The sequence below is a fragment of the Olea europaea genome, unplaced genomic scaffold, assembly GCF_002742605.1.
Source record: "Olea europaea var. sylvestris unplaced genomic scaffold, O_europaea_v1 scaffold1203, whole genome shotgun sequence".
Classification (NCBI taxonomy): domain Eukaryota; kingdom Viridiplantae; phylum Streptophyta; class Magnoliopsida; order Lamiales; family Oleaceae; genus Olea; species Olea europaea.
Window position 1 is genome coordinate 118863 of NW_019229451.1, and position 72089 is coordinate 190951.

Genomic DNA, 72089 nt, shown 5'->3' on the forward strand with positions numbered 1-72089 from the left:
ATGTTTTGTTTAGAGAATTTTGTTGGAGTTGAAGAGTTCAGTTTTATTCCTTACAATAGAATTCGTGTCAGTGTGGAGTTTATTAGAATTGAGTTGTGACCTGAATTCGTGTTGAGTATTTGATTGGAAATTCTGTTGGAGTATTGAAAATTGGTAGTAGACTTGAAGATATCTTGAAGGAGTCGTTTGTCCATTGAATTGGGACTTCATCTTATATTAAACTCTTTCATGTACTAATTTTCCTAACATGTTAGGAATTCTTTGGTTATAAATATGTAGTGTACTACACATATTGAAATTAACTATTTGTCCAATTAATTATTGGTCCAAGGAGATTGTTTGTAACTCTTTACTATTAATTATAATAAATTATCCATCTCTGCACATGGTTTTCTCAAATTTGGTTTTCTATGTAAATCTTGTTTTCTTTGTGATCCATTATTTTCATATTGTTCGTATTTTTTAGTTCTTTAATTATGTGGCCTGATTCTCAAGAAATTGGTATCTAGAGATATTTCTCTTTCAACAAAGTGGTTTCATGTCTGGTCTGGATTATAACAGTAGCCACTACTGAATTTGAGGTTGTTGAGTCTATATTCGTGGACCAAATCGGAACCTGGGCTCTTTCCACAAGCACCAAATTTTTACGTAGTGAAAGATTATAAGGAAGATGAACAATCACAAAATGAGAAAACTTCACAGAAAATTTTATTGAATTCAAGAACTGTCGCCTCAAAGGGCTTACAACGCCTTAAATAAAAAAAAACCTAGCAAAATTCGAAAAATAGAATAAAAGGATATTTTTCCAAAAATAGAAAAATATGAGATAACTATTAAGATAAAAAATCCTTATCTTCATGATCATCCTCCAACAAACGAAATATAAATCTGAATTTTATGGAAAAAGATATTGCAAAAACAAAAATTACTATAAATAGCAAAAACGCCTAAACGAGGGTCTAAACGATGGATTTTGCTCAAAATTAGCCTTGCATTAGGGCCAAAGGCCTTGCGTTTTATTTATTGGCTCGACTCCGATCGAATTAGACTAGCAATTCGCCAAAAACAAACCGACCCAAAGTTATCATGAAATCAAAAAAACATTATTTTGCCTTGCGACGGTCCCATTTCATCATAAACTCTAATCCCTTATGGACTTCATCATTCCCATCTAAAATTTTTAGTTCTGCCGGATTAACGTTTGAAATGGGATTCTCCCTATTTGCTACCCAAACTATAGTTCTTTGACTAACATTTTTGTACCATGTTCCAACATGATACCTTGAAGAATTACCTGGTCTAGTTTGCAAACAAAGATTGGCTTGCTGTGATGCTGTTAGCTCCTTCAGAAAGATTAAGGCTTATAGAAAAACAACACACAGATTACAAAACAAGAACTCTTTTTATGATCACGGCTCCAAGAAGATGGGCTAGAGAGAGAAAGAGAGAGAGGGATGGGGGGGTTGAGCAAATCGTTGTTTTCTTTGAAAATGGTTCCATTAAGTGAAAAAATGTAGATGAACTCATGACTGAAGAAGCCGAACAATGATTCTGCTTTGAGTCGAGTCAATTCGTTCACACTGAATTACCATTGTGCCATCAGAAAATGACAGCGGATGAAAAAAGTAATTCTATGTTAACTAATTAATTTGAAGCAAAATGTTATTTTGCAACAGTTAATCGATCAAAATCACCCAATCATCTTCAGCCATCATCAACAATATCAACTTAGACACAAAGAAATTCACCGCAGTACAAAATAAAAGCAAATTTTTGTTGTTTTAAGAAAATTTTGTCTAGCAAAATGCAAATTTTTCAGCAAGGTTCTTCATGCTAAATAACGATACATTCTTCTTTGTCGAATGATGATATTGATCAACATTGAATTTGTAGACTACTTTTATTACAAAAATGACAGTCGTAAGAGCAAAGTTGAAATGGAATTTCAGATGACTATGATTTGCATGAGTAAAAATGGATTAAAAGATATTTTTCATTTCTCTTATCTATCTAACGTCCAATTCAACATCACAAACTTTTTTGTTTTTTCAAATTAACTTACATTAAGATTTGACTATTTATTGAGCATGAAATTATTCATTAGTCAATCTCTGCATTTTTGCTATGCTCTTTGAACTTGATAATTAAGAATTGTTGAGAAAAATAACTCCATTGTTTAATTTTACTCAAATTAAGAAGGAATTTTAAGAATTGAAAAGTTGATTGCTGAACTAGAATCACCGATATCAGAAATTACATGGAACTGAATGACAAAATATCCGAAGTTTAAAGAGTGATTTCAATTATTAAATGTTCGCACCGAACCAATGTCCATTTTTATAATTTGTTGTTAATAACTATGTCATATTTATTAGCTTTTTCAAAAAACAAATAAATAAAAATAAAACCAGCAATCAGAACAATTAATGAAGTTATTGAAAAAATTGAGTAGTTTAAAGAAACGTGCAAAGTTTGATAAAACTATTTAAAGTTCATGTAAAAATAAGTCAAACCATACCTTAATAATTTTTTTCTTACTATTTTTTCCCCTAAATTGTTATGATTGAAACTAATCTGAATTGAAACATATTCGATTATGGTTCGGTTCTAGTAATTACATGAAGTAGAATTTCATTTACAAAATTTTAAAATTTAATCGATGCTTCTAGTTCTTGAAATATCCCGATTGAACCATTAGATGCACCCCTAAGTTTCATAAAACCCATAACTACCATTCACTTAGAGTGTGTCTTATTGATTTTATTTTTTATAAAAAAAATGTTATATTTTCATCCAAATTCCTACTTTTTGAGTGTTTGATTGACAATTTTTTTTTACATGAAAAATATTTTTAGACTTTTGATCACATGATCATATTTTCCTCATAAACAAGGAAAACATTTTCTTTAGATAGGAGTGATTTTTATTTTTCAGTTAATTTACTCTACCTTTCTCTCTTTCGTCATCCCCTCTCTCTCATCTATTGACCAATAAAAAATAGATAAGTGTAATATTTTCTAAGTCAAAAAATAAATCAACCAAATACATTTAGACCATTCAGATAATGCATAGAAGGAAAAAAAAAATGTCATTACTTGATATTTTAGACATCATCAATTGCATGTCTATTCAACCCTCTAGCACAACAATTCCTTGGCTAATCTTCCACAAAGAAAAAATGTACAAACAACTAGAAATGAGAGGAAACCTGCATATCTGGACTTCTTGCTAATAAAACAAGTTCGTGGAGATTCTTGTTGAGCATAAAACGAGTGGAAGGAAATAAGAAAAATTTCCTCAGCGCCCTTGTGGCAAACATACCGTCAACTCATTGTTGGAGAACAAACCCGGTTGATTAGAGGGCGAGCATTTTCTCATTACAAAAGCTAGTTGATTTGGGATTGGAAGAACTACAATTTCTCCACTAAGCATGAAAACTACATTTGACATGGAGGGGCGATTACTGGGGTCTTCTTCTACATGCAATAGCTCAACATTTATGCACTTGATAACTTCAGATTTCTCTCAAAATTCGAGGAGTATTGGGTCAACTATGTCTAATGCCTTGTTTTCACTCCACAATCAACATACCTGGGTGAATAATTTAAAAATATTTTAGACTGTGAATTGGCTAAAATGTTGCATATAGCTACTTACGTAACCCAAAAGATTCAAGTTTTCTTTAGATTGGTAAAATCCTGTGTTGCCCGAAAACATCCATCACGTATCGAGATTTAATGGAAGGATTATAAAGAGAATATGTGTAGTAACTCTCATTAACATTGTCAACATAACCATGACTATACATTTTGCTCAGCCTCATCTCAGGGATTAAACTGAAAAAGAGCCCATTCCAAGCTCAACTAGTCTAGTACTATTCAGTCCTATTCCATCTTATAATAATTTGACTCCCATTTGGATCTAATTCAAAAGAGAAAAGCCCAGGTGCAGGATCCTCAAGAGTTTTTCCAAAAAGTGAGAACTTTCTTTGTTTCTGAACATTTATCGTAGGCAAGGCTGCTACCAGGCAACAATGTATCTGTTGGATTATCAAAACTTTGCCAAAATCCTTCACTTGTCCTAGGTTCTGACTCGTATCTCAAAACTAAATTTCCATTATCACCTAGAGTTGCCACTCAAGAATTTGAGGTTGTCAAGTTTACATTTGTGGACCAAACTGAAACCTGAGACTCATCCATAAGCATCAAATGTCCGTCTAAAATTTTAAATTCTGCAGATCTGACCCTATTTGCTACCCAAACTATGGTCATTGGAGTAACATTTTTGTACCAAATTCCAATATAATAACTGGAAGAAGTACCTGGTGTGAAGAATCCTAGTTCAAAGATGTTACCAGAAGAGACAATTGTCTGGCTTCCAGAGAGAGGCTGATTTGCTGCAGTTTATGATGCTTGGATTTGGGTATGAGTACGTATTTAAATGTCAGATATTTTATTTTTTAAAATGTAGGTTATGGGGATACTGCTAAAAAGAGTCCAAAATTTGGATACTAGTACATGATTACGTCTTTTAAGCTTCAATTTTTTTACTAATTCAAGCCGTCATTTTGAATAAACCAAAATCAATTGTTCACAAAGAATGAAATAAATATTGAATAAGAGGTTAAGACGAATAAAATAAAATTTTAGGACTTAATTTTCAATTATGGAAAGTTAATTACTAAGGGTCCGTTTGATCGCAAAGATGGAATTTGGGTAGAAAGAAAACGAATTTCAAGAAATTGAATTACCTAGAAATTGTCTTCCAGGAAACTGTTGTCTCTGAAGGATGCTAAAGTACGAAACCAATAAAAATTTAAATAATTAATAAATTTCTTCTTCTTTTTATTTTTTTCCTTCAAAATAGTAATTTAAAATTGATAAAATCGATTTCAGAAAAAGTTGTTAAGAAGTTACATGATAAATAGGATTACTTGCATGTAAAATTTTATGTTAAAATAATCGAGCCCCATTATTTTTTCATTAAAATGAAAAATATGATCTATATTCATCACATCAAGTCACCATATTTGACTTTTTACCTTTTGTGTGATGTTTATAACGACTATATTTTTTATTCTCATTTTTACAATAATGTGGCTCAAACGGGAGCTAAATCAGATTTAATTAACTTGTTTGATTTAGCTTAAAAGTTAGAAAGAATCGAGAAAAATGATTTCTTTAGACAATAAAAAATGTGTTTTGTGCCAAAATAACACGATAAACGTACTACTAGAAAAATAGAATGAGATTTGTTTGCTACATATTACCATGTCATGTTTGGTATAAATTATAATCAAATTTTTAGTGAAAATTGATGAAATATGTAATTAAAAAATTATGATGCCACGAAATATATAATTAAAATTAATCATGAAAATTGACACAAAAATTTAATATAATTTTAATCTATACAACCTATTTCAAAATTAATTGTTCCAATGGTCATTGAATTTAGGTTCATATTTTTTATTGGTCACTGAAAGTTCTTGTCATTGAATTTAGATCAATGTCTTCAATTGCTTATTTAAGTTTAAAATGTCGAATTTCAACCATTGAATTTTGAAAAATATTGTACATTATTCACTACTATAAATGTTAATTTTAAAAAATATTGAATTTACAGTGAGTAACGTATAATATTTTCAAAATTTAGTGGTCAAAACTCGACATTTTAAATTTTAGTAAGCAATCAAAGATATGAACATAAATTTAGTAACCAAAATTTGATATTTTAAAGTTCAATAATCAATTAAAGATATGAACCTAAGTAATTTAGTGACTATCCCTATTTCACTAATTATAGACTAATGCTTCAACTTTTAAAAATATTCGCTCTCGCTGTCACATTGATAACAGATCGACACTTCCAATTTCAGGAGTTTTCTTCATTGAGTTAGGTTCATGCTCGAACAATGGCGAAGCTTGTTCAATTGACAAGAACAGTATTCAGATCCCTAAAACATCAATCATCATTCACTTTCCAATTACAATCTAGAAGATCTTCTTTTTACTTTTTGAATACATATTTTACAAAACCCTGGAATTATTCTCCCAATCCGAGAATAATCTTCACGTCATGCAGCTATTCTTCTGTCATTGAAGAATTTCAGACCCCTACAACCATTGATTACCGGTAATTATATTCCCTTTACATTTTTTCCCTTTTTTTTTTTTTTTTTTAGTTTAAGTTTTTTTTTTTATGAATTTGGAAATTGAGAAATTTGATGGTTTGAAAATTGATTTTCCATAAATTTTAGGTAATAATATATCGATACATGTACAGTTCTGTGCTTCCGGAAGAGAAGTATCACATGTTGGCTAATTCCACGATCCATGACCTGCTAGAGAAGCTAGAGGTAACTATCTCAAATTCAATTCTTTGTTTGAAGTTTGACATTAATATGCTCTGGAATTTTTAGAGGATTCTTTCTATCATTTTTTTTTCATCAGCATAAAACTGTAGTAGTACTTAGCCTGAATCTCAAGATTGTCTGGTTGGCTCATTAACCTAGAATTGTAACGTGATTTGTATTTACATATGTTCGATCTAAGCTACAATGCATGAAAACAAGTCTCCAGTTATGTATGACAAAAATTTTATTTTTTTGAAATTTTTGAGGGTTGTAGTTTGTGTGTCAGGAGGGTTTATAAGTGTCAATTTTATAACTTTGGCTTTGTTGGTCTCTATATCTGCCCAGATGTTCACGTGGTGACAGTGTTATCCAGAATTTGATACAGAAAGTAAACATAGAAGGAAATAGAAAAGAAGAGTGAATAATTGAAGGGGGATTTTCAGTATTCAATATTCAATAATCACTAGTCTGTTTAAATTCATTTCCAAATTCCCCTTTTATAGTTGTGCATAACTTGAATTCAAGGGAACTTTTAATACATTACAAGCTTACAATATCAAAGTCTATCTAATCTTGTCTAAATTTGAATTGCTCCTATTTTTCCTAAAGTAAATCTGTAACCATGTTAAGTCCTCAATTAGGTCTCTTTCTCCTTAGAATCCCTGTCACTGGTTTTCGAAATCTACGTCTTTTCACTTATTTACTTTACCTTGTTGAGAAGCAGTGACAGGTGGATCTAATTTTCAACGAAAAATACCTGCTAATGGTTTACCTGGCTGTGCTTAACTAGGAGGATTTACTTCGTTAATCTCATTTTTAGGAATATAAATTAGTTGCATAAAATAAGATATATGTGCATTACTTATCATTGATAGTCTGCTTTTCTTTGTTGCATGGCAAGAATATGGAGACTCTGTGGAGATTGATGGTTTCGATGTAGACTATGGGGTAAGAATGATGGTTTGATGTTTGAAAGTGGTTAATTTTGAAAACATTTTGTGTCTGTGCTGCTGTAAATATGGGTTTCATTTTGTACAATGAGGTATTAACTCTGAAGCTCGGGAATTTGGGAACCTATGTAATAAACAAGCAAACGCCAAATAGACAGATTTGGATGTCATCTCCCCTGAGGTACTGATCCCTCTAACTCAAATCAGTTTATCTTTTGAATTTTGACCTGTCTCTTTCAATACGCTTTGTTGATGTTTGGCCTGGGATTTTAGAAAAGAAGTTTGCTTTGAGTCATATTCTTTGCTTTAAGTAGAAGAATTGCTGGATTTTGGATTTGGTTCTTCTTTTACTGTTACTAAAAAGAAAGAAAAATCAAGTTTTAAGTTCTAAATTTTTTGAAATCTTACTTTTATAGTCCTTAACTATGAATTGAAACCCCAACTGGCAGTGCCAGGTTATTGCAAACTGCAATGATTAAGGAGAAAGGAAGTGAGAAAAACGCGATATCTACCTGGGCTATTTGCGATAGAGAGGACATTACATACCATGACGAACATTGTTTATGTTGCGCACTTCAATGAGCACTTTTGTTGAACTCACTCTGATGAGTTGACTGCATCATTGGTTTATGAAGTGTTGACAACAAGTTACTTAATGCTTTTGGGTTTTCTTAGCCATAATGTAACCTGTCTTTGATACTAACTACTAAGTGTCGAGTTGTCAAGTTTAGCCACAAACTACCTTGTGATACTATTAAGAAATTCCATTTAGTCAACATGTAGGATTACAAACGGTTTGCACTCAAGCCAGGGCAACAAACACGCAACACATGTAATACATACAAAAATTTCAAAACTTTATCAACTCCAAATTAAGGAACTTGTAGGATTACTAAAGGTCCACCTATGGTCATCAATTGCCAGTATTCTACATAGTTGCTTTAATCAATTGGCACTGCTCCATTTAGGTAGATAACTCATACTGAAAATATTGAAAAAAGTCCTTCCCAGTTAATTCAACAAATTGATCTGTCAACCTGCTAACCACCTGCCAGAAAGAAAATATTCATTTGCTAGGAAAAAGATATTGTTATGGGTAGATGATGCTTTTGTTGTGGTCCAATGAGGAGAACTTCAAGGGATTGCTGGGGAACAAGGGCACATAAGTAGTTGCTCCATATTGAAACAAATAGTGTTTAACATATTTATTGTTATCATTTTTAAAACAATTGTAAAACAAATGTAACTAGTGTTTTTACAGAATGTGCATGTATTGTTCACGCTCCTTATTTTTTTCTCTAGTATTTGAGGTGTTTTGAAAGAACTGAGTGAAATTTCTGCAAATAACCTTGTAATTTAAGAGTTATTGCATTAATCAAGTATAGTTTGAATTTAAAAGGAGTGGGCGTCCTTGTTGCATTAGTTAAGGAGGTTGATCAGAAGTGGAATGATTTCGGTATGGATGATTTTTTTCTAAAATTGGAACTATGCCTTTGCATTTTTACTCTACTTGCTCACTTGAAAGTTGGATGAGAAGAGAACCCAACTCCAAAATCTGCCCATCTATTGGAGTTGGGTGAGTTCACCTGCCATTTTACTGAATTTTTCCTTTTTCTTAGCAAGGGTGAAATATATTTATTGTCCATTTTTGACCAAAAAAACTGGACATGACTGTTCTTCATTTCGCCAACTAAAACAAGGCGACTTAAAATCATTTGCCCTTTTTATACTGCAGTTGATATATGCGAGCCAATGTATATTAGTTTCTTTTACTTTGTATTAGGCATATAGATGAGTATGATATGCATGTTTTCTTGGAAAATTGCGTTATTTGATTAGATGTCCATGCCTTCATTTTCCTCTGTGTTTGCTTATGAAGATTAAACTTTCTTTTGCAGTGGCCCATCTAGGTTTGATTGGGATCAAAATACCCAAGCTTGGATTTATAGGCGAACTAAACGGAACTTGATCAATGTTTTGGAAACTGAGTTGGAACAACTTTGTGGGAAGTCCATTAACCTTTCTTCAGCCTAAAGTCGTAAAATAAATGTAACTTCTCCAGTAGTCATTGGTACGATAGTGATTATCTTTTAATCAAATGTGATCTCTCTTTTTATTTCTATTTACCCCTTCTAGTTACGATTTCACATGCTCAACTGTTTGTAATCGTAAATTATGCTACTTCATAATTAATAAATTATGTCCACTTATATAATGACTAAGATTGCGATCAAGCTCTAACAACATATATTTAGTGTGTCACGCCATTATATTTAATAAATTATATCCGCTTATTTAATATAGAGCATGTACCAACAGTTATTACATTCTCCCTCCAAAATTGATTACATTTGTAGATAGTGTGTCACGTTACTTGATGCTTAGGAGATTGGTCTTCTCATGTATATATGCCAAGTATATGAATTCACCAATGCAATTCATAATATCACGTAACACAATACATAAATAATACTATGAATCTGTTTGGTAGTGATTTATGAGAATTGATTTTTTTACCATTAGAGAAAAAACTAGGTTTTACATATGAGTGAAGAAGTAAAAAATGACGGCTAAAATAGTGAAATAACGGTCAAAAAATTGATTTTTTTAGGTGAAAAAATTGCTACCAAAGCAACTTAGATTCTGGCATAACAAAAAAATGATAGCATTAATGGCAGGGAATAAGTAGATTCCTCATCGCCCTTCTTCAATAGACATTGTTAACTCATTGGAAATTGAACCCGGTTTAGTAGAGGATGAAGAAGTGTTTGAAACGGGTTTTCTCATTATGAAAGCTGGTTGATTAGGAACCGGAAGAATTGTTGCTTCGCCACCAAGCATGAAAACTACATTCGACGTGGTGGGCCGATCACCGAGATCTTCTTGCACACACAATAGCCCAACATTTATGCACTTCATAACTTCAAATTTCTTACAAGATTCAAGCAATATTGGATCCATTAAATCCAATGCCTTGTTTTCACTCCACAATCTCCATGCCTGCACAAATTAGTTTCGAAGTATACATTAGACTGGGAAATTTCTAATGGTTATATATGTCGAAACAGAGGATATAAATGGTGGGATTTAGCCACTTACGTAACCTAAGAGATTGAGGGCTTCTGTGGACCGATAAAATCCCGTGTTTCTTTTTCCACTAATTATCTCGAGTACAACAACTCCAAAACCAAATACGTCTTATTTCATCGAGAATAATCCATCTAATGCATACTCCAGAGACATATATCCACTGGATCAAAATAACTAGTTGTTAGCATGAAACATATGTATGTATCTACACACGCGCGCGCACACACGAATTTTTATTTTATTTGGTGTCTATATCTATAAGCATTGCTTAATTCTTGTTGGTACAGAGGAGCCAATTTATGTACACAGCTTTGGATGGGAAAGAAGAAATGAAGACTAGTGACCTAGATAACCGTATTCAACCAACTAGACATGCAAACTTGAAATTGGCTACAAGGAGAACCATACCAAAATTTGGTCTACTGAATCGCAATACAAGATTTTCACTGTAGCAAGTAAAGATGAGGGTTGTGTTTGGCGCAGATGGATCCAGATGATGCTTTGCTTGATTTTGATAAGATGCAAGCAAATTGAACAACCAAAAGACAGGCAGGCTTTATCGCAGATTCATTTTCATCTCTCCAATAACATTATGTAGGATGTATCAAGGAGAAAATGAAAGCTACTTTGTGGTTAAAACTGGAGCAGTTGTGTATGACTAAAAGTCTTACGAGCAAACTGCATCTAAAACAGATACTGTATTTCCATTGCATGGTAGAGAGAGGATGGCTGGAAGATCACTTGGCTGTGTTCAGGGAAACCATCGCGGACTTGGAAACATTGGAAGTCAAGTATGATGAGAAGGATTTGGCCTTGATCCTATTGTGCTGGATGCCCGCTTCTTATGCGTTGTTTCGGGACACGATTCTGTATAATCATGACACACTCACTATCAACGATACATACGATGCTTTATTCTTAAAGGAGAAGATGAAGTATCTAGTTGAAGCTATATCTAGGGATGAGGAAGCTTTGATATCTCATGGTGATCGACGAAGGGACAGATTGAAAGTGAACTTCAGCAATTTGTATTGCTTCTACTATACGAGGAAAGGACACGTCAAGAAAGATTGTAATAAGTTGCAAGTTAAAGGTAATTTAGCTAAAAATTATGGGAAGCAATCATATAATTTGAAGAGACCAATATTGCCGATGACTTTTTCGGATGGCAGAGATGTGGTGTTAACCGTATTTGACATGGAGTCTAAGCCTGACAAGGGATGGATTTTGGATTCAGCATGCACGTTCTATATGTGTTCCAATCGGGACTTGTTTGAGGCATATGATGCGATTAAGTAAGATGGAGTTGTCATGGGAAACAATCAATCTTGTGGGGTTGTTGGAATCGGTCAGGTCAAATTGAAGTTGTAAGATAGGACAGTCAGAATACTTGGCCAGGTTTAACATGTTTCAAACTTGAAAAATAATTTCATCTCATTGAGTACTCTAAATTCAAAGTAGTATAAGTTCTCTGGTGGAGGTGGGGTCTTGAAGATCCGAAGGTGTGTCTGGGTTATACTAGAAGGACGGAAGAAGTTTTAGTTGCTAGAGACATCTGGATAAGTTTTGGTACTGGGGTGGAAATTCAATTTGATACAGTTTATGATGGGCTTTTAGTCAGTTCAGAACACTGTTAGGGAAAGCACTGGTGATTCCGCTTTGCCACCAATTTCAGCGGATAAGTGTTCAAATGCTATATTTGGATCCATTGAGCGTAGGTACGATGTTGGAGATATCTGTAGTGCTTTCCAAAATTTCTAATCAGGCATTTTGTGTGGATTTTGTTATAGGATGTGCTTCGACCCTGTTTGGTCAACATTAATTCCTTGTTGAAATTTTGGGAACCTGGAATTAGGATTCGGGTGTCGCTTGTGGATGCCGGGCAGATGATGAAGTTTTTCGTGAGGTGGAGAGTTTCGGTTACTATTTGAGGAACTTGATTATTTCGATACAATTAGACATATTTTTCCAAGTGTAGAAATTTTGGAACTTTGTTTGTTGCACTGAGATTTGGGTCAAGGTGGAAATTGTTAGATTTTGTGTCCCAAATTATAGTTATTTTTTAGAAAAATATTGTTTCCTTATTTTCACTTGATTTTATTGGAAAATATTGTTTTCTTATTTTTATGTGATTTTATTAAAAAATATTTTTTCCTTTATTCCACATTTTTATATTATTTTCATATTTATGATATTTTTAGGGTTTGTCATGTCCCTATAAATATGTAGCTTTTCATTCAGTTTAGGTGAAACTTTATTATTCAATTCTTGTATTTTCTCCACATATTATTTTTAATAAAACATCGAGTTCTCTGCTAATCTCTCTTCAATTTCTTTACTTTAATCTCGTTTTCTTCCTTGTGATCATACATATTTCATATTATTCATTAATCTCAATTCTTGCATCACCTCCGGGTTCAACAGTCTTGAAAAGTCTTGCTTAGAACGTTGTGATAATGCTTGAAAGTTCGCGAGATGCTATGATCACGAATTCAAATTTTAGTGTTACCAAGTTTACATTCTAGATTACCAATTAGTTCGATCTTACGTGCCGAATTGACTTATCAAAGTAAACGCATCACTTTTAATTAGTTTCTAGATGGTTTTTTTTTAAACAAGAACTTTATTCAATCACCCCTCACTTATGGCGGAGGAATACCGCTGGGGTCAAAATAACAAAGCGAAAAAAAAAACAAACAAACAAACAAGCCATGTAGAACTAATCAACCTATCTAGTTACACACATCAACCTTACAATTATTGCCTAATATTTGGAAAACCAAGTTTCTCCGTATGAATAATACCTCTTAACAAATTTGGTATTTGATCTATGTGCATGTAACTCATCGTGATACCATCTGTCCCTTGTTTGGCTAGAAAGTTTGCGGCTCTATTTGCTTCTCTATATTGGTGAGAAATGGTAAAACTGATTCCATCAAGTAATTTTAGTAACTCCTCCCAATAATCCCACAAATACCAAATCCTACATGAACGGTTTGTTAACCAGTTTACCACAACAGCTGAGTCACACTTAATTTCCACCTATTGGAAGCCCATCTCTTTACATAGCTCTACACCATTTATCACAACACGCAACTCCGCTTCATTGTTACTTCCAAATCCATATGTGGCAGAAAAGCCAGCAATCATATTACCATGATGATCCCTGATAACTCCCCCACCTCCACAAGGTCCCGGATTACCAAGACTACTCCCATCAATATTGAGTTTTACCCAACCATCAGCAGGTTTCCTCCAAGAAACAAAGAGAGTTGGTTTACTCATCTTCGAACTCATAGGCACCTCTAAGGCTTTGAGGAGTTCATTGTCTATTTTACTTAGTTTTGAGACTTTGACAATTTCTCCAACTAAGAGGCACAACCAAACCTTTATTTTAAGCCATACCTCCTCCGTAGATTCTCGAATCTCTTCCATACGTGCCATACATCGCCGTCCCCATAGTTTCCATGTTATCAAGCTTGGTAATAGCCCAATTAGAATTCCACGTTGTGAGGCATTTTTGCGCATGTGAACCATCTATTGACTCTTGTCCACCAAGATTGTGGCCCCATATAGTGCACACCCAAGGCTAAAGATGCCCACTTCCAAACTGTCCTAGCAATATCCCCAGAGTTAAGTACATGATCAAGTGTTTCCACTTATCCATTCTCACAACAATCACAGCGTGAAGCTAGAGCAATTCCTGTTGATCTCACCTTAGTATCCACACTTAAGCAGCCAAACTTCACCTTCCACATACAAACAGAAATTTTTTTAGGTAGAAATTTATGCCATATCCATTTCATCCAAGGAATCTCTGGACTCCTCACCCTTACAATATCCCAGGCGCTTGAAGTGGAGAAATCTCCATTATCGTTCGGCTTCCATATGATAATATCACTTCCTTCTTTTCTGGCACCAATGGTTTGTACAATTTCCTCTGCCTTTACCTCCCCCACTAGCTCTTGAAGATGGGCGAGATCCCAGCCATCTTCAATCCAACAGTCTCTAACCTTCAGTCTTGGGTTGGTTACCTCCAAGGCCTGCTCATTTAATAGGCCACTAGCTAACCAGCGATCATACCAAAATGAAGCTGACCCATCTTTGATCTTCCATTTTGAATTTTCATACACCTCAGGTAGCACCTTTACGATTGATTTCCACAAGCTTGATCCACTGGTGTTAGAGTTGACCAAAAGGTGACCGTTCTTTACGTATTTGCTATGGATAAAACTGGACCACAAACTATTACTCGTCATAAGCCGCCATGCAAGTTTCATGTGGAGGGATCGTTGAATTGTAACAAAATCCCATACCCCAAGTCTACCCTCTATAGTTGGCATACATACTTTAGACCAAGCACGCCATTTCTTTTTCTGTTTACCATTACTCTCACCCCAGAAAAAAGTAGATAATAAGGAGTTTATTTTGTTGAGAGTTATCTTCGGAACATTTACCACTGCTAACAAATGTGTTGCCATACATGTCAGAACTTGTCAGATTAAAATAAGTCGACCTCCTTGAGATAGTAGTCTCATTTTTCAGCCTGCTATTTTGGTTCGAATTTTGGCTACCAAAATCTCCGAATGCCTAGCTATAAGATGACCAGAGGTGATGGGCACCCCTAAGTAGACCACTGGGAATTTCCCTTCAGTAAAACCAGTAAGTCGAAGCAAGTTCCTCTTCCTTGTATAGCTTATCCTTCTTGAAAAGAAAATTGCCGATTTCTCAGTATTGATCAATTGCCTCGACCACTTTTCATATGTATTCAGTGTCTTCATGAGCATTTTTATAGATTTACTACCTCCATTCACGAACACTACTACATCGTCGGCATATAGCAGATGTGAGACCAAAGGGGCCCCAACAGGGTGATAGAACCTCCCAAAGCTGCCATCTTCAAACCTCTTGCGTAAAAGATGTGTTAAAACCTCTTCCATAATGATGAACAAATAAGGAGACAAAGGATCGCCTTGACGGAGCTTAGTATTCTAGATGCTTAAGCATACAATTCAATTAAGCCTATGTTTGAATACTACATCTTGTAATAAATTGTTGAAAAGTAGAGAACACAAAACTTGATGATGGAGAAACTTAATGTGGGAAAAACTCTGAGATTAAGCCAGTTACCTCCATTATAGGCAGTTCAAGGAATACACATCAATTCCAACTATTGTATCCACTAAGACCTGCTGTCACAGTCTCATGATCTACTGTCGTAGATACCTCTAGCCCGCTAGACCTCCTATAGCCTCCTGCTACCAGAGATGCCTCTAGTTTCCTACTAGACTTCCTGATCTATTTCTTGCAACCCAATATGCTATCTCCTATGGCCTCCTGGTCTTATACTAAATGTCTCTCCAAGTGAAATACCAAGAACCACCTGTTTTTATGCTTGTAACTGCGCTTCAATCCACTTCTCTCAATCCCCCAATGAGAAATCCCCTTCGTCAAAGACTTAAGGAAGCTAGGTGTTTTGGATTCAAGGGTTTGATGCTTTTTCCCAAAACTTTGTTGTAGGATCTCAATAATCAAAAGTGTTGAATCAATGAATAATGTCTTGGATCTCTTGAATAATGATATGAAAGTGTTATAGATGTGAAAGCACAATGAGCAACCTTGAAATTTTCATCCATGACTTTGGTATTTATAGGCGGGGGCAAATAGATGTCATGGACCATGTAAAACTCTTCAAATCGAGACCTTGGGTTTGGCCGGATACAAATGTCGCTCAAGCAAGTAGCTAGTGACAGCTGAGCAGTCGTCAGTATTTTCATCATAACTTTCACTTGCAATGTCCGATTGAGGTAATTAAAAATGAGTTGGAAAGCTCACTCAAAGAGCTACAAATCTTTTGGAAATAGCATTGCCCAAACTCCAATGTTTTCTATGTAAAAAATGCGTTGCAAGTTATAATTGAGAATTTGGAACATAACTTGTGTCGTTCTTGATATTCTTTAGACTTCTAATTGTATTCCAATGATCATATGTGATATTTTTGAACATCTTGGACTCTTTCAAGGGCTATACTACCAAGTCTAAAAGATTTTTTGACCTTTACAACTCCTTTACATTAATCCATTTGTCTAAAGAATTGCCAATACACTAAAAACCTAACAAGTCTTGATACTTTAATATTAAAAATATGAGATTTTAGGTTTCAAATCTATTTAAATATATAAATCTTGGATCATCAAGTGACAAAAATGATTAATGTAGACGTTAAAACTTTCACATAATATAAAGTTTGAGAGCAAAATTATCAACTCACTGAATACTCGTTTTCAAAGATTTTATTAAAATATTTATTTCTCAAAATCATTTTCGGTAGCACATTTTATAGAATTCATAAAAAAATTTCCTCATTTTTTAAATAAACATTCTTTAAAAAAATATTTTTCTTTTTCCTCACTGATTCAAAAAACCCGACAAATGATTAACAAATGATTATGGTAAAGAGCATTTGGGGCACTAGTGGATCTAAAATAACAGTTTTAATGTTTCCCTTTTATCTCTCGTTATCCACAAGTATTGTCTTCCCTTCTTTCAAATTTTTTACTTTTAGCTTTTAAAAGGTGATATCTCCCATAAAGATATAAGGAAAAAAAGGTAAAAAGGAAAAAGAAACTAATAAAGATGAGGGCTTATCCATATAATTTGCAAATTATTCTTTTAAGGGTAGAAAAGGAAATTACAAAATGATTCACATGACTCCTATTCACCTCATCTCATCGGAACCTATCCCCATATCATCACTGTATTTGTCTTCGTGGGTAATACGGTCATTTAACTGTGGTGATGATAGGCAACTTGAACATCAACTTAAAATAAAGGGTAAATTATTCTAGCGGTCTTCTACCTTTCATCAGTGTAATAATCATGTCCTTAACATTTCATTTATCACATCTATATTCCCAATATTTTTAACAATGAGTGTGCGGTATCCTGATTACGGAAGAACTTCTATTTAGTTGTTGAATATCTAGGCTACATGCAAATTATGTATGATTGAAAGGGTAAATTTATTGAAAAATAGCGAGATTTAATGTAAGGGAAATTATATGGAATATAGGCTTCTTCTTCTTCTTCCTTTCATTTTTTTTTAATTGTTGCACCACTTTTTAATTTTGTTAAAGGTCTTCAACCTTTGTTCATCGTCGCTTGTCAATTATATAATTTTTAGTCACTGTCTAATAATCAATATTTTATTTATTAGTACATTTAGTTCATAATGACGATTTCCATTAAAAAAATGCATCACAAAGGCATAAAAGATTTGTTCATCGTTTGAATACCAATTTATAAATGATTTGGGTGGAAGCACAAAAGGAGAAAGGGGGGAAGAAGTGAACCTTATCGCATGGGATATTCTCACAAGTCAGAAGTGAAATAGCACCAAGAGCCTAAAGAAAGGAACCAAAAAGCTCTGCGTCGAACTTCAGCCCCTTCGAGTTGGCCACGGGGCAACAGCCTTGGAAATTCCATTAAACTCAAATATTAATTTTAACCACATATTTATTATTTACAGCCACCATTCCTTATTATTTACACATTTTGTGAGACTCATTACAATTCATCTATATAAACTATTTATAAAATTGTCAAATGGAGTCTTATTTGCTCCTCATATCTCTAAATTTTAAAAAAAAAAATTAACAATATATGAAATGTAACAGAATAACAGTTCTTTATTTCAAAGCATGTGAATTGAATATTTTGGACATAACCATTATTACGACTAAATGTGCTAATTAATAGAAGATTAAGGATAAGTATACATTAGAAAAAGGTGAAATTAAATGTGCGACAAACAAACAAAAATTTTAAGCATTTAGTGCAATTTACAGAAATGTAAAAACAAAAGAACAAATATGATATAAATATAATCATCTTTAATGTTATTTGAATTGTCTGTTGATCCCAAAGGCGACACAAAGATTGAAATTAATGACGTTATATGAAATATGTAACAAGATCACAAAAATGAAACAAGATTAAAGTAAATAAATCAAAGAAAGTTAAGCAGAGGAAACGATGTTTTATTATAACAATGATATGGAGAAAAATTACAGCACAGTAATTTTGGCTTGAACTAAACTAAAAGAAGATGCCACTATTTACATGTACATACTATACCATAAAGATGGAAATAATATATTTTCAATAAAATCAAGTGAAAACAAGGAAATAATTTTTCCACGTGAAAATAAGGAAACAACTTTTTCCTAATTTAGGTCATAAACCTAACAATCTCTACCTTGACTTAAATTCTGGTGCAACGAACAAAACTCTAAAAATTTTTCAGCTAGAAAAATATGTCCAATTGCATCGAAATAATCGAACTCTTTAAAATAGTAACCAAAACTCTCCATCACAAAAAAAAAAAACTTCCTCTACCAGGCGTCCACAAGCGACACCCGAATCCAACTCCGGATTTCCCAAAATTCTACTAAGAAATTACTATTGTCCAAATAGGGTCAAAGCACAGTCTGTAGTAGAAACCATGCCAAATGCCTGATCAGAAGGCTCTTTGCTAGAACTATCACCTCTAATGATCTCGAAACATTACAGCCATCATTGACATCACTGTATCTATGCTTCATGAGTCCAATCTTAGCAACTGAACACAGTGTATCCGCTGAAATTGGTGGCAAAGCGAAATCACTAATGCTCCCCTGAGCAATGTTCTGAAACGACCCAGAGCCCGTCACAAGAGGTACTGTACCAATCTAAATATCCACCATGGTACTAAATTTTTCCAGATATCTCTTAACTGATTTTGCGCTTCCCTGCAAGATATACAATTGAGACTTCTTCCGTCCCTCTAATACAACCCAGACACCTCTTCGTATCTTCAAGACTCCACCTCCACCAGAGAAATTATACCCTTTCACATCTAGGGTACTCAGGGAGATGAGATTCCTTTTCAGGTCTAGAACATGTTGAACCTGATCAAATGTTTTGACTGTCCCATCCTGTAACCCTAATCTGATTCGACTGATTCCAGTAACACGGCAAGACTAGTTATTTTCCAACACAAAATCCACCTTCTTTGACAGCCTCATATGTCTGAAAAAAATTTCGATTGGAACACATATGATGCGAACATGTCGAATCAAGATTCTACTCTTCGTTAGGTTTAGACTCTACGTCAGATACCATGGTCAACATCACATCATCGCCATCTAAAAAATTCTTGGTAACATTAGTCTCGTCCAAATTGCATGATTGCCTCCAATGATTTGCAGCTAAATTACTTTTAGCCTGTAATTTATCGCAATCTTTCTTAATATGTCATTTCTTCCTGCAGCAGAAGTAGTACAAATTGTTGAAGTTCATCCTCGATCTACCCCTTCGTCGACCACCATGAGATACCAGAGCTTTCTCATCCCTCGATGTAGCTCCAACCAAATGCTTCATCTTCTCATTTGAGGATAGAGCATCGTAAACATCCTCAATGGTCAAAATATCACGACTGTAGAGGATGGTATCCCAAAATGACGAATAAGAGATGGGCAACGAACACAACATGATCATGGTCAGGTCCTCCTCATCGTACTTAACCTCCAATGCCTCTAGATCTGTAACTATTTCCTTGAACACAGCAATATGGTCATCCAGTGACCCTCCTTCCGCCATGTGATAGGAATACAACTTTTTTTTTAGAGTTAGTTTGCTAGTGAGACTTTTAGTCATGTATAATTACTCCAGTTTCAACCACAAAGTAGCTATTTTTTTCTCATTCAAGACGTTCTACAGAATATTATTGGATAAATGAAGATGAATTTGAGATAAAGCCTTCCAATCCCTCCATTATCCAATTAGCCACTATCTTCTCAAAACTCAACAACGCATCGTCCAAATCCAACTACGCCAAAATAACCCTCATCTTTTCTTTGTCACAGAGAAAATCTTGTATTGCAATTCAACAGGGAAATATCATATTTTAATGTAGCCATCTCTAAAATTCCAATCAAATCATGAAGAACCTACAGCCTAGCTTTAATATCACTTGTTGATCCCAAAGGCGACGCAAGGATTGTGATTAATGACGTCGTATAAAATATGTAACAAGATCACAAAAATGAAATAAGATTTTAAAGTAATGAAATCATAGAGAGTTACGCAAACGAAATGATGTTTTATTATAACGATGATATAGAGACAAAAATTACAATACAACAATTTTGGCTTGAATTAAACTAAAAGAAGATGCCACTATTTATAGGTACATACCATACCATAAAGATGGAAATAATGGGAAAAATAAGGAAACAATTTTCTTTCCTAATTCGGGTCATAAACCCAACATTGTCTTCATCAGATATCACTGCGTGTAACTTGGATATTTAACATTTAAATAGACATTTTTTGTTAGATGGGAGATTCCCGTATGTGAAGTTAAAATGTTGGGGACAGGGGTGCTACTCATGAAAGATTGAGGATACAACAACTACACACATAAAAGATTGGTGACTCTAGAGGAATTTATCCTAAAACAAAATATGAGAGAGACTGGGGGGGGAGAGAGAGAGAGAGAGAGTAAAATTATGGTAGAGTAATTAGAGACCTTGCTACATCAACATAGAATAATAAAAGAAAATCATAACTGAAAAAGCAGCAAAAACAGCACAGAAAAGCCTTTCAATCCCAGCTGACACAAAGGACCTTCGTAAAACCTTCGTTTATATTAAAAAATCTACAGTTGAAAAACAAAAAAATTGGGCCACGAATGTAAGAGAAAAAGATTAGTGGGCACTCAACAACTCTGTTTCTCTTAGTCTAACCTATTGTGATTTCCCTTTGTTTTATGCATATGTAAGTGTGTATTCTTTGTCCTTGTGCAAATTGTTGCTTCACATATACTCGTCTCTCTGTACAATATACATACACACCTCGTCCCTCGGGGCATAGCTCAGTGGCACAAAGGATAGGAGTGAGGTTATCTCACACCTTGCTGGCAACCGCAGTTTGGGGATTCTATTCCTAGGATATGGAATTGGACTCCTTATAGGCACGGTGTACAGACAACTCTTATTCTCTAGCATGTTGGGGCACATCCCGCGATTTACCTCCCTCACAAAGCTCTAAGGGTGAGGTGGTAAGGGCCCTCAAGGTTGGGGTTGAACCTTTTTTATTATAATTATTACATACACACCTCAGTTGAGAGCCACATAGCTTCTGTACCAATTCACTAAGCATTTTCCAATACCAAGAAATTGACTCTTTTCTGTTTGTCCTCTTTCAAGTCCCAGAATATGATCCCATTTTGCTTCTTAATTTGAGGTGGGCTTTGTTTTTTCTCCTTGTTTATCTTGGAATGGTGGCCTATTGTGATCTTGAAGTTGATCTTAATGGAGAAGAGGTTTTCATGGTGGACAAAGTAAACAGTCTTTTTTTAGTTTCAATTAAAATTTTACTCCTTTTCATCAATGAATCATACATTATAAATAGATTTTACTATTAATAAAATTGCAGAAATTTAGGATTTGATTGAATTTACTTGAATTGTAAGATGGGTTATCCGAAAATTTGATTCTTTGGCATATTTGTTTGCAGTATAATTTTGCATAATTTTCCTGTTATTATGTGGGGCTTGATTTCTGGTGATTATTCTTTGTCTATCCACTTATTTTCACCATTCAGACAAAGCATTCTCCTGTTATTTTATTAGAGTTCTCGCTCGTATTTATTGTTGTTGTTATGGAGATTTAATGTTCAAACTTTTTTGTGCCTTTTACACTTATTTCGAAAGTGACCAATAAAAGAGTTTTGTTGGGATCAGTGGCGAATCCAGGAGTTTGAGTCAGTACGGGCGGCCGTTGACCATCTACTGTTGGCCGCAATAAAATATTAAAAGTCCTTTTGGTATCCTTTTTTTTTTTTTTTTTGCAAAAAATGCATCTTGGAATGGTAATTTGATAGAGAATGTCTGAACGTGTGACTAAAAATAAAGAAAATTTTTGAATTTACGTGTAATATTATTTTATTGAAGAATGTATGGATGAAAAGAAGAAAGAAAAATGTAGTTTAAAAAAAAAGGGAAATCGAACAAGGCCTAAAATATAAATATAACAATTATTTTGTTCAAAATGAATATATATAATTCTGTTATAAGAATAAATAGAACTCATCAAATAATATTGTTGCCAAGTTTTGTATAATTTAAAGGAAGAGTGTGAATTCGAATATTTAAAATTATTTGTATTAAAACAATCAAAACCTAACAAATATCATTTTGTTATATTTAGTAACACAATTCAAGAAGTACCATACTGGTTAAATTCATCACAATCCTTGCTTGAGATCATGGGTTCAAATCCTTATTGTCCCTCCCTTATTGAATTTTGATAAAAATTATAGAATAAAAATAATACATAACAAGTCCATTGACAAATATTCGAATTTAAAACTTGAAATATATTAAGGTTGGCTCTTACCAAGTAAGCTACATGGATGTTTGAAAATAAAATCAATCACTAACAATATAAGGTAAAAATTTAATCTATTACTAAAAAAAAAATAAAAAATATATATCCTGGTGAATCCAGCTAGGGCGGCCGCCCTCTGGATTTGCCACTGCTTGGGATTGTTGGTGGCATGCTTCTTTCTTGAAACCCTCTACTGCATTGATTGTGTCTAAGTATTCTCATATTTCATTTTTTTTCTCAGGAAATTGAGTCCACAATTTGTTTCAGTTTTCCTAATATCGATTATGTTAGTCGAAGGATGCGGACGAGTACCACTGTAAATACTGTGTGGGCCTTTTTGTATTTTTAACATAACATAATTTCCTTTCTTGTTATTTCATCAATATCAATCTGTGTTACTTGGTTTTCCATTACTTTCTGTTTTGTATCCATTGATTGCAACGTTTATTTAATCTTATTATTGCAGTAGGTATGGATATAATTTCTTTGAAGTTTCCAAGTACTTTATTTTTTTCTTTTTTAAGTTCCTTTTTTCTGTTGCACTGTCAACTTATTTTCTTATCTGGCTCTGTTTTTTCTATAAATCTTGCAGAAAGTTCTATCATCTTATTCGGGAAGTTAAAAAAAGATGTTTAGCAAATCAAAAGGTGGAAAACGAAATCTGAAGGTGATATATCATGACTTTCCTGGAGGAGCTGAAAATTTTGAGCTCATCACGAGGTTCTGCTACAACGGCAAAATTAACATAAATCCCTTTAATATCACTGACCTAAATTGTGCTGCATATTTCATGGAAATGTACAAAAGTGTCACTGGAAGCAAAAATTTAATTGAGCAAACTGAAAAATCACTTGAAGATATCAAGTATTGGACATGGTCCGAACTTATGGCGGCTTTGAAGCAGTGCCAAGATTTCTTCCCAGTTGCAAGCTCTTCGGGTATGATTGAAAAATGCTTGGATTCTATTCTTGGAAGGGTTGCATCATCCTGTGAAACAAGTCCGTGTCCATCCGTCTCTTCGCCTGATAGTTCTAAATTTCGGGCATCATGTGACACAAGAAGTAGCGAGAGCTTGAAAAGCAGCTTCCTTCGAGTTACATGGTGGTTTAAAGATCTTGTACAGTTGGATATTCATGTGATTGAAATGCTGGTGAAGTCAATGGTATCTAGAAACTTAAACCATAGTATAATCAGTAAGTTTCTCTTTCATTACCAAAAAACAAGATTGGCTTCCACCTCTTCAGACGAGAAAATTAGGATGGTTGAATCAGTTGTTGAGATGCTTTATTCTTTAGATTTAAGCACTGTGTCTTACAAGAGATTGTTTGGGATGCTTAGAGTTTCTTCACATGTAAACATAAGCAAATGCTGCAGGTACAAGTTGGAGAGTATGATTGGTTTGCAATTAGATCAAGCAACACTAGACGATTTGCTTGTTCCATCTCCAGTCCGGGCACATTACCTGTACGATGTAAATCTTGTTATTAGGCTCGTGAAATCATTTCTTGCCAAAGGAGTATGGTGTTTGCCATTGAGTTGACTGAAGAAAGTGGCGAGCTTAGTAGATTTATATATAGCTGAAGTAGCTCCTGATCCTCACCTGAAACCATCGAAGTTCTTGGCTCTAATTAGGGCCCTGCCGGACTCTGCTAGAGACTCTTTTGATGGAATCTGCCATTCCGTAGATTTGTATCTAGAGGTATGTTAATATATATACTGTGAATTCTCGTGGAAAAGTATATCACAGATTTGATTGCACATGCAGAAAATGATGATTTAATTTCTTGATAGTGATACTTATTTATATAGTTCATCTCTCGGGAAATGACTTAATGGAAAGCTCATTCCTCTGCTTTATTCTTATGTTTGACAATTAATGTTCCAGGTTCATTCAGGGTTGTCTGATAGTTTTTGTGTTGTTGTAGTGATGAGATAGGATGATTGAGGATGTTTTGTATGGAATAATTTTGGAGGAAAAAAATAGTTGGCTTTTTATTGAAAGTTAATAGTTTGGAAGATTTTGATAGAAAGTAATTTGGTGGACAAAGTGGGTAGGAGAAAGGAATTTTATTAGAATGATGATGGCTTACAATAGCTTGAGCTTTGTCTAGCTTCTTTTTTTTCTTGCAAACAAAAGAGGGATCATGCCCTATTTATAGACTCTTATCACATCTTCTAGAGAATTCTACAAGTGTCTACAACCTATACAAGAGTTTTTGGTGTCCAAGTTACTCTAGTGGAATCTAGACAATTCTAATTTTTTATTATACTTGCTTACCAAGGAATTCTAGGATATTGTAGGCAAGTAATTCTAGATTCTTCTAGAAATGAGCATCATTAAATTTATCAGAGTTTCATCTTTTAATTTCTCGGAGAAAAATGTTTTTTGCCGATGATCGGTACAGGGGCTGAGGATATTGCGTAGACCCTATTTCTAGGCATCACAAAATACGAACATTATTATTTTGTCAATTTAAAAGAATGTGTAGGGGTTTTACCTTTGAGTTTTTTCGTTCAAGCTTCCTCTATCTTCCTTTAGTTGGTGATAGTGTCTTCTGTTTGGATCTCACTTTAGATCAAATTTACCAAGATAATAAGAAGTACGATTTCGGTTTTGAACATCACCCTAGAAGGGAATTACCATCAATAGACCATTCCATAAGGCATCTAGTCTCACAAGCTATCAATTCAGTATTGAACCATGAGAAATAGCTCTTAGAGACTCTCTTTCTTCTTGTCGCACGTCATTCAATCATGCGGCTGGAACTTGTCCCATTTTACTTCCAGCTAATGTTCCTATGAAGCTTCTAATTAATCCTAGCTGCAATTCGATGTAACATCTTTTAGCCGATCCATCCAGAGTAAGTGGGACCTTTGGCACTTCCGCGTGGGGCTTAACTTTCTTAATTTCAACTATGTCATGTATTCGATCAGATAATATATAGGATCTCCTTTTCTTCTATACTTCTCCATAGTTCGAGATTGACACTTTCTTGATTTCCATGGAGAATAGTACACATTCATCATCGTCATCAATTTCATATTATCTAGCCGAATGATTGTTGTACTCTTTTGTTGGAAGAGTACTATATGATGTATCGCCATAATTCTTAGTTTTTGGATCTCCTTAACGGTAATTTTGAGTTGATCTCCTATAGCGAGAACTTAATTCGTTTATCGACATCCCTATCGCATATTGGTTCTCATATCGATCCTTCATCTTCTTTTCTATGTTATCATTAGTCTTTGAAACTTGCAAGCTGCTACTCTTCTCAAGAAATGAGCTAAGAACATACTTTTCTTCATTTATTCTCAAATAGATGTTTTGCTGATGGTTTTCGTCCGCTCCATGCTTCAACTGGTGTTTTTTCGTGCACTGCCTTTGTCGGACATCGATTTAGTAGATAGACTGCAGTGCTTACTGCTTCTGCCCAAAACGTTTTTGGAAGACCTTTCTCCATCAGCATAGCTCTAGCTGTCTCCATTATTGTTCTGTTCTTTCTTTCTGACACGCCATTTTGTTTCGGCGCGTACCCAACAGTAAGTTGATGCTCCATTCCTTCATCTTCACAAAACTTGTTGAATTTATTTGATGTATATTCCCTGCCTCTGTCGCTTCTGATAGTTTTGATTTTGCAACCACTTTGCTTTTCGACATAGCTTTTGAACTTTTTGAAAATCTCAAATACTTGGGATTTTTCTTGCAAGAAATATACCCAAGTCATTCTAGTATAGTCATCTATGAATAGAATGAAGTACCTGTTTTGGTTATGTGATGGAGTACGCATCGGGCCACATACATCCGTATGTATCAACTCTAAAGGCTTTTTGGCTCTCCATGCTTTTCCAGATGGAAATGGTTGACGGTGATGTTTCCCACTCAAGCATCCTTCGCAAATTGCATCAATTTCTTTTATGACTGGTAAGTCTATCATCATGCTCTTTTGCTTCAAAATCGTTAACCCATGGAAGTGGAAATGTCCAAATCTTTTATGCCACAACCATGACTCGTCTACTTGCACCGCCATTGCCGCATTGTCTGCGTATCTCCATTGAATTGGAAAACATTTGTTCTCCCGCTTTTTGACGTTTGCAATTACCAGATGTTTATCTTTCTTATCATAAATTGTACAATAATCTCCTTCAAAATGTATACTGTATCCTTTCTCCATCATCTGACCTACACTTAGTAGATTTTGATCTATAGTAGGGACTAAGAGAACTTCATTAATGTATCTCTTGCCCTTTTTTGTATCAACGGCAATAGTACCTTTACCTGTAGCCTCTATAAAATTTCCATTGCCAATTTTTACTTTTGTATTTATTTTATCGAGACTGCAGAAAATACTTTCATCCTTCGTCATGTGATTACTACAGCCACTATCTAGATACCACGTATCTAATTTCTTTTCAGAGACATTCTTCGTGGAGGCATAAAATAGATTTCCTTCTGTCTCCTTTTCTTCAGAGAAATTAGCTTGATGATTTTGTTTAAGGCGACAAAATTTCTCTTCATGTCCAAATTTTCTACAGTTACGACATTGTGGTTTACCTTTAAACCAACAATCTTTCTCCTGATGACCTTTTCTTTTACAAATACTGCATGAAGAATACTTGTCGCTTTTATCAACTTCTTTTCCTTGAATTTCTTTATCTTTCAAATTCTCTTTAAATTTTCTTCCACCTTCTTTAGATTTTTGAAACCGCATATTAAGTTTCGATTGAAAAGCGTTTTCTATCTCCATTTCATAGAGCCTTTCTAATCTTTTTTCATGAGCTTCTAATGATCCCATTTCGTGGCTCTGATACCACTGATAGTTTTTGTGTTATTGTAGTGATGAGATAGGATGATTGAGGATGTTTTGTATGGAATAATTTTGGAGGAAAAAAATAGTTGGCTTTTTATTGAAAGTTAATAGTTTGGAAGATTTTGGTAGAAAGTAATTTGGTGGACAAAGTGGGTAGGAGAAAGGAATTTTATTAGAATGATGATGGCTTACAATAGCTTGAGCTTTGTCTAGCTTCTTTTTTTTCTTGCAAACAAAAGAGGGATCATGCCCTATTTATAGACTCTTATCACATCTTCTAGAGAATTCTACAAGTGTCTACAACCTATACAAGAGTTTTTGGTGTCCAAGTTACTCTAGTGGAATCTAGACAATTCTAATTTTTTATTATACTTGCTTACCAAGGAATTCTAGGATATTGTAGGCAACTAATTCTAGATTCTTCTAGAAATGAGCATCATTAAATTTATCATTGTCTGAAGAACAAAAAATGAGAGTCTGTAGTGGACTAGATTACGAGAAACTATCATCCGAGGCCTTAAACCTCCTCTCTTCAAACACAAAATTCCCATCAATATCTGCAGTCGGAGCCCTTAATTTTCAGCAGCGCAGACTCAAAAACTTGCTTCAACGCACAAACCAACCAAATAGCTTTACCAACTCTCCCATTTTTAACGAAACAGAGCGCACAGAGAGGAAAGACGAAAGCCATGATCAAATTGTGCTTTATGCAGGAAATCTCGATTTCTCAACCGAGAATGAGAGGATCAGAGCACATTTACAGGGCATGCAATGGAGAGTGCTGGAATTGGAAAAGTTTTGCAGGAAAATGCAAATTCAGATGACAAAGATGATGAAATCAAGATTATCAAACCAAAGCAATGCAAAAGCTGTACCTAGACTTTGTTCATGAAATAAATTTGTATCTCCATTTTTACATGTATGTGTACATAGTCTGGGACATATTATTTTCCTTTATTTTCTGCATCATAAAAAGTGGTTTGAGGAAAATGGCTTTTACAGAGAAGGAAGTATTGGCTGTATAGTAAAAGTATGAGAAAAAGCTGTGTTTTTTTCCTGCAGAAACTGATTATTCTCTGAAAAGATGAGTTTAAGCAAAAAATGGTACAGTAAGGTTAAGTCCCTTTTCAATACCATAATCATCTTGGGACAATCCGTGATGTTGGGCGACAAATGGTCTGTAGAAATACTCATCAGTCAGAGGAATTTTACTATTCCATCTGACTCTGGATCATTGCTTCTCATAAACAGTGTTGCACTGGGCCCTGAACAGCTTGATACTTTCACCTTGCTGTGGACCATTCTTTGTTTGAGCATCTTCAATGTTGGGTCCATCGATCTTAAGAATTTTAATGTCCTTAAACATAATTTTTTACAAGTATAGTAATACTAAATACTTGAATAAATTGCATTTTTATATTCAAACGAAGACATTGTTGAAATATCGATGTTCGACCCTAAGATCACCTAGAGTGGGTGAATAGGTGAATATCACGAAATTAAAATAACCAATTAAAAGCAATAAGTCACTTTTTAATTGTTTTAGATGTTTAATCAATCAAGTCAATTTTATCCTATGTCGAATTGCTACGACAGTCAATAAAATAGTAAATAACATATGATTTGTTGACAGATAAAAATCCTTCATAGGATTAGAAATTTCGGGGATCAAGCCAGTAATTTCCACTATGAATAATAAGATCTTACAATATGATCTAGCTTCGAAAACTCACTAGACTTGTTGATATAATTATTGCAATCTACAAGATCCCGCTAAAACTTGCTTCACTCATAAATGTTCCCGACTATCTGGAATTGTCTATCATTACAACTAAAAGAGCCATTTGTAACATTCAAAAAATGTTGTTGATGGTCTTTAGCAATGTTCAGATATATGTTACAAATCTCAATATTTTTGTAGAATAAAAGGATACAACAATATTTTTTGAATGTTGCGAATAACATTTCGCAACGTTTTTTTGAGCATTGCTAATAACATTTTTGCAAAGTTTCTTGAATGTCGCAAATAAAACACCATAAATAGTTCAATGGACAAGTTCGCCTCCATTTTTTCCTTTGAGGGTCGCTGATAGTTACCAACGGATCATGCCGTAGGTAAAGAGTAAACATTTTACCAACAAATTTTCCATTGGTAAAAGTGTGAATCTTTTACTAACGAAATTTTCGTTGGTAAAAGTTTTAACCAATACCAACCGACTTTCTGTTGGTAAATGTCTACCATTACAATTGGTAAAAATCAATGTTGTAAATAACCACATGGTAAAAAAGTTATTTATTTATTTTTTATTATTGTTATTATTATTATTATTATTATTTATTTATTTAATAATTATAATATTTTTTTATTTTTAGCCAACTGAATTGAAAGACCAAAATATTGTTTAACTTCTTATTGGACCACAAATTTATAGAGGGCAACTACAAAGATATTGTTGTAAACTTTCGATGTGGGATAAGTGAATTATTTTTACCAATGGATAATCCGTTTCTCATTACCAACGGAATATCTGTTGCTGAAAGATCAAAATGTTAAACGGTTATATTAGGCACGGAATATCCGTTGGTAATGAGATATCATTTTTACTAACGGATAATCCGTTTTTAATTACCAACGGAATATCCGTTGGTAAAGAGATATCATCTTTACGGACAAAAAATCCGTTGCTGATTATTGTAGCTAAAAGTGAATTACTTTTACCAACGGATAATCCGTTTCTAATTACCAACGGATGCAATCTGTTGGTAATATTCGGTACATCACCTACGGAATATCCGTTGGAGGAAGATCCAAATGTTAAACGATTACATTAGGCACGGAATATCGGTTGATAAAAAGATATCATCTTTACCAACGAAAAATACGTTGCTAATTATCGTAGCTAAAAGTGAATTACTTTTACCAATGGATAATCCGTTTTTAATCACCAACAGATGCCAACCGTTGGTAATTTTCCGTAGGTGAAAAGTTGTTTTTTTAGCATGTTTAGTACATTGTAGAATTATTATTTAGGTGGCCAGAAGTTGAAAGATTACCTATTTACTTGACATTAACATCAAAATTAGATATATTCTATGATTGCTATTTATTATTTTTCAAAATAAAGTAAAATCATATTTAAATCATGTCCCCAGATTAACTAGGCAATGCCCATAACAAGTGAACCATTCATATCAATTTCTTTTGAATAAATGAACTTAAGAAATAAATTACTATACTGTTATCAAACTTTTGCGAAAGATTAAGGGATCCACATCGGTTTAATGTGCAACAAAGTTGGAGGGCCTTGGTGAATTTGTGGAACCCAGCATGAGTCAAAGATACAAAATCTCAATTTGCTTAAATTCAACTCATCTAACTTCTCTACTATCTTCATTTCCTAGTGTTTAAAATGAAAAAAATATCATAAATTGTTCGATGGACAAGTTCCCCTCCATCGTTTCCTAATTTTGATGCTAGGAGTCCATTTTCTAGGGTTTGGCATGTTTAGTACATCGTAGAATTGTTATTTAGGTGGCTAGAAGTTGAAAGATTACCTATTTACTTGACAATTAACATCAAAATTAGTTTTTAATATATTCAATAAATTGGTATTTTGATATATATATATATATATATATATATATATATATATATATATATATATCGCATCGGTTTAATGTGCAACAAAGATATCCTTGTTTCAAATTGAGGGCCTCGGTGAATTTGTGGAACCGAGCATGAGTCAAAGATACAAAATCACAATGAATTTCATATGATCAATTTGTTCAAATCCAACTCATCTAACTTCTGTACTATCTCCATTTCCTAGTGTTTAAAAAGAAAAAATATCGTAAATCGTTCAATGGACAGGTTCCCCTCCATTTTTCCTAATTTTGATGCTAAGAGTCCATTTTTTGGCCTAGGGTTTGTCATGTTTAGTATATTATAGAATTATTACTTAGGGGGCCAGAAGTTGAAAGATGACCTATTTACTTGACATTAATATCAAAATTAGTTTTTAATATATTCTATGAATTGCTATTTTATATTTATTATTTTTTAAAATAAAATAAAATCATGCTCTCAGATTAACTAGGCGATGCCCATAACAAGTGAACCATTCATATCAATTTCTTTTGAATAAATGAACTTAAGAAATAAATTACTATACTGTTATCAAACTTTTGTGAAAGATTAAGGGATCACATTGGTTTAACGTGCAACAAAGATATCCATGTTTCAAATTGAAGGGCTCGGTGAATTTGTGGAACCGAGCATGAGTCAAAGATACAAAATCACGATGAAGTTCATATGATCAATTTCTTCAAACCCAACTCATCTAACTTTTCGACTATCTCCATTTCCTAGTGTTTAAAAAGAAAAAAATATTGTAAATCGTTCAATGGTTCTCCTCCATCATGTCCTATATTGACGCTAAGAGTCCAATTTTTGGCCTAGGGTTTGACACGTTTAGTACATTGTAGAATTATTATTTAGGCGGCCAGATATTAAAAGATTACATATTTACTTGACATTAATGTCAAAATTAGTTTTTAATATTTTCTATGAATTGGTATTTTGATATTTATTAATTTTTAAAATAAAATAAAATCATATTTAAATCATGTCTCCAAATTAACTAGGCAATGCCCATAACAAGTGAACATTCATATCAATTTCTTTTGAATAAATGAACTTAAGAAATAAATTACTATAATGTTATTAAACTTTTGCGAAAGATTAAGGGATCACATTGGTTTAACGTGCAACAAAGATATCCTTGTTTCAAATTGAAGGGCTTGGTGAATTTGTGGAACCGAGCATGAGTCAAAGATACAAAATCACGATGAAGTTCATATGATCAATTTGTTCAAACCCAACTCATCTAACTTTTCGACTATCTCCATTTCCTAGTGTTTAAAAAGAAAAAAATATTGTAAATCGTTCAATGGTTCTCCTCCATCATGTCCTATATTGACGCTAAGAGTCCAATTTTTGGCCTAGGGTTTGACACGTTTAGTACATTGTAGAATTATTATTTAGGCGGCCAGATATTAAAAGATTACATATTTACTTGACATTAATGTCAAAATTAGTTTTTAATATTTTCTATGAATTGGTATTTTGATATTTATTAATGACTTGAGTACAAATCAACAGTCCTGTCATTATAATCCGAGTTATTGGACTCTTGAGTTCATAATGTCTCTTATGGACGATAGTGGGGTAATACATTCTTTCTTCCTTGCCACATGAATTAAATTAAATCTTGTCTTTGAACATATCCTTCACGTGTAGACTAGATTTATTTGTTACTGTGCACATTTCTGACAGCTATTTATAATTTATTTTTACTCTATCCAATCAATATTTATTCTTATATTTCATGAGACCTATAAGTACTATCTGCGTATTCACCATTAATTTTATCTATTCACAATTCAAACCAATGATAAACAACTCCAAAACACATAATAAATTTTTCACAAATAGCTGAACGAGGAGACGTTAACTCGTCTCTTTTCTATCACTAATACCATTTTAAACTATTTATATAAATTTTAAGTTATAAGAGAGGAACCATATTAATCATTTGAATCTCTTCTTTAACTGTTTAACATATTATAATATTTAATATTACACTTTGTGTTTTCTTTTTATCTTGTTCATTGTTCATATATTATGTGTTGCATATAGAGGGAAGTTATAAAGTTGAGTGTAGGGATGAATTCCACCGCTACCACGTGCAAAACTGGGCTCAGTTTACCACAACATCGACACCAATTCCGTTGAGACAACTCCAACACCACCCTTGCCCCCCCCCCACTCCGGTTGCTATCAATTGGAGAAGGAGAAACACATTAATGTGCCTACAATAGGTTAACCACTAAGGTCACAGTGAGGGACAAGGGAGAGACCGAGAGGGAGATTCACAAAGAGAAGAGAAAATTTCACTCTATGGAGGTCGAGACAAGAGAGGGATTATATGCCAAGTAAAGTGTCCAAATAGGTAAGTTACAATTAGGGTTAAGTGGTGGACCAACAAACGAGGCTCGCCTCAATTAAGTGGGCTTCAACAATAATAATATAGCCTTCCAAGGAATGGTGCGAGAACCGTGAGCAACACTATAAAAATAGGTTGCTTCGAACGGTCCAAAACTAAAGTGGATTGTGTTGTCTCGATAATTGTGTCAATATACTGATCAATTATTTAACCAATGCCGATTGATAATAAACAACCAAGGTTACATCATCGCCCGGGGAGGTCGTTTGACAACAAAATTGCCTAACAACCTCCACCTTAGTGTCAAAGGACCTGCAAAGAAAATTGTCTCCTATTAGTGACACCTCTAATAGAAAAACAATAAAATTAGAAATCATTTACCTGTACCAATGTTTAGAAGTTCCTTGCAACTCCTAAACTTTGCCAGTGGCAGTACCTTCGTCCCCATATCAGATGAGTTGTAGTGGGTATGGACTTTCTCAAGTCTTACCACCTCTTGAGATACTATATCCCTAATGAAGTGGAGTCTAACATCAATGTGTTTAGTGCGCTCGTGAAAAACAGGATTTTTGCATAAATGTATAGATGACTGACTATCAGAATACACTACCACATAATCATTCAGGACACATAGTTCATGATGTAGACCTCTAAGCCATAGAGCTTCTTTAATAGCTTCAGCAGTAGCAATATATTCTGATTCTGTAGTGGATAGCGCAACAATATGCTGTAACTATGATTTCCAACTTACACATGAATTAGATAAGATAAACACGTAAGATGAAGTAGATTTCCTACCATCCCTATCTCCCGCATAGTCAGCATCTACAAAACCCTTTAATTTTATGCCTTCTTTATTAGCACTAAACTTTAAACCTACGTTACTAGTACCCTTCAAGTACTTTAACAGCCACTTTAGCGCTTCCCAATGTTTAGGTCCCGGATTAGCCATATATCTACTGAGAGTACTAATAGCAAAACCTAAATCAGGTCTAGTGCAAACCATCAAATACATTATGGAACCAATCACATTTGAGTAAGGTACTCTACTCATGTATTCAACTTCACGCTCATTGCTAGGAGATTGTTCCTTAGATAAAACAAAATGATTAGCAAGGGGCAACGTGACAGGTTTGCATTCACTCATATTGAACTTCTTCAATACTTTGGATATGTATGGAGACTGATGCAAAAACAAAACAGAATTTGACCTATCTCTTTCGATTTCGATACCTAAGATTCTCTTAGCCTTACCTAGGTCTTTCATGTCAAATTCACCACTTAGTTTTGTTTTTATGTTATTTATCCACTTAGAAGATGATCCAATTAAAAACATGTCGTCCACATAGAGCAACAAAAATAGATAATTATCATCGGTCTCATTGTGTTGAAAGTACAGACAGTGATCAAACTTACTTCTTTGAAACCCTATAGTGAGTATAAAGGAATTAAACCTCTTGTACCACTGTCTAGGAGATTGTTTTAACCCATACAAGGATCTTCTTAGAAAACACACATAATCAAGTTTTGACTTATCCTTAAAACCTTTAGGTTGATTCATGAAAATTTGTTCATCAAGCTCACCATATAAGAAAGCAGTTTTTACGTCAAGTTGTTCAAGTTCCCAGTTAAATTGTGCAACTAATGCGAGCATGACCCTAATAGTGGTGAACTTAACAACTGGTGAGAAAATTTCATTATAATCAACGCCCTCCTTCTGTGTGTAGCCTTTAGCTACTAACCTAACTTTAAACCTTAGGGGTTCCAAGTTGCTAGTTCCTTCCTTAACCTTAAAAACCCATTTGCAATCAACAATTGATTTATTCTTAGGCCTAGGTACTAGCTCCCCAGTATGATTCTTTTCTAGAAAACTCATCTCTTCTTTCATTGCCTTAAGCCATTCATCAGATTGATCACTGCCTATCGCTTCTTCAAAAGTCTTTGGCTCTTTATCAGCTAGTTCTTCATAACTAGCCTGGGCAAAAGCTAATTCAGATTCAAAACCAAACCTTCTAGGTTCTCTCGTCTGTCTCCTCTCTCTATCTCTAACTAAGTTACAGTTAGCTAAGGGATTCTCTTCCTCATAGTGTTCTTCTGTCACTATTTCGTTACTATTCTCCACTTTGGGTTTCTAAGTTTGAGTCTCCACCTCATTTAAGACAGTAGGGGCAGGTGGACTGAGTTTTCCTAACTCCACCTTAAACTGGTCTCTCTCTTCACCTGATTCTACTTCACTCTCAGGTTCAGTTTTCCCTTTAATACACGGCATCTCATTTTCGTTAAACATGACATCTCTACTTATGATGATTTTAACTCCTTTTTGGCTTCTATCCCATAACCTATAACCCTTAACACCCTCCGGGTATCCTAAGAAAACACACTTCCTAGCTCTAGGTTCCAGCTTACCCTCACTTTGATGAGAAAAAGCTGTACAGCCAAAAGTTCTAAGTGTCGAGTAATCACTCAGTTTACCCGACCATTTCTCATGTGGAGTATCACCATTCAATGCAGCAGATGGTGTAAGATTAATCAAAGAGCAAGCTGTCATAATAGCCTCACCCCAAAATGACTTGGGAACACCCGAACTGATCATCATGCAACGTACTTTATCAAGTATGGTTCTATTCATCCTTTCTGCTATCCCATTTTGCTGAGGGGTGTAGGGAACAGTCTTATGTCTAGTTATGCCGCTTTCTTTACACATACTATCAAATTCTTTATTGCAGAATTCTAGGCCATTATCTGTCCTTAAAAATTTGATTTTCTTGCTAGTTTAGTTTTCCACTTGTCTCTTCCAATTATTAAAACTATTGAAGGTCTCAGATTTATCCTTCAAAAGATAGACCCACACCTTCCTAGTGTAGTCATCAATAATAGATAGGAAATACCTATTACCACCCGATGTGGGGTTACTGGCAGGACCCCAAAGATCAGAATGCACATATTCGAGCATGCCTTTAGCTCTATTAACACTCGTGGAGAAAGAAGTTTTGTGATGCTTACCAAGCACACAATGATTACAAAATGGCAAATCTGACACACAGTCATTACCAAAAGCACCCTTTTCATTAAGTAGCTTAAGTCCCTTGACTCCTACGTGAGCAAGTCTATTGTGCCATGTGTGTGTGTGATCAATCTTGGCAGAGGAGATAGAGGAATTCACATTTCTAATCACTTCTCTAGTAGTAATGTATATATCATTTTTCTTAATTCCCTTAATGGAAACTAAAGCACCCTTGATCGTTTTTAGCATACCATTTCCAATTTTACCAGTAAAGTCATCCTTCTCAAGTCTCCCTACTGAAATCAAATTCCTAGATAATTCAGGAATAAATCTAGCATCCTTTAACGTATACACAAAACCCGTGTCAAATTTTACGTTTATGTCACCAATTCCAGCAATAGTATAGGCAAAGTTATCACACAGCACAACATGCCCAACGTTAGATTCGTGCAACTTAGAAAACCAATTCTTTTCAGACGTCACATGAAAAGATGCATCAGAATCAAGTATCCACTCATGGATGTGGGAATTAGCAGTTAGATTTAATTCAGCAGTGTATGCAGCTGGACTTGTAATCATATAGACCTCACCACCATTTATATCAGAAGTAGATGCTAACACATTTACCTCATTTCTCTTCTTAGCTTTTAGCTTACCCTTCTCTTTATGACAATCTTTTATAAAATGCCCTGTGTTTCCACACCCATAGCATTTTCTCGCCTTAGTCCTAGATTTTGATCTAGACCTACCTTTGCTCTTCTTTTTCCATCCATTACCACTTGACTCCCCACTAGTTTGATATCCCTCATGACTCTTTTGCCTAAATTGAGTTCTACCCCGCATCATATGTATCTCACCATTCCTCTTATCATGTTTTTCAGCCCTAATTTTCATTTCTTTACTTCTAATGAAATCTATGACAATTTCAGGTGTTAACGTGTCCCTACCATACTTAATGGTGTTCTTAACTTCCTTATAGGAATCAGAGATTGCATTGAGCAAAATTATAGCCTTATAAGTTTCAGACGCAGTCTCATCACAATTAACTATGTCTTGCACCAATTTGTTAAACACGTCTAGATTGTCATCAAGATCCTCTGAGGGATCTATTTTGAAACTGAAAAAATGTTCAAGCAGGTAAAGTTTATTAGGTGTAGACTTAAGCAAATACAAGTCTTCTAATTTCTTCCAAAGTTCTTTAGTGTTTTTTAATTTACCCACCTTTCTTAAAATGGCGTCAAACAAGTGTAAGCTAATTGAGGTATAAGCAAGCTCATCGGCTTCTTCTCTTTGTTCTTGCGAAAAATCAGTTGAAAAATTGCCTTCAATGGCTTTTGAAACCTTTTGTTGGACTAAAATACCGTTCATTTTTTGTTGCCAAATAGCAAAGTCACACTTTCCATTAAAAATTCCCAAATCAAAACTGTGAGTTGTCATCTTCACACAATAGTCAAAAAATGCACAAACCACAATCAAACCACACAAAGTAGTCCTAGGGGTCACAGACAATATACACCGTTCTAGATTCCCAGGGTTTTGTAAGACTCGCAGTCTTAGATCAAGGGAATGTTCGAAAGGGTAAAGTCACGGTATTTTTAACGGAATAAGTAAGCAGCGGAAATAACAGTGCAGCAAAAAATACGTCTAGCAGATAACTAGTCCCACAGTAATTTGATCACTAAGAATTACAAGACTGATTTTAAATCCAAAAATAAATATTCAACCAAAAAGATCAATCAAGAGCACATAACCCTAATTCTAGCACAAGCAATGGTTGCCAAGCAATGACAACCCCCAACCTATTGTCACCCCACACGGTGATGCGCTAATGCTGAAAAATTAACGGGTTAAGCCAATTTACCAGAGCGAACGTGTCTGAGTCCGTATAATCGAGAGAGATGCGAATCTACTGCTTTAGGGCCGCAATCTTGGCCTAAAGTAATTCAGTAGATATATGCAGATTCAACCGACGATCCACCGAGGGCAAAATGTCCAACTTTTTTTGTATAACCTGAAATAGAAAATAAACAGTGTCAGTGCGTTCAGGGGATGAAAATAAGGAAACTGCCCGAAGGAAGTCCCCTCAGAATCGCCATCACGAGCCGCCGCCGGAGCCCCACGTGCCGTCGCCATGCGCCACCTACAAGGGAGCGCCTCAGCCTGCTGATTCCGAATATGGGATCGGTTTCGCCAGAAAGTGATTGGATTGGCCGGAAATAAGGGTTGCAACCATGGTTTTTCCACCCAAAATCGCGACTGCCGCCGATTTTTTTGCTGATTTCCAGGCCGGGAAAGCTGCTACTGCTCTGATACCAGATGTAGGGATGAATTTCACTGCCACCACGTGCAAAATTGGGCTCAGTTTACCACAACATCGACACCAATTCCGTTGAGATAACTCCAACACCACCCTTGCCGCCCCCACTCCGATTGCTATCAATTGGAGAAGGAGAAACACATTAATGTGCCCACAATAGGTTAACCACTAAGGTCACAGTGAGGGACAAGGGAGAAACCGAGAGGGAGACTCACAAAGAGAAGAGAAAATTTCACTCTATGGAGGCCGAGACAAGAGAGGGATTATATGCCAAGTAAAGTGTCCAAATAGGTAAGTTACAATTAGGGTTAAGTGGTGGACCAACAAACGAGACTCGACTCAATTAAGTGGGCTTTAACAATAATAATATAGCCTTCCAAGGAATGGTGCGAGAACCGTGAGCAACACTATAAAAATAGGTTGCTTCGAACGGTCCAAAACTAAAGTGGATTGTGTTGTCTCGATAATTGTGTCAATGTACTGATCAATTATTTGACCAATGCCGATTGATAATAAACAACCGAGATTACATCATCGCCCGGGGAGGTCGTTTGATAACAAAATTGCCTAACATTGAGTAATCTTGGAAAAGGAAGTGAGATACATGCTTGATGATGAAAGTATGGAGCCATTGGTTGTTCTTGGATTAATTGATAATATTCAATATCTAGGTTTGAGATACTGCTTGAGAAAGAGTACAAACTGTGCCTCAACCAACGTAATTAAAATTGATCATTCTCGGCTGGTTCGAATGATGAAACCGGGCTCGAAGTCCGGTCGATTAGATAAAAAAACTCATTGATTTAAAAATCAATTAAATGTGTGACCCGTCGGTTTTATGAAAACCGTTGACCTATTTTCTGCTTTTCCATTCCCATCATGTTATTTTAGGATTTTAGCAGATGTAAAGATGGATGAAGCTTATTGGTGTAAAAAGAAGGAAAAAAAAGGTTACCAGACAAGTGGAGTTGGTAGCTTATCTTTGAACTTCAATTGGCTTAAATATATGTATGAACATAAGATTATTTTTGTTGTTAAATTTGCATGTGATCCATCGTTGTCAAAGCTTCTGTTGAGTGAACTTGTAGACTCCTAAATATAATAACACTGAAATGTTTTGGACATGTGATTTATTCAGATAAAAACTACTACTTAGAAAATTTAATATCCTTATTTTCTTTCTTATCATGAATTCATATTTCTTTGTTTTCGTCTCGTCATTGTTGAGTGTATTTTACCCTGTTATCTTTTCATATTAATAATTGGTATGAGTTTTATTTTATTTTTATTTTTATTTTTTTTAAGTTGTCATTCGAACACACTGAGGTCTTGAATTCGAGTTTCGTTTTAACCTATATATGAAGATTTCGAGTGTTGAATCGTTGAAAAATGAGTTCGATATACGCGAGGAAATAAAAAGTAAGTAATTAAATGTAATTTTTTTTGACATATACTTTTAAATGAGTTGGTCTTATATAATCAAAATGAACATATTCATTTGCACCAAGTATTCGTTAAACTTTTAGTAGATGTTATAAAGGTAGTAAAAAACAAAGGAAAAAGAGGAGGAAAAAAGGAAAAAAGAAAAAAAGCCACCAGGGTGTTAAATTACAACATTTCTAGCAGTATAGGCAGGTACTCTACTATGCATTTGACCTACCTTTGTGGGACAAGTGGAGTTTGATAGCTTTCTTTGTTCTTTCATTGGCTTAAACCTTTGAAAATAGGACAAATTGCATTTTTTTTTTTTTTTTTTGATATCCTTGTACGTGCGTCATCCATCGCGAACGACAACTTTATAAATACAAAATGTTTTAAACGTGGTATTTAATTAATTTTCTTCCTATGAATTTTCTCTGTTCAGACAGTAACTACTTTAATAAATTGAATTTTATTTATCCTTTTAAACTTTCTATCATAAATTATATCTTTATTTGCTTCATCATTATAGAGTATATTTTATCTTCTTATCCTTTTACGAGTCATGCCACTTATCCCGAGCCACATGAGCTGGGGATTTCCAAGGGGGACATGTGTCTTCCCTGGAAATTCCGGGCCCACTTTCAAAATCCTCCTTTTAATGTACTTGGTATAAGTATTCTGTAGTTTAACTTGTTATCGAGCATACTAAGGTCATGTATTCGAATTCTGTTTTAACCTACTTACGAAGGTTTCTAGTGTTGGAATGTTGAAAAATGAGTTTGACCTACACAAGGAAATAAAATATTGATAAATAAATATATTCTTTTTTTAATATTTGCTTAAAAATAAGTTGGTACTAGATAATTAAAACGATTAGAGATTTTTAGTAGATGTTATTAATACGGTGGGAAACAAAGAAAAATTAAAGGTATTAAATTACAAGCATTCTAGCACGAGGCAGGTACTCTACTGATGCAATTGACCTACCCTGCCGGACAACCGGAATTTGTAGTTTTCTTTGTTCTTTCCTTTGCTTAAACAAATTGTATTTGTCGTCACCCTTGCATGTCATCCATCGTGAACGAACTGGAGAGCCCAGAACACATTTCCAATTTTAATAACATTAAAATGTTTTGAACGTGTGATTTAATTAGTTTTATTCCTATAAATTTTATATGTTCACATAATAACCATTTTTTTAGAAAATTGAATATAACTTATTTATTTTAGACTTCTATGATTTTTTTTTAATGTGCTACTCCAACAGGCCAACTAGAGATAACAAAAATATCCTTCAAACCCGATACCCGTGGACGCCGTCCGATCTCACTTAATAGGGTAATTGATCCCGCCCCGAGACAAGTATGGGGTGGCTACGGGTATTAGGGGCCCCTTCCTTTACATACATACATACATACATATATATATATATATATATATATATATATATAATTCAATACTTTAAATGGAAAAAATTTCACGAAATTTCACTAATTTTAAAAGAACACGTCAACTAAATTATTTAAAGAATATAATAAATAATAAAAATCTTAGTTTACCAAATATATTTAAATAATCTAACTTTTAAAAATGAATTAAATAAAAAAATTTAATAAATATATTATTGTCTCACTTGAATGAATGGAACAATAAAATGAATTATATAAAAAAAAATAATAAAAAATAAATAAATGGGTACATAAATGGGGCAACCGTCCCGCCACGCCTTGAACAGGTAACGAGATGGCTATGGAACGAAAAAATGCTTGGCTTGCCCTTTGTCCTGATGGAACTCGCCCCATTGCCAGCCCTAAGACCAACGTTATGCATTAAAATTTTAATTCGACCTATTTACGAAGGTTCCAGCTCTTAGTTCGTTTATGAAGAAATTAGTCATACCTACACATGAGAATAAAATATTGAAAAATAAATGTTATCCTTTTTTAACATTTGCCTTTTATGACGCAGTTTGTCTCTAATTTTTTTTAAAAAATTATTTTTCTACATATTTATTTTTGACCACACTTCACACAATAAAATATTTTACAGGTAAACTTAATTTTTTTTTATTTTTTATTTTACAATCACATATTCTTGAAAATTTCATTATTCAGGACAATATTTTTCAAAAAAAAAAAAATGACTACGAAAATGGGCTAAATGAGTTAGCCTCAAATGGTCAATATTAAATAGTAAACATGACGATAGATGTAACAGGTGGGAGTGACTCCACTGATTGATTTGACCTAGCTTCCTTATGGGACAAGTATTTCAATGAAAAATTCAATAGATTTCTTTCATCTTTAAAGATAAGGCTATTTTTAAATTTTATTTTATTTTATTTTATTACCGTCGCATGTTGCATGTGACCATGTTCAAAGACGTGAACGAGCTGGAGTCTCCAAAACATGCTAGTCAATATAAAACGATTTTGATGCGTGATTTAATTATCTTTTTAGGAATTTTCTATGTTCAGACAAAAAGTACATTATTTGTGTTAAGGATCAGATAATTTCTCACAGTGTTAGGGCTTGAATAACAAACGTGTTTTGAACAATAAATTTTTTTATCTTTAAAAGAAGACTACAGAATCAATGAAAATGTGAAAAAAAAAATAAAGATAATTTATATAATTTGTCATTTTCCAGTCCTATGTATAAAATATTATCATAAAACCTATGCACCGGGCTTATATATATTCCTACCCAAAGACAGTGGGCATACATAATAAGAACTGTGTTCTCTGTTGCATCATCATTTAAAGATGGCGAACACTGTCCAACTCTTACCCCTCAACTCCTCTTTTGTTCAAAACCTCCCAAACACAATTTAAGAGAAGTTATTTGTAATGTCGAACAAAAGTGGCAAATACGTTGTGTTGCCAACAAACAAACAAACAACTCAATTACTAAACGAGACTCTGGCTATTACAAGCCAAGCTCCTGGAGTCATGAGTTTATGATGTCTGTGGGAGATGATCCCCAGGTATTGGATTCTATTTTATTTTATTGTTTTTACTTTACTTCTTGAGGGTAGTATTTTTTTTTTATTATAATTATTTAAGATGGAGCTCTTAACAAAAAGTACTCGACTTGTTTAAATTTCAATTCATTACATTTGTTTAATGTTAAGGAAAACTACAAAGGCGTCAAGAGTTTGACTTGAGCATAGTATCCATTAATTTAAAATGAAATAAAATGAAAAAATGCAACATATTTAGAAGTGAAACATAAAATCTGACCTCTATACAAGACTAATGAACAAAATTTAAAATCAAACTTTTGTTGAGGATTGTGTTAATATTTGCATGCAGAAGAATGTTCCAACGGAGAGTAGCATAAGGAAGTTGGAGGAGGCAGTGAAATACATGCTTGACGATGAAGGTATGGAGCCATTGGACATACTTCAATTAATAGATGAAATTCAACATCTAGGCTTGGGATATCGTTTCAGAGAGAGCACAAACTGTGCCCTCGGCAGAATTATCCGTTCAGGAAAAGTTATGAAGAAAATGGACAATAGTATTCATACTTGTGCTCTCTACTTCACCCTCCTTAGACAACACGGGTATGAGATTTCTGCAGGTACGTAGTTAGTCATACATGATTTTGTCTTCTAAATTAATGAAAAGAGTTTATAGATTTTGTTCCAAATATATATACAAAACATGAAAGTATTTAACTAAAAAGTAATGCTAGGATCATCAAGTTTATGTGACATTGGATGATTTCAAGAGTCTGCATTTAATTGGATCTATCATCTAATGTTATTGTGATGTCATATAGGTTGATAAGATCATGACGGCAATATCATTCTAACTAGAATCAATGTATAAAGTATAGGAAAACTCAAGGCAAAAGTGAATGCTTATTTTTTTTAATATATTTCTCAACTACAAACGAAGGATTTAGGAAACAGCCAAAGTGCATAGATTAAGAATCTTATGTCCATTTGTTTCCCAATATTCCTTAAAGAATCTTTCCTATGTTTTGTCCTAAATAGCTGGCTTTCATCTCGTGCTCAGATATTTTCGAGAATTTCAAGGACCAAAATGGCAACTTCAAGGGAAGCCTGGCCTAGGATGTTTCAGGAATGTTAAGGTTGTATGAAGCTTCACATGTGGCATATACTGGAGAGAATATATTAGACGAGGCAAGAGAATTCACAACTATGAACCTCAAAGAAATGCTGGGAAAAATTGACATGAAAATGGGTGCACGAGTGAGACATGCCTTGGAAATTCCATTTCAGTGCAGAATGCAGAGGCTAGAAGCCAGGTGGAATATTGAATCATACACTAAAAATGATGAGGCAAATCAACTGCTACTTAAATTAGCAAAATTGGATTTCAACATGGTCCAATCAATGCTCCAAAGAGATCTCCAACAAGTCTCATGGTAATTTTATTACTGAATATATTTCAATCTAAAATGACATTATTTTATCCACTATTGTATTAATGTGTTATGTAATCGATTCTTAGTAGATAATTTCTCTCTCTCTCTCTCTCTCTCTCTCTCTCTCTCTCTATATATATATATATATATATATATATATATATATAATTTCATCAAAACTTAGGAAATATGAAATCTCAATGTGTTTGGCTAATTAACCCTTCATCTGGTATGAAGTTGTGGAATATGCATACGGCTAATTTCAAGAGCCCGCATATGGTCCCCGATATGTAATGAATCTGAATGAGCAAAAAGTTACAAATCTAAAATGGATAATAATTAACATGATTTCTCTCTCATTTATATATTATCAATTGTAATTATAGTTTCTTGAAAATTTTATAGTTGGTGGAAGGATGTGGGCTTAGCAAATAAGTTGTACTTTGCAAGAGACAGGTTGATGGAGAGCTTTCTTTGGGCAGTTGGAATGGTATATGAACCACAATTTAGTGAATGCAGAAAAGGTTTAACCAAAGTGGCGAAGCTTATCACTCTTATAGATGATGTTTATGATGTTTATGGCTCTCTTGAAGAACTTGAACAATTTACAGATGTTGTCGAGAGGTTTGTACTTGTAAAAAAACAATAAATTTGTTGCATTTTTGTACTTCAAAACACAAATTTAATTAATTATTTTTATCTGAATTTTGGTGCTCCTATGACAGATGGGATATCAACGCTTTGCAACATCTTCCTGGCTACATGAAGATATGCTTTTTAGCTCTTTACAATACAGTTAATAACATGGCATATGATGTTCTTAAGGAACAAGGTCAGGTCATGCTTCCTCAGCTCGCAAAAGTGGTGAGTGCATTAATATTATATATTCGGAATATGACAAAGTATATTTAAATATAACAAAATATATTTTCCTTTATTATCTTATTTCTTTAAAATATTTTTTTAAACCTTTTGATTAGATGATATCATGTATTTTTGTGACTATAAATATTGTTGTTATATTTTTGAATATAATGAATCATGGTTTGTTTCTTAAGAAAGTCATATATTTTGCAAATTCGCATGAAAAATAATTTACAAATCAACATATATATAAATAAATTATCAATATCATCTAATAAAATTTTAGGTCATTTAATATAGTGCATTTTCTCCAATATATATATATTTTTAAAAATAAATCTTAACATTTATACTATATTAACTTTAGAAAATTAAAGTCATGTAATTATAATACTAAAATCGCAATAAATTTGGTGTAAGAGGTTTAAGTCTTAGATATCTTCTATTTCATTTTTGTAGTAAGTACTTTAAATAAATTTTAGTTTGTTCAATTTTTTTGCAAAAAAATATAATATGATTAAGATAAGATCACTTTGTACAAAAGGAGGAAAAATTACTTTCTTTTAAACTAAAAGAATTTTTTTCTTCTAAAATAAATTATAAAAAGGCAAATTATAGAAAAATTATAATTTTAAATTTAACATAATAGATAAGAGTAAAATGAAAACTTTATGCTCACAGGGTAGGACCATGTAAATTTTAAAATATGAGGGGGTGTCTGTGTAGTAAAACTCATGACAATTTATTCTTAACAATTTTTAATTTAATTTAATTTTATTTTTCTTTTCTTAATTGTTGCCCAATATTTTACATTATTAAGCAAGCCCCAATAAAATTGTAATTTCTGCACCCGATTTTTTTGTTAGATTTTGATAGCTGAATTTATCTCTATAAATCGTGTTTTTCAGTGGGCAGATTTGTGCAAACTGTTCTTAAAGGAAGCGCAATGGAGTTACAATAAGCATATACCTAGTTTTGACGAATTTCTCAGTATGGGATGGTTATAATCATCCGGACCACTTCTTCTTGTTCATGCCTACTTTCTAATGGATAAAAATATTACAAATGAAGCTATAGAATGCTTCAACGATTACCCTGCTCTATTACGCTATCCATCCACAATTTTTCGTCTTTGCAATGATTTAAGTTCCTCAAAGGTACGTTACCTTTTAGATCACTTTCTTAGAAGACGACAATAGTTTATCAAGGGATTAATGCTGATATATATATATATTTTTACTGTACCAGGCCGAGATTGAGAGAGGTGAAACTGCAAATGCAATTTCATGTTACATGCATGAAAATGGTGTTTCTGAGGAAGTTGCTCGTCGATACATTAGAAGACTGATTGATGACAACTGGAAGATGATGAATAAAGAATTGGTTTCGAATTCCCTTTTCAGCAATTCCTTTATTGAAATAGCCATAAACCATGCTCGAATATCCCAATGTCACTACCAACATGGAAATGCTCACAGTGATCCAAATGACATAACGAGAAACCAAGTTTTGTCGGTTATTATTGAGCCCATTCAATTGACACAACTATAGAGGAACTTAAAACTATGTATAAATTGAGAGAAAAGATTGTTAACTTTAAGAAGTGAAGCTGGTTTATATATTATAAGGTACACAAGGATGACTATTGAATGGTGGTAAAGGAAGCGAGAATGAGTCAATGATGTTGCTGGTTCAACCTCGACTAAAGGATGCTTCTTGCTAGCTTACACTCAATTAAAAGGAAACTATTGTGTTTCAAAATAATTGTTAAACTTTTGGCAAGTAGAAGTGTTTGTTGTATGATTAATGTTCAAAAATCAACAAAATACACGTGGAATGGAAATTGAAATTTACGGCCAAAACATGACCTATGTGACCGTATATGCCCTATAAGGGTGTGGTCGCATGGTATATTGCAAGGCCTTTAGGCCCTGCTTTCGAACAACCTGTGCGATTACACTATGCGATCGCATAGTGAAATGAAACCAAAATAGCCATTAAGGCCTTTTTGGTTTGAATTTTGGTGGCTTTTCAACTAGTTTTGACACCACTTCGTATAACTAAGTCTAATGGCTATATTTATGTGATTGTCGATCAAGAAATAACATGAGAAAAACATAAAATTATAGAGCCGCAGTTGAGATAATTTTCTTCATTCCAAGTATTAAAACTTCCAATAGTCTTCTCATATTCAAATCCCTTTTGTGTTCTCAAAGTTCAGAGGATTACACTAAGTGATTAAGTGTTAAATCCTTGATAAGGCTTGATTAATCTTTCAAACTATTTGCCGAAAACCCTATAATCATTAAATTTGAATCTGAAAGGGGGTAAATATCGTTTGAGGACAACAATTATGTGTTTGGACCTCCTTTATCTTCATTTTCATCTTGTTTTTTTTTACATTGTTTTCTTCTCCATTCTCCTCTTTGTAAAGATCTTATTTCCAACAATCTCAAACAATATTTTGCCCAATGGGGAATGAGACCATTATGGGACAATCAAATTGATGAATCAAGATCTCGTTCACTTGGACCGTTTTGATGGAACAAATTTCAAAAGGTGCCAAGATAAATTGAAGTTCCTACTAATAGCATTAATGATATTCTACATTCTAGATTCGGAATTGCACCGCTACCGAAACTAACAAATGGAGAAATCAAAGCCATAAAAGCAGAAAGACAATAGCGCCAAGAGGATGAACTCATATGCCATGGCCATATACTCAATGCATTGTCTGATCTATTGTATGACTCTACACGAATACATCATTGGCAAAAGAAATATATAATGCTTTAGAAAGTAAGTACAAAGCCAAAGAATAAGATACCAAGAAATTTTTGATTTCAAAGTATTTTGATTTTAAGTTTCTTGAAAATATTCTCATTCTTTCCCAAATACATGAGTTGCAAGTCCTTGTCAACAAATTGAAGGCGGTCAAAATTGAGATCCCGAAAACTTTCCAAGTGTGAGCAATTATTGCAAAACTCCCAGGGACATGGAAGAGATATATGATGAAGATTATGCATAGTTTCGAAGATTACTCTTTAAAATAATTACAGAAATATCTTCGCATCGAGGAAGAGTCAGGGGTGAGAGATAAGAATGATAATTCTTATGAAGGCACTTCCAAGGCAAATGCAATAGAAAAGACCTAACCTTCTAAATTCAACAAGAGAGAAAACCTTCAAGGAACTTTAACAAGTCCAAGAAGAAAACCAAAGGTGGTTGTTTCGTATGTGGAAAATTTGGACATTTTGCAAAGGAAAGTCAACACCGGAAAAGAAAAAACTCCAAAGCAAATGTAAACTCCATCAAAGAGGACAATATCGTGGCCATCATAAGCTTAATCAATGCTATAAAGGGAAAGGTTCCCGGTTGGTGGTATGACACATGTGTAATCGTACATATAACATATTAAAAATTTCGTTGTCCAAAACATATTATGAAGTTGATGGAGATCAAGAGATTCAAATGGGTAACGATGTTCGATCCAAGGTGGTTGAAAAAGGAAATGTAGAAATCATCTTCACTTCCAGCAAGACTCTTACCTCGACAAATGTGCGACATGTTTTCGATATGAATAGAAATTTAGTTAGCGATAATCTCTTAGGAAAATCGGACATTAAATGTGTTTATGAGTCCGGTAAACTTGTATTATATCTAAACGGAGAAATTTATTATAAAAAAGCTATTATTGTGAAGGAGTGGTCAAATTATATATCGTCGACAAGATTATTAATAATAAAGTCGATTTTGCTTATATTGTTGATTCATTACATTATGGCATGTTAGATTAGGTCAAATATGTAAAAACACTGTGAAAAGAACGTTAAATGTGATTTAATTTCATACAACAAAAATAATGTATTTAAATGCAAAATATGTGTAGAATCTAAGATGACTAAAAAGTCATATCAAAGTATGAAAATAACTTCTAATATTTTAGAATTAGTTCATATGGGCATTTGTGAATTAAATGACATGTTAACTAGAGGTGGGAATAGGTATTTCATTACCTTTATAGATGATTTCTCTATATATACATATGTTTATTTGATAAAATATAAACATGAGGCCTTTGATATGTTTGAGACATATAAAAATGAGGTTGAAAATCATCTAAGTAAGGAATAAAGACTTTAAGAAGTGATAGAGGAGGTGAATACTTTTTTAGTGATTTTAATTTATTTTGTGAATAACAAGGTATTGTCCATCAATGTTCTGTACCTAAGACAACCGAATAAAAATGTTTAACTGAAAGAAAAAATAAAACTTTAGTTGAAATGATAAATGTCATGTTAAATTATGTTAAGTCACGATTCAATTTTGTGGGGGAAGCATTGTTGAGTGCATGTAGAATACTAAATAGGATTCTTTCGAAATTTACAAAGGTTTCACCTTAAGAATTGTGGAAAGGAAGAAAACCAAATATTTGATACTTCAAAGTATACGAGTGTCTTAGTTATTGTAAGAACACGAACCCAAATAGAACCAAGTTGGGTCCAAGAGACATTAAATGTGCCTTTGTTGAGTACATTAATAATAGCAAATCATATAAATTATTAAATTTGGAGACCAATATGATTATTGAATCCAGCGATGTAGAGTTCTTTGAGAATTCACTATATTTGGATAATGAATTAAGAGAAATTCATAAAGAAATTCCAAACTCTAGTACAACATAAGATGAAACATCTTCTAAAGATGTTAATGAATCAAGTGGACCTCGAAGAAGCAAAAGAACTCGAATTGAGAAGTCTTTAGAATCGAATGGAATTGACTAAGTTATTTCCTTTTACTTAGTAGAGAGAAGTGATAAGAATGTTGTAAGAACAATTCCTTTTGTTCTACAATTGGAAACATATCCTAAAACTTATAGAGAAGCTATGATTTCTCGTGATAGCATCTTTTGGAAAGAAGCAATTAACGATGAGATGGATTCAATTATGTTACATGGGAACTTGTCGATTTATCATCTGGATCCAAACCTATTAGATGTAAATAGGTGTTCGGGAGAAAGTATAACATTGACGATTCTCTTAATACCTTTAAAACTAGACTATTAACTAAAGTTTATCGACAAAAGAAAGGAATAGGCTATTTTGATACTTATACACCGGTAGCTAGAATAACATCAATTAAGATATTATTTGCATTGACTCCAATACATGATTTGCATGTTCATCAAATGAATGTCAAGACGACATTCTTAAATGGAGATCTCGATGAGAAAGTTTATATGGAACAACTCGAAGGGTTTTCTTTGTCTGAAAATGAACATAAGGTGTGCAAATTGGTGAAGTTATTATATAGTTTGAAGTAAGCACTTAAGAAGTGGCATAAAAAATTTAACTTAGCTATCATATCATTTGGTTTTAAACACAATAGTGTAGATAAATGTTTGTATTCTAAATTATGTGATATTTATTTGTTTGTATGTTGATGAAATGTTGATTACAAATAATCACATGTATGAAATAGAAGAAACAAAGAGATTTCTGTATTCTACATTCAACATAAAGGATCTTGGACAAGTGGATACCATTTTGAATATCAAGGTTACCAAAACTAGTGGAGGTTATAATTTAAAGTGGAGGTAATAATTTAAGTCAATTACATTATATTGAGTGTTAAACAATCCAAAGAAAATAAAGAAGAAAATGAGGAGGCTAGGGTTTCATTGATACTACGTAATTAATTGAATGCTAAAAGATTGTTTAACCTAAATACAAAGAGAATATATATAGGCTAAACAAAGGAAACTAACATCTCCCCTCAAACTCACGATGCGGCAGTTACAAGCATCGAGAGTTTGCCAACTAGAAAACGAAAACGAGAAATAGAATGCGACTGGGTAAAAAAATCTGCAAGCTTCAAAGAAGAAGAAAAAAAGGGTAAAGTAATTGTGCCATGCTTAAGATGATGACGAGTAAGATGAAAATCGATCTCAATGTGCTTAGTTCGTTCATGAAAAACCAAGTTGTGAGCAATCTGAATAGAACTTTGGTTGTCGCAATACATAGGAGTGGGATGAGAAAGAAAAACTCCCATATCTGCAAGTAACCAACGTAACCAAACAATCTCTTTAGTAGTAGATGCCATAGCACGATATTCTACTTCGGTGGAAGATTGAGAAACAATAGATTGTTTCTTGCTTTTCCAAGAAATAAGAGAATCACCCAAAAAGATATAGAAACCAGTAACAGACTTGCGATCTGTGGGATCACTGCCATGATCAGCATCAGAGTATGCACGCAGCTCCAAGGAAGAGGTGGATAGAAGTAACAGACTCTGAAAGACTGTACCCTGAAGATATCGCAAAATGCGAAGAACAGCAGCCCAATGAACTATAGTGGGAGAAGCAACAAACTGACTAACAATATGAATAGCATATGCAATATCTAGACAAGTAATAGTAAGATATACCAAGCTCCCAACAATAGTACGGTATAAAGTAGGATCTGACAAAGGTAAACTGTCAGAAGAAGAATATTTCGCGTTAACCTCAATTGGAGTATCAACAATCTTATTATCAGTAAGTCTTGCCCGCTCAAGAATATCTGCAACATATTTCTACTGAGAAAGAAGATAACCTTTGGGTGAGAAGGCTACCTCAATTACCAAGAAATATCGTAGAGAACCCAAATCTCATTTCAAACTGTCTAGCTAACTCTGTCTTCAAAACTGAAATACCATCAATATCATCACCAGTAATAATCATGTCATCAACATATAAAGACAGAATGATACGACCTGCATCAGTGCTCTTAACAAAAAGAGCAGAATCATGACTACTAGAAGCAAATCCAGGGAAAGAGATCACAATAGAAAATTTCTCAAACCAAGCACGAGGTGCTTGTTTGAGACCATACAACGCTTTCTTGAGTTTGCAAACATACCCAGAATCATGTGAAACACCAGGATGGGGTGGCGTATAAACCTCTTCTTGAAGATCTCCATTCAGGAAGGCATTTTTAACATCAAGTTGAGAGATACGCCACTGTCGAACCGAAACTACTGCAATAAGAGTACGAATAATAGTCATTTTTGCAATAGGAGCAAATGTCTCCTCATAATCCATACCATACTGTTGAGAGTATCCCTTTGCAACCAACCTAGCTTTGTATCACTCAATTGACCCATCAGAATTAGTCTTAATCTTACACACCCAACGACAACCAACAACACTCTTACCAGAAGGTAAAGGAACCAAATGCCAAGTACCAGTCTTATGCAAAGCAGAAAGTTCCTCATCCATAGCTTGCTGCCAAAGAGGATCAAGAATTGCCTCTTTATAGGAAGAGGGCTCAGAGAGACAATGAATAGAAGCTAAAAAGGTGGAAAAGGATGAAGAATAACAAGAATAAGCAAAATCTGGTAACTTTGAACTTTGTAGACTTACGAATGCGTATGGATTGACGTAGAGGCAGATCCACAATCTCAGACGGAGCTTGAGGGTTCGTAGGAGAAGAGGACGCTTCAGGTGTGCCGGAGAGTAAAGTGTCAGCACCTGCGAAATGATTAGTACGAGTTGGTTGTAAAGACAACGGGGTAGGAATTTGAGAATGGACATTTGAAGTAGTAGGCTCTTGAGAAGACAAACTATCAAGATTTTCAGAAAAAGGATCTATACGAATAAGATCAGATCTAGTCAGACTATGAGTAGTGGATGGAATAGAAAAAAAAGGTATATGCTCGAGAAAAATAGCGTGACGAGACACATAAAGTTTCTGAGTTATTGGATCAAAACAACGTTACCCCTTTTTACCTTCACCATAACCAAGAAAGACACAAATAGCAAATTGAGATGACAACTTGTTACATTATACATGAGGACGAAGAACGAAACAAGTACAACCAAAAACTCTAAAGAGAGAATAATCAGGAGTATACCCATACAACTTTTCGAAAGGTGAAAACCCTGAAATATAAGAAGATGGAATTGTATTAATCAAACCTATAGCAGTAAGAACAGCTTCACCCAAAAACACACTAGGGACAGATGCAGACAATAAGAGAGAACGAGCAATTTCAACAATGTGCCTATGTTTTCTTTCAACAACACCATTTTGCTCAGGAGTATCTGTACACGAAGTTTGGTGAACAGTTCCATCTAAAGCAAGCAGCTCACAAAATTTATTAGAAGTGTATTCCCCACCCAAATCACACCTAAAACATTTGATAACAGCAGAATGTCGAGTTTTATCAAGAGCACGAAAGGCTAAGTATATCTCAAAAAATTCAGAATGATGTTTCATTAAATAAACCCAACAATAAAGAGTGTGATCATCAATAAAAGAAACATAATATCGAGACCCTCCTTTTGTGGCAACAGGAGAAGGCCCCCATATATCAGAATGAATCAAATCAAATGGAGAAGAAGAAACAGAAATACTTCGATTAAAAGGTAAAGCTGAAGATTTTGCCAGTTTGCATCCACTACAATCAGAAATATCACAAGGGTGTAAATTTCCTAAAGCCCCTGTAGAAGCTAAAAATCTCAAACGAAACGACGAAACATGACCTAGACGAGAATGCCATAAATAAAAACTAGAAGAAGAAGGACTCAAACAAAATGAAGACAAATCAACACTAGTAGTGGCAGCAGCAACTGGCACTTTTAGCTCATCCAAAATATATAGTCCACCCTTCCTACGGCCTATCCCAATCAGCTTCTGAGACTGCAGATCCTGCACATAACAAGAAGAGGAAAATGTGACTAAATTACCAGAATCACATAACTGACCAACAGAAGCAAGATTTAATGTGAGTTTCGTAATATAATAAACATTAGGGAGGGACAAGTGAGGTGTGACAACAGAACCAACACCTGCTAATGGCATAGGAGTGCCATCAGCAGTCATGACAACAATAGAGGACGAAGGGGACACAGAAGCAAAAGACGAAGAATCTGAAGACATATGATGTGAAGTACCAGAATCCAAGACCCATACAGAATGTGACATACCTGAAGAACTATGAGGCAACTGACCTATGGAAGAAGCAGACATAGCTTGAGGCTGTAAGGAGAGAAACTTCTGAAATTGCTCAGCCAAAGTACTAGGATCAGTGAAAGGACCCGATGAAGCTACTACTGCAGTATTAGATTGTGGTGGTCTATGAGCATTAGATCGCGGTTGGTTGCCAGGCTTCCAAGCTTGAGATTACTACTGTAATTGATTCGACTGTCTCAACTTAGGACACTGAGCCTTCCAATGACCTTTATGCTTACAGAAACTGCACTCGTCAAAGGCAACCCTTGTGTAAGGCTTATTTTGATTATTAGAGGATGGCTTAGAAGACACTGCTAATACAGAAGGCTTAGAAGCAGAAAGAATTCCATTTTCAGCATAAGACTTAAGACGTATTTCTTCAACCAATAACTCGCTGACAACTGAGTCAATAGAAGCAAGTGGAGAACGATGCAAAATTGAACCTCTGAGTCCTTCAAAATCACTGCGAAGTGCAGTTAAAAATTGTACCAACCGTTGCTGCTCTCTATGAGTAATATAGGCACCACATGCCTTTAATTCCGTCGATTCTGTAAGGGCCAATTGATCCCAAAGATCTGTCATAGCAGAATAAAACTCTTGAATACTCATATTATTCTGATGAAGAGCTCGTATATCATTCTCCAATTGATACTGCTTTGCAAAATTTGACTAAGTGAATAATCTTTGCAGATGATCCTAAACCTCCTTTGCTGTCTCATACTTTGTCAACTCTCTACCTATGGAATGCTCCACAGAGTTGTTAATCCAAGTAATAATTTTTGAATTGTTTGATTCCCAGGCATCTATCAAAGCAACATAACCCTCATTGGTATTCTCAGGTTTCACAGAAGTTCCACTAATGAATCCTTACATCTTTTTACCCTTAAGAAAATCTCTCATCACGTAACTCCAATACGAATAATTCTTTCTATCCAACTTCACACTCATAGACTAAAGGGAATCATCTCTTTCAGTAGCCATAATAAAAAAAATAACATATTGCAGAAATACCAGATTTAACAGAAATACCAGTTGGATCCGCGAAAGCTGTGTTTGAAATTAAGTTTTGTCCCATGAAATCTAGCTCTGATACCATGTTAAACAATCCAAAGAAAATAAAGAAGAAAAGGAGGAGGCTAGGGTTTCATTGATACTACGTAATTAATTGAATGCTAAAAGATTGTTTAACCTAAATACAAAGAGAATATATATAGGCTAAACAAAGGAAACTAAAAAGGATTATTCTACCCTTAATAAATAATAAATAATCCTATATTTCTTAACATTGAGAATGTGATAAATGAGTTCAAGCATTTTAACATATAATAATATAGTACCCATATTGATCCGGTTCAAAATTTGTGAAGAATGATGGAAGGGCAGTTGCTCAATTAGAGTACGTAATTGTTATAAGAAGTCTAATGTATGTCGTTCAATGCATAAGATTGGATTATACTATGTTTAGATTTAAATCGAAAGATATCTAATTCTTATGCATGAGTATTATATATTTTGAATGAGTATTATATATTTTGAATATGAGCGTTTTATTGAATTTTGAACAAGTGGATGATTGTTGTATGATTGTTCAAAAATCAACAAAATATGTGTGGAATGGAAATGGGAACTTACGGCCAAAACTGGACCGATGCGATCGCCTAGGCCATATAAGGATGCGGTCTCATCTTATAAGTGATTGTGGATTAAGAAATAACATGAGAAAAGCAAAAAATCATAGAGCTGCAATTGAGATAATTTTCTTCATTCCAAGTATTGAAAATCCCAATATTCTTCTCATATTCAAACACCTTTTGTGTTCTCAAAGTTTGGGGGATTACACTAGTTATTAAGTGTTAAATTCTTAACAAAGCTTGATTAATCCTACAAACCACAAACCATTTGCTAAAAACCCTATAGTCACTGAATTTGAATTCGAGAGGGGGCAAATATCATTTGAGGATAACGATTACAGGTTAGGGTCTTCTTTATCTTCATTTTCATCATCTTTTTATTTTTTACATTTTTTTCTTCACCATTCTCTTCTTTGTGAAGATCTTAATTCTAACAGTGTTTTATTATGGGGGCTATATATGTTGCATTTTTTATATCGCAAGTATTCGATATCGTAATAAGTAATATACTGGACTTTTAAATCCAAATTATCGTTTTCACGAGAAATATACTTTAATACTTAATTTAATATTTCTAACTCCTATTTGATGAAAGCAAATAAATAATTGTGGTTTAGTGATTTTTGATCTAACTATTTGGAAATGGCGGATGCACACAAAGATCAATTTAGAATTTAAATATGAAATGGATATTAGGGCATAACAATTTTCATTTATTGATTATACTTTCCTTAATGTCTTTCCTGAATCTGGAGTTTTTATGGATTTCAACGGTCAAAATTCCATGCCTTGGACTCATTAGGTGCACCATACAAACATTGTGGGAAAAATTCAGCACTATACATCCTTTAGTATTTTTATCTTAATTTTCTGTTCCGATATTCGATCGAAGCGATTCAAATTGGATTGTAAAGATAGCTCAAAAGGATACAATTTTACTATAAGTAGCTCATTATCAATTCAAACGTTTACTAGGCCAAATATGAGTCTCAATATCTTGGTTAAAAATCTGGAACATCCTTGTGCGGGTTGAAAATTAATCTGTGAAATTATTTTGATCATATTTCATTCCTTTTAAAATATAATTGCATCCAATTGACCCCCTAGTATTCTTGAATCTTCATTGTAAGGTCCGACACAACTTTTAGTATTTACACTTTATCCTTGAACTTTGGATCTTGCTCTTTTCACCAACTTTCGTTTTTCTCTTTCAATTCCACTTCCATTCATTGAGTTTCACCTCATAAATAAAATATACAATAAAAAAAGAATATACTTTTAAAAAATAATTAGTAAATATCTATATTTTGGGTTCAAATAAGTGTATAAAATAAACTTATCAATATACATTTATTTAAGAATTCTGAGACAATAAACTTGTATGTATTTATGCCCTTGTTTAATCTCCTTTTTTTTTTTTTTTCAAAATATATTTTTTCTCTTCTTCTCAATCACACATTTTTCAATAAAATAATATTACACGCAAACTTAAAATTTTTCCTTATATTTCAACCACACATTCTTCATTAATCTACTATATCAAAATACACTCTACACAAAAAATGGGGACCAAATAGGCTCTATATTGAGAATTAAAGAACTATATTTACATGTGAGAATTATGGTTGGGCAAAAATGCGATGGAATAAAAATACCAACACAAGAGAAAAAAAAGAAAAAGAAAGATTACAACTATTATAAAATAATAATAGTAAAAAAAAATATTGCCTCATTAAAATCTTGTCTAGAAAATCAAATGGGACAAAACTTGAGGAAATAATGTCTGATTTTATTTTATTGTATAAATAAGACCATTTGGGTCTTCTAATAAATGTGATTTAATGAAATGAAATATTGGGTGTTTTAAAATATGTGTTCAAACTCCCAGTAATCAATGGAATCGATGAGCTTTTGATACCTAACTTTCTGATGAATAAATCAACATACATTAAAAGATCGTTCATAATTTTTGTATTCTCACACTTCCATGCGCCCTACTCTATATCACGAACATTATATGTTTAGCTCTAGTTGAACAATGGGCTTTCACAATTATTCTTGTAATTCAATAATAAGATGTTGGACCTCCAGAGTCACTTGATAGTAATGAATTGAATTCAATTAAGCCCCCTATTTGGCCCCCATTAAATTAAATTTTATTTTTGTTTCCCTTATCAATCTCACAATCTTCTATAAAATAATATTACACGTAAATAAAGACTTTTCATTTTTTTTTCAACCACACATTTTTCAAAAAATACTATTCCACCCATTAAATTTTGAAATAATAGGGGCCAAACTAGGGCTAAACAGCAATCAATCGGTAATATTAAGGTAAATATTCTACATCAAATATAAATGCAATAAATATAGAAAACATAAGGACTTGGTTTGTTTTATTAACAAGGTTGGCCATTAACCTTTTAACATGGAACCATTAAGTTCAAACGAGAAATTCGATCCAACTAAAACTTAAACGAGCACACGATTTTAATATTAATATGCTCAGATGAGCCACAATCTGTTAAGAGATGGCATGTTAGGAGTAAATAATCCAACATCAAATAAATATGAATTATGCTGAAATAATATACACCACCGAGAAACTTCAATGTGTGCAAAATCTAATACCTTTGGTGACAAAAAGGTTTCAGGCTCTATCTAATCAACCTACACCACAATATTACTCTAAACCAAAACACTCAAACCCTACCACATCACTTGGTTGTCCAAGAAAGGTCTAACTCACAAAGAGCCTTCTTGCATCCACAAAGGAAATATCCCACAAAGAGAACTTACAAAGAGGGAGAAGAAAAACAAGGAACGGCTGCCTCATTTATCTTCCACAGGCTGCTCTCAAAGAGGCTCACAAAAGGGAGAAAAACTTCTGCCTCTCTATCTTTTCGTACACATCACACAACCACAAATGAAAAAGGAGCAGCACATATAAAACCCATTAATTTTCAGTTTTCCCTTTAATTTTCAGGTTTAATTTCAAAATTAAAACTCATAATTTCATAATTAAACTTATATTTTAATTGGGATAATTCTCATTATTGTGGTGGTTAAGTTTGACACTATAAAATGGAGCCAATTTTTATAGTTTGATACAACAACTTGAAGATTATCATTTCTACAAATTTATACTATATTCATACTATTTTGGTAATTCGATGAGAGACTCATTCTTTCTTTTCCTATGGTCATACTTGTAGAAGGAGAATCAATTGTGAGCCACATGAGTTTTATCTTGGAGTCCCGTGTGAAAAGGAGGCAACGTGACTTTAGATGGAAAAATTGGGTCATCTGTGTGTAGATTAACATATCAACTAATAAATATAAATAACATAATTCAATAATTGCATAAATATAATAATATTATAACAATATAAACATTATAATCCAATAATAAGAAGAGGGTTAAAATGCAAGCCTTATGGAGTCACGGCATAGGGATATAAGTGAACGAACCTTTATATAGTTGTCAAACGTATATGATCGTAAAATGTATAGGGAGTACTTTCAAGTGGTTTTAAGATATATACAATAATGAAATCTAATCACTTTTTATATGTAAAACTCCAACCCCCCACATTTATACCATTAAAACACAAGTTATAATATTTATGTGACACTATAATATTATTAATTTAATTTTTTATTAAATTGGAATTAAAATAGAAAAAAAAATTAAAATGTATTAATTTGAAAATTTAAACTTAAAATTAAAGAGCCATAATGGACTAAACCTTGAATTTGGTCCCTTTGGCCAATCACCAATTGTTTTACACATAGTATCGATTTATGTTAAGTTCATAGTAGGTAGCACTCTTATTGACCATGCATTCTAATTTTAATTTTAGTAAGAGTCTCAGAAGAAGCCATGGAGCTATTTTTGTCCATAGATGATGTGTCGAATATCTCTTCACACACTACTATGCTTTTACAGTTTATTGACAAAAATTCATTTTCCTATTTCTTTCTGAAACCTTAATTAATTAATTTTAGTACATAAAAAACTTCCCCTTGATTTCAAAAAATATTTACATGTCTCGTTGAGAATTTAAAGGGCAAGTGACCATTTGTGTGTGTATATTATTATTTCATGTGTATTAATTTAAATATTGAAATCTTTATATTGATTTTATTGAAATTCCATGATTTTATTTTGTACAAATGGTTAAAAGATTTAACTCTCAATAATGTGCTTATGTAATATTTTAAAAGAGGTTTAATTTCAAAATTAATCTACATAATTTTATTAATAGCCAAGAGTAACCACTATGATTTATACTGATTTTATTCTATTGAAATTTGTAACTTATAAAAAGTTTCAACTTTCAAAACTATAGTTTTTATAGTTTAAAATTTCAGTTTCAAGTTTTTATTTAATACAAAACTTAAACAACAGGATGTAGGTTATATATGGATTAGTTTTCATTATTGTGCGGCATTGTAGTAACTTAAGTTTTAAATTTCTAAAATTTAAAAATTGATTTTAAGAGTGATAAAATATTGATTATGAATCTCTATTTGTTTTAGGGTCTCTTGTATTTAAAGTTATAACTAAGAATAATGCAAGAAAATAGTTGAACAAATTGTATTTCACAGTGAATATATTTTGTTGAAGTTTGAAGAATCGTGATGTTCCATTTTGTCATTCATGTTGTGGTGTTGGTGTTGCTAAAGTTAATGCACTATTTAAATGTCTAAACTAGTTTTGGAGGCCTTTTGCTTTGTGAGCAAATGTGTAACCTTTGAGGTAGATAAGTAAAGATTTAAAAGACTATCTGGTAAACTTATTTTTGTCAATTGAAACCTTTTATTTATATCTTCCATTACTTTGATTCTTGTGGGAAATAAATGAGAAAATGTAAAAGAACCAATATTTCAATCATTAGTTAGTAGTAATTTTTTGGTACTAGTGAAAATGGAACATGAATACTTTTATTCTATCTAGGTTTCTCATATTCATTGTGACGCTAATATTTTGTGAAATTATAAATCTTCCAAGGCTGTGCTATATCTCAATAATTTAGTTGTTATTTTAATATTTGATTGAAAGAGCACGAGGAAAATATTTAACTGCTCATTGTTAAATTTCTTTTAGTTATTCGTTTTAATAAGTGAGTATATTCTTTTGTTGTTGAAATTAAAAGTGAAAGGAGGTTCCAAAAGTTAGGGGATATGAAATTTTGGATATATTTGTGCTAAATATTCGTCATCATTGACATCAACTTGATAATAACGATGATGATAATTAATGATTTAATATAATCATCCACTAACATGATGTGTATGGTATGCATTGACGGTTGATCATTCTTACGAAGACAATGCTATTTTGTGATTTATGAAGTTTAAGAATACTTGATAAAAAATTATTGTGTGTGGAGGTGTTTAAATTTCATATCGGTCCACCTTATATATTTTATTATTCTTAACTGGAAAACACACTTTTGATAAGTGTTAAAAATGAAATTTGTTAATCTGCATGTGAATACAAGAGCTGAACAGATGCATTGTTTGACCATGTTATTAGAAATCAATTTCTAAATTTCATATGTTTATCTTATTATAATTAAATATGTGTTATTGATATTTTGAATTTTTTTTAGATAGCTTTAGCAGATGTGCAAGTGGAGAATAAGAGTTTGCAAATATTGATGGTGCCAAATTATTGTCCAAGAAGGACATAAAATAAATTACAGTCCATAATCGACATAATAAATCATCGAGGGGAGATAAGGAAGTTATCTCAGGGAGTAACCCAACCTTTATGATTGGAGATTCTATGAAAAATGTTCAATGTGATAGAAACAACCCGCACTGCATAACTTGTAATAACGCTATCTTATTTGTGCTGATCCCTATGGTAGTATAATGCTAATAAATGTGATGTTAGCAAGGGTTTAACCCTGAATGAGTATCGAGATGAGGATTCTGGCGAGGTGTGGGTCATAATCACTCTTGGAAGACTCACCTATGTAAGAGTTACCATGAGGTTGTGACTATGAGATTGAGCTATTCCCTAGAGACTCTTAATAGAATCAAGATTAGAGCGTGGCCATTAAGTGCTCTACTCGTTGTAAACTAAAGCCTAAATCAATATCGTGTGTGGAACGATTGAAGTTTGGTCAAAGGAACCTAATTCAATGCTTAATATATTATGGCTTCCTCATATGGAAATTGTTATGACTAAATGAAGTTCAAATCCAAAAGACACCTACACCTATTACACAGTATTATGTTGCCACTATTAGACTATATTATATATATTTTGAAAGTTTAAAACTTGTGGGAGGCTATTGCAACATAAATGTTAATAAGTTTTAAATTTCAAAATTAAAGGTCATATTAAATTTCAATTTTCTATTTTGATTTACATTTTAATACAAAATTAAAACTTGTGATTAATGGATTATAGCTTACACATAAATTAAATTTATTTTCGTGAATGTGGAGGGTTATTTTTGTCCTTATAAAAGGAGTGAAGATTTCATTGTTTGATGAAACCAAAAAAATAAAAATAAAAAAAATAAAAAAAAACCTTGAGAAACAACTAGAAAACAAAATTACTTTCTATATTTCATACTATTTATTTATAGTTTTGGCAACTCGATGAGAGGTTCATTTCTTATCTCTCTATGATTATGTCTATAAAAGGAGAACCGACTATGAGCTACATGGGTTTTATCTTGAAGCGTGTAGAGCTGAAAGTACCTGCACGAAGGGGAGGCAACACGACTTTAAGACAACGTCCTTGACGTGACTCCTTAATGCTTGCATTTCTAACTCTTCTCTTCTCATATTTATATTATAGTTGAATTATGTTTATATTATTTAATTGCTTATGTGATATATCTACACACAAATCACTCATTCCATTTTAAAACTAAGAGACAAGGTTTAAAATCTCAAAAATCATATATTATTATATTTTAATTGTGAAATAATTAATCAAAAATATATTTTATTAATTAAATATATTAATGTCACAATTTTATTCAATGTGGTCACAAATTATCGAAGTAGTGGATCACAAATTATTTTTCGATAAAAAAAATTATAGGTCACAATAAAATTTTTTATAGACCACAATTTATTTATCGGTCACAAACCACAAATTTAATAAATCACAATTCAAAATTTTAGGTTATTTACTATTTATTGGCCACAATTTATCGGTCACATGTTATTTTTTGGTCACAAAAACATTCAATTTATTTGTCACAATCTTAAATAATTAGTCACAAACACTCTTAATCCAAGTACCTACCCCTACCCAACCCCAATCTACCATGGCACCAACTGAAAGTAGCTCCACCCCACCACCACCGTCAGTACCACAACCACCATCATTACCGCCACCTTTAAAAAACTTTAATTTTCAACTTCAAAACCACCACCTCACCACTATAACCACCAACAAAACTACAGTCACCATTGCCACCAACAAGATCCAATATCGTTCGCCCAAACATCAGATCACAGGTACACCAATCGCTACTCAAACACCAAGAATCGTTACCCAAAAATCAACAAAATCGTCCCCCAACCACCAATAGAACCATCGCTACCACCACCATCTTACCACCACAACCACTAACAGCCCATCGCCATCAATGCCACCAACAAGATCCAACAAAATCATCCTCCAAAAAGTCAACAAAACTATCACCCAACCACCATTAAAAACACCACTGTTATTGCCATCTCACCACCCCAACCCTCAATAAACCATCGCTACCATTGCCACCAACAAGATCCAACAAAATTGTCGCCCAAAAACACTAACAAATTAGATCAAAAAATGCTATCATCTCACCACCAACACAACCAGAACGCCACTATTGTGTGCGATCGCACTCAAATTAGATCCAAAAACCAACGGTTGGCAGCTTTCGGGGGGTCTACTCTAGCCACCTCTGGCTGCTTCTCTAGCCGATTTCTTCATCTTTCTCTTCCTCGCCAACTATTTCTGCTTGGCCTTGCCTTCCTTGGACTTCGACGGTGGCATCGCGGTCTAAGGCTCAATGGTAGTAAATTGAAGCAGAACTACGAATGACAGCACTGTGTGTTGCTACATGTCGACTTTTTTTCATTTGGTGACTGCAGATCGGAGATGTTGGCCGATCAAAGGTGTTATAAGCCTAAAACTGATAGTACCTCGGTGGTGGCACATTAGAGAGAGGAGAGAATGGAAATATAGAGAGGGAATAAAGAGATTTAAAGAGAAGGAAAAGTAAAAAAATGATTGAAGTTTGAAAAATTAGGTCGGGTGGAAGGTCATATGAGTGGGGTATATAGATTAATTTAATTTTATAATATTATTATTAAATTAAAATATGGAATTATCATCTGATTTTTGTATAAACAAAATTTAAATCTGATATTTGAAATTGAAACTTGAAAAACCTAGTTCTATGTAATTTCTCTAAACACAAAAGGATAAGGTACAACTAATGGGCCATACATGTATAAATGGGGCCATCACTTGTACTAAATGGGCCATGAACAATCATTAATTAACGAGAACTTTACACATAGCCCTATATTTTAACTTGTCATTTCAAATATCAGATTTCAACTTTAATTTTTCGAAAATCAGGTATGCCCTCTCCACCTAATTCATTTTCCATTCAAACAAAAGGTCATGAAACTTATTATCTTCCTCATTCTCAATCTATTCTCTGGTCATAGTACCACTGTAGCATCGTGCACAATGACAATGAGAGCCGTTTTGCAATGATGATGGATTTGGTTTGGGATGGTTTTTGGGGTTTGAGACGGTTTCTTCCTCTTCCAATTAGCTTAATCAGAGTGTTGGGGTGATTTTTGTTGGTGGTTTGCTAATAATGGGGGTTGTTTTGCAATTGCAAATGGTGGTTATTGGTGGAGTGGTACGGTGGTAGGGTAGGCGATAGTGGTAAGGTGGTACGACTTCGATCTGTGTCAGTGGACAATGGAGTTGGTGGACTTAGCTAGGGTGAAGAGCATTTATCTCCAATTATTTGGGTGACTGTAACCAATAAAATGATTATTTGTGACCTATAAATAATATGTGACCTAAAAAAATATTATTTCAACTAAATTTATAATTTTGACTCAATTTGTATCTCTGTGATTGTGACCATAACTGTGCGTTATAGTAACCTTGACATGTTATCGGGTGGTCACAAATGTGATCGCCTAATTTTTGAAAGTTTTTCTTAAGTTTCTTGTTTTTGAAAGTGTATCTTTTAATATTTGTAATTATGTGTTTTTTTCTTTGGAAAAAGAAATATACAACAAAATATGTTCAACAAATTAGATTGTAAATATTCTTTATATAAACAGTCTTTTTAGCCCCCATTTGGCCCCCATTATTTTTTATTATCATAGGGGGAATAGTATTTTTTTGAAAAATGGATGGTTGTAAAAGAATGAAAAATTTTCAATTTACGTGTAATATTATTTTATTGAAAATTGTGTTGTTGAAAATAGAAGAGAGAAAAATTTAAATTAATTTGATTAGATTTAGTGAGGGTCAAACGTGGGCTAAAATGTGTTGAAAAATCAACTAATATGAGTACAGTAAATAGCCTCCCAAATGCACTAAAAAAGAAGTGCAAAATGAAAATATTTCACTTCCAAATTAGTCAAGGTACAATCCCAAATATAATCAAGCACTGTTACAGTATCTTTTGTGAATGATTTCCAGACATGGTGAAGGCCGTTTATGAATGATTTCTTCAATACCAATATCGTGTGAATATAACAGGAGATCTAATCTTGGAAAAGTAGGAGATATCATGAAAAATATTACACTTGAAGAGACTTCAGATTTCAGCTTTTCCCAAGGTTAGCTTAAGAAGTTCTAATTAAGACATGGTATCCAATCATTTCGTCATTTTGAGGAAAGTGGAACAATTGACACACAAGACATGAAAAGAAGTTGAAGTACATAAGGAAAACAAATAGACAGTATGCCGTGGAAGATGTTTTTAGTGTCAATGAAACATGATTATTTTTTAGGTAACAACCTGATTACTCTCTTACAACAAAGTATCTTGAAGAAAAAAGCAAGACAAAGAAAGATTTGCGATTATTGCTTGTTGTAATTAATTGAGGACAGATCTGGGAAGTACTGGAACCGGCTATTGTCATGTCCAGCTTCGATCCATCCAAAATCCATTAGAATTGTAGATATTATTATTTTTAGTTGCAGCCTGGTGAGTCAATCGTCTCAATGGTCATTGAATTTATGACTGTACCTTCGGTTGTTCACTAAAGTTTAAGATATATATCGAGTTTTCACCACTAAATTTATCTAAATGTTGGATGTTATTTAATGGCATAACATCAATTTCAAAAATTTAACTGAATTAGTGACGTGGCTAATGAAATGCACATGTGGCGTCTCATCATGCTGTTAGCAAATTACCACATAAGAAAGCATCTTTCATTGCTCGCTAAAGTTTGGAAAACGTCTTTTATTGCTAACTAAACTTTGAAAAATGTTTACAATTGCTCATTGAACTTTGAGGTAGTTGAATTTTGGCAACTAAAAATTTCAAGTGTCTTTCATTGCTAACTAAATTTTGAAAACGCTTTCGATTACTCATTGAACTTTGAGGTGGTCAAATTTTGACCATTAAATTTATAAAAAATGACGTCGGTTGTTGTTTGTTAAAAAATGTGTATCCAAGTGCAAGGGTCTTGTAAAAAAAATAAAGTGGGTAAAAGAATCCGAGTTATCGATCCCACAAGAAATGATTACTCAATTACACAATATATAAATTTAATTTTAACATATTTTTGTAGAATTTTATACTATTTTCATCATTTAAAAAATTAAAATTTATTGTGTGTGTTTCATTGTTAAAATTAAATTAAATTAAATTTTTTAATTAAATTTGATGTGTGTTTCATTGCCAAATTCATTTAATTAAATTTGTTTTATGTTTCATTATAATTTTAATTTTAATTAAATTTATTGTCTGAATTCTGTTATAAAACAAAAAATTCATTTAATCAAATGTATTGTTTGTTACGTGCTAAAATTTATTTGATTAAATTTATTGTGTGTTTAGTTGATAAAAAATTCAAATTTTAATTATATTTATTGTGTGTTTCGTTGCAAAAATCAAATTTTATTTTAATAATGAAACATGCAATAATTTTGAATTTTTCAAATGATGAAAATAGTTTAAAATTCCACAAAAATACGTTGAAACTGAATTTAACTATGGTGTAATTAAGTAATCATTTTTTGTGGGATTGACAACTCAATCTCATTTATCCACTATTTTTTCACACGACTTGTGTGTTTGTTGTACACATTTTTTAACAAATAGTAGAACGACGTCATTTTAATAAGTTTAATGACCAAGATTCAACCACCTTAAAGTTCAGTGAACAATCGTTGACATTTCTCAAAATTCAGTGGGTGATCAAAGACTTTTCCAAAATTTAGTGAATAATTGAAAATATTTTTTAAAGTTTGGTTAACAATTAAAGACATTTTCTTACGTGGCAATTTTTTCAACTATGCAATGAGATGTCACGCGTACATTGTGTTAGCCACCTCATTAATTCTGTTAAATGTTTGAAATGGATGTTATTTCGATGAGTACTGGCTAGGGATGGCAAAAAATCGCTTCAACCTGATACTCGTGGGTCCCGCCTTGAATGGGGCGGGGATTACCTACCTAATCGGGTAAATGGGACCGGAACGGAGCAAGGGTTATTTTCCCGAAGCGGGTATGAGACGAGTACGGAAAACATTGTCCCGCCCCGCTACCATCCCATTTAAAGTTAATTACAAAGTTAAGTTTTTATCAAACAAAAATAATATATTTATCGTCATTTTTAAAGAGAATTTAACAATATGGTAAAAAACTAATAATATTTACTGACTAAGGACATTAAAAAAATAAAAGCAAAAAATAAAATAAATAAAAAATAAAATGGGGTGATAATTGAGGCAGGGGCTACCCCACCCCGATTCTGTCTCGAACTCGTACCATTCCACTTTAATCGGGTACGAGTATGTGATAAGGTAACCAAAATACTCGATGGGATAGAGGTAGGAATGACCAATCCATCCCATACTCACCCATTGCGATTGCCATTCCCAGTCCCTGTCAATATTTGGATAACTAAGCATAACTCAGGACTTTTGTATTTTTAACCTGACCCAAATCTCAATCGTTCTTTTTCACCGAAATCGTTGAATTGAAATCGCTCGCAACCTTGCTATTCGCTTGTGTCGTCCCTGCCTGCTGCCACTGCATTCTCCAGGCTCCGACATGATGTAATCACACCAGTCCCCATAGGAAATTTTCTATATATCTATCAAGTTGCTCATACATTCAGTTAGTACCTTCTCTTATTGCTGCTGATTTTTTGGGGTGTTTGATGATGTTTCTCAAATTGGTTTTGGGCTATCTGGGGATGGGCAATCTGGTTTGGCTGTACGGGGGTGGGGATTGTGCCTTGCGGTGGGTGGGTGTAATTAGTTATCAGTTAATTTGGAAATTTATTGTAGGTCTGTTTTCGTTTAATCTTAGTTAGTTGAAATAATATCGGGGATTTGATGATCTTAGATAGCTTTTGAAGGTGCTCAAAAGATCGTGGGTGGGTGGGTGCTTTTGAGGAATATTTTTTGAGGCTTGAAAAATTTTGCATGGAGAATAATTATCTTCAAATTGAAGGCTTACAAAGTGTTGAACTATATTTTTGCCACCCAATATGATATCAAAAGTCCAACCGTGTGATGTGGGGATAATAATAGCTTTCAAGATGCATTAGATGATTTTATCATAGAATTTTGGAGGGCTATGAAATGGAGCAAATTAACACTACAAGAAAATGACATTTTGCAACATATAAAAGGCAATATTCATTAATTGCATTTTGCTAAAAGTGATCTATCACAACAATCAATAAGTGTTTATTGCCATTGATTAACTTGATTGAGTGCAAAGTTCTTTTAATGCATGTTTTGTTAACGTGTCCTTTTGCAACGTTTATCGTCCGTTGTAAATAGTTTACATATTTTGCATTTTTTCATTGTTCATTGAGCGTTTTCAAATCTTCCTTCTTGAGTGATGATCATTGCATGTTGTTAAATGTTAGCTTTGACAACGGGCAATGACCGTTGCTGAAAGCGTATTTTGCAACGTTCAATGCTCGTTGCAATAAAAAACCAACCCAAATTTAATTTCAAATCAACCTGACCCTGTTAACTAAAAATATTATAAAAATTTAATTTTAAAAAAATATAAAAACCCTAAAATTGAAATCAAATTACCTTATGCCATTTAGCCACTGTTTAGGCTCCATTAAAATGTTAATACATTTTTCTCTTTTTTCTTTTTGACCTCATATTCTTTAATAAAATAATATTACACTTAAATTCAAAACTTTTCCATCTTTTTTAACCACACATTCTTAAAAAAATTACTATTCCAATATTCATTTTCCCAAAATTCATTAAAATGGAGCCCAAACAAGGGCTTACGCCTCTGCCTCTCCTCATTGCTGCTCCTTGCACAATAAGCTGAAATGGCATAGAATACAGCCTCCAAATGGGGAAATACTAGGGTATGACCTACGTGATGTGACTATTTAATGAGGAGCCCCCACCTCATTTGATGGCCCAACTTCACCTAATGAGATAAGGCCACTTTGAGACTTGAGTTAGGATGGTGTGACCGTCCTACCCAAGTATCTCTTCTCCAATTGGGTCGATGGTAAACCCAAGAAACCCAATAATCTATATTCCATTCCAGAATCTTCTCTAGTTTTTTATTCTATACTATAATATCTGGTCCATTTGTTCTGATCTATTGGGTTTAGCAGCTTCTGCAATCAGGGGAGGAGGAAGACGTATCATCAGTGGCCAATGTGCTTTGTGATTCTATGTGGTCTTGGATGCGGATGGATAGACTTCATTCGAAGTAAGTTATCTGCTTATAAACTTCATTCTGAGTAAGTTATCGACTTTTCAAACATCTTCTATCATATTACTTCAATCCACGTCAAACATGTGCATAACTCGAAGAGGAAACGATCTCTATATCTATCGTGTAGTTCTGTGTAATACTCCGCTTTTGTTTCCATTTTCTATTGCTCTGTGTCCGTGAGACTGGAAGTGATTCTAGGCTTGCATAATGAATTCCATCTCAAAAAAATGATGTGCTATTCCCATTTGTTTTGTGGAGCAGATAAATCACACCTTAATAACCTCCAGTTAAGAGACTTTTTGGCGGCTAAATGCATTATTTGTCAATTTCTCTGCTCCGTGCTTCATGTTTCCCTTTGTTGGTGGGGAGAGGGGTTTAAAGAGGACCAGATCTGTCAGATTTTCCATATCAAATTCCTTGATTATTGAATTTCCGAATTTTATGGAGGTTTCTTTTTTGGCAGCTCCTAGCTATTAAGCAATTGGATAGGAATGGGCTTCAGGTAACAGAGAATTTTTGGTAGTCTATATATACTAACTGCTGAATATCAGCTTTACATCAACTCTATATATCTGTGGCAAATCCAAGTAATTTATTCTTCCTGCTTCTGCTCTCAATTGCGAGCATGAACATGCATCAGTCGATTATGTTTGCATTTTTTCTGTTGCTCTTGTTTTGTTTTTCAAATAAATTGCCATTCCCTTTTTTCTGATCATCATTCCATTCATTTTTGTTGTAATCTCATAATGTATTTGTAATACACAATTAACTCTTTATACATGCATATGTATATATCTCTATATGTAATATCTATATTGATTTTCCAGCTCAATCAATGCCTAGTAATTGCACTGAGTTTCAGTTTAGCAATTTTTCCTCCAGTTATGGAAATGGAATTGAGAGCTTGCATTTGGGTTTGACAATCAACCAAACAACACTTAAGTTGTGAGAAAAATAGGTAATATCTTTCATTTTAGCATTTGAATGCATAAATAAATGTAGGATTTTTTTATATATGAGATAAAGTCAATGATTAAGTACATTTGGCTGGAAATTTGTTCATCCTTGTGTAAAATGAATTTGATATGTTATGAGTGCAAATGAGCAGAAGTGATAACTCTATTTTGCAGGACAAAATGATTCATTTAGGCAACCAAGAGTTCGATCAGAATAAAACTTAGCTTGTTATTGTGGTGTTCTTGGATTAGATGATAGTGACAAGTGAGAAGTTTTCCTTTATCATTTATTTGGGAGCACAAAGCCTAAATCAGGATTAGATGACAGCTTACCCAGGTTATTGAGAATAAGTATTGATATATATATTTTTTTAAACGCTGTTCACTTGTTCTTAGAATGAGAGAAGTTTTCATGGACAAGGGTTTATTAAACTACATAATATTAATTTTCCACTTTAATGTCAAAGCAAGTACCTCCAGGTTTTAGCATCAGATCAGTTCTTGGTGAGAGGGTAAGTGTGAGAGTAGGAGTGTGCAATAAAGAAAACAACAATTTGTGTCTGATTTTGCTGAAACCAAGAAAAACGTTACTATACTAATCTGAGATTAATTAAAATTTCCTATTCATCATATCCATATTTACTAATAAATTACTGAATTATAAATCAACGTGAAAGATTACAGGACTCCCCTTCCTTTTCTGTCCCTTCCCTCTAGGCATATATCGTGTCATAGATACTACCAATTAATTAATTTTTAAATTTTAATTTATTTACTTTTACTTTAACAAAGATGATCACTAAAGGGTCATTTTTTGCGAGTGGGATAATTGATTTCCACCATGATTGCTGGCAGTAACAACACTTATACAATGGCGGACGCAGATATTTAGAGTTATTGAGGCACAATCGAAC

General features: G+C 33.5%; 2 protein-coding genes and 2 pseudogenes across 3 annotated transcripts; 3 read left to right on the top strand and 1 right to left on the bottom strand.

Moving 5' to 3' along the window:
- The first annotated feature begins 5819 nt into the window (after window positions 1-5819).
- LOC111374116 (frataxin, mitochondrial-like) lies at window positions 5820-9431 on the top strand. Of its 2 annotated transcripts, XM_022996745.1 has the most exons (5): window positions 5821-6135; window positions 6286-6358; window positions 7256-7303; window positions 7392-7486; window positions 9204-9431. In XM_022996745.1, exons 1-5 carry the CDS (start codon window positions 5915-5917, stop codon window positions 9337-9339), a joined length of 573 nt encoding a protein of 190 aa, XP_022852513.1. In that variant the 5' UTR covers window positions 5821-5914; the 3' UTR covers window positions 9340-9431. The 2 variants fall into 2 exon arrangements, 1 of the variants encoding a protein (XP_022852513.1); XR_002699077.1 differs by having other exon boundaries at window positions 5820-6135; window positions 6260-6358; window positions 7257-7486.
- Window positions 9432-13437: 4006 nt separating this feature from the next.
- Window positions 13438-13932, bottom strand: LOC111374112. The gene has a single exon (XM_022996740.1). It carries the CDS (start codon window positions 13930-13932, stop codon window positions 13438-13440), a length of 495 nt encoding a protein of 164 aa, XP_022852508.1.
- Window positions 13933-23454: 9522 nt separating this feature from the next.
- LOC111374113 lies at window positions 23455-28526 on the top strand (annotated as a pseudogene).
- A 14614-nt stretch (window positions 28527-43140) lies between these two features.
- On the top strand, window positions 43141-47447 carry LOC111374117 (annotated as a pseudogene).
- Window positions 47448-72089: the final 24642 nt, after the last annotated feature.

Bases quoted from the DNA above. Each gene is read 5' to 3' on its own strand.
- LOC111374116 (XM_022996745.1), top strand. From the start codon at position 5,915: ATGGCGAAGCTTGTTCAATTGACAAGAACAGTATTCAGATCCCTAAAA. The intron at 6,136-6,285 runs GTAATTATATTC...ATACATGTACAG, and splicing joins CCTACAACCATTGATTACCG to TTCTGTGCTTCCGGAAGAGA. The intron at 7,304-7,391 runs GTAAGAATGATG...TTCATTTTGTAC, and splicing joins GTTTCGATGTAGACTATGGG to AATGAGGTATTAACTCTGAA.
- LOC111374112 (XM_022996740.1), bottom strand. From the start codon at position 13,932: ATGGTTCACATGCGCAAAAATGCCTCACAACGTGGAATTCTAATTGGG.